Source organism: Polypterus senegalus, chromosome 11 (genome assembly GCF_016835505.1).
Source record: "Polypterus senegalus isolate Bchr_013 chromosome 11, ASM1683550v1, whole genome shotgun sequence".
NCBI lineage: Eukaryota > Metazoa > Chordata > Cladistia > Polypteriformes > Polypteridae > Polypterus > Polypterus senegalus.
In genome coordinates this window covers 69,780,373-69,852,461 of record NC_053164.1, presented here as the reverse complement: position 1 = coordinate 69,852,461, position 72,089 = coordinate 69,780,373, and the positions used below count along the sequence as shown (strand labels likewise).

At 40.6% G+C, this 72,089-nt stretch overlaps 2 protein-coding genes across 4 annotated transcripts; both read right to left on the bottom strand.

Moving 5' to 3' along the window:
* Positions 1-27,072: 27,072 nt before the first annotated feature.
* LOC120539155 (L-selectin-like) lies at positions 27,073-31,949 on the bottom strand. Its single transcript, XM_039768966.1, has 4 exons — positions 31,735-31,949; positions 31,247-31,421; positions 29,505-29,907; positions 27,073-28,961 (listed from the first exon to the last, which is right to left on the bottom strand). The coding sequence occupies exons 2-4, from the start codon at positions 31,404-31,406 to the stop codon at positions 28,907-28,909; spliced, it is 618 nt and encodes a 205-aa protein (XP_039624900.1). The 5' UTR covers positions 31,407-31,421; positions 31,735-31,949; the 3' UTR covers positions 27,073-28,906.
* Positions 31,950-45,248: 13,299 nt separating this feature from the next.
* LOC120539154 (L-selectin-like) lies at positions 45,249-64,135 on the bottom strand. 3 transcript variants are annotated; one of them, XR_005635563.1, is made up of 5 exons: positions 64,042-64,135; positions 63,275-63,375; positions 61,337-61,738; positions 53,698-54,155; positions 52,710-53,552 (listed from the first exon to the last, which is right to left on the bottom strand). XR_005635563.1 is itself a non-coding variant. In XM_039768963.1 (5 exons), the coding sequence occupies exons 2-5, from the start codon at positions 63,339-63,341 to the stop codon at positions 53,543-53,545; spliced, it is 834 nt and encodes a 277-aa protein (XP_039624897.1). In that variant the 5' UTR covers positions 63,342-63,375; positions 64,042-64,135; the 3' UTR covers positions 52,710-53,542. The 3 variants fall into 3 exon arrangements, 2 of the variants coding, with proteins under 2 accessions (XP_039624898.1, XP_039624897.1); XM_039768963.1 differs by having other exon boundaries at positions 53,801-54,155; XM_039768964.1 differs by lacking the exons at positions 52,710-53,552; positions 53,698-54,155 and adding an exon at positions 45,249-45,480.
* Between the last annotated feature and the right edge of the window lie 7,954 nt (positions 64,136-72,089).

Below are 72,089 nucleotides of genomic sequence, written 5' to 3'. Positions count from 1 at the left end.
TGGATTCAAACCTGAGATGCAACACTCACTGCACCACTTTGACACCTTATTGCAGTTTTTGTAGCCCCACATTATTAGTATCTTAATGGCAGTGACAAAGTCAGGGTAATGTGCATGTTATGTTTGTTTTTTGTTAAAGTAATTCAAATAACTTAAAGTCAAATAACAAAGTCATTAATTTATTTTTTGCTAATATATCTGTTACCATTTTGATTTCTTTCTCAGATGAATAATACAGCCTATTAATAGTGTTTGCTTTACACATGCTTTTCTACTTTTTTCACCACTAAAATCTTAGCAAATCAGGAGTAAGTTTTGTACTCCATTTTCTTTCACCTGCCGACAGGTTGTGCAAACTCCACACACACTGAGAAGGCCAGCATTAAACTCAGGTTCGTCAAACTTCATCAGAGCAGCATGACTGTGTTGACCTGCCACTCTGCGCTTGCTGTAAATAAAAATACATTAGCTATATATGTTAATTCAGAAAGCTAATTTTAAATGTCAACAACAGTGAATTCGTCTTTTTGGTGAATGGTGTAGAGCAATTTAAAAATCAAACTTTTAAGACATTCACTTACCTCTGCTCTAATGTATGATGGCAAATGTCTTCCGGTCAATTTGTGAATAAGCACTTGACTCTCATTGCATGTCTTGGCAACTGAGTGGCGGCCTCTGTACATCACTTAAGATAACCTCATCATGTATTAAACTGCTCGCCCTTTTCTAATTTTGTTTAACACAAGTATTTATATCTTTAATTTGGACTTGTCATTTTCACAATCAGCACTTCGGCTTGCATTCAGACTTCAGTCTCAAGTGCCATAACAATCAAAAATGTAAATATACATGCAGTCATTCGTGTAGGGATGTGTACAGCACCACCTACTGAGGTGCCTTGGAAATACAGAGTGTTTGCCAGCAGTCAAACAAAGTGAAAAACTAAAGAAACGAGACAGTCTTTAATAAAAGTCTACCTGCAACTGGAGTAACTTAACTAGACTTTGTGCCAGCAAAGCAGCAGGTCCAGATGGTGCGTTGGAGCTGGGGAGTCCTCTACAGTGCATCTTCATCCTGAGCCTGGAACAGGGGAGAGTCCCAAGGCTTTGGAAAACATCTTGTATCACTCCAGTCCCAAAGGTATCACGTCTTAGTGAGCTGAACGACTTCTGGCCTGTCGCTCTGACGTCACCTGTGATGAAGACCATGGTGAGGCTGCTGCTTCACCACCTGAGGCCACAGGTTCGCCACACTCTCGATCCTCTGCAGTTAGCATATCAGGAGATGGTGGGAGCGGAGGATGCCATCATCTATATGCTACACCGATCCCTCTCCCTCTTGGACAGAGGCAGTGGTGCTGTAAGAATTATGTTTCTGGACTTCTCTAGAGCCTTCAACACCATCCAAACTCTGCTCCTTAGGGACAAGCTGACAGAAATGGGAGTAGATTCATACCTGGTGGCATGGATCGTGAACTATCTTAAAGACAGACCTCAGTATGTGCGTCTCGAGAACTGTAGGTCTGACATTGCGGTCAGCAACACAGGAGCGCTGCAGGGGACTGTACTTTCTCTGGTCCTGTTCAGCCTATATACATCAGACTTCCAATACAACTCGGAGTCCTGCCACGTGCAAAAGTTTGCAGACGACACTGCTATCGTGGGCTGCATCAGGAGTGGGCAGGAGGAGGAGTATAGGAACCTAATTAAGGACTTTGTTAAATGGTGTGACTCAAACCACCTACACCTGAACACTTAGGAGGCCCAGGCCCCTCATGAACCGTGTGATCATCAGAGGAGACTGTGTGCAGAGGGTACAGACCTATAAATACCTGGGAGTGCAGCTGGATGATAAACTGGACTGGACTGCCAATACTGATGCTCTGTGCAAGAGAGGACAGAGCCGACTATACTTCCTTAGAAGGCTGGCGTCCTTCAATATCTGCAATAAGATGCTGCTGATGTTCTATCAGATGGTTGTGGCGAGTGCCCACTTCTACACGGTGGTGTGCTGGGGAGGCAGCATAAAGAGGGACGTCTCACGCCTGGACAAACTGGTGAGGAAGGCAGGCTCTATTGTAGGCACGGAGCTGGACAGTTTGACATCCGTGGCAGAGCGACGGGCGCTGAGCAGGCTCCTGTCAATAATGGAGAATCCACTGCATCCACTGAACAGTATCATCTCCAGACAGAGGAGCAGCTTCAGCGACAGACTGCTGTCACTGTCCTGCTCCACTGACAGACTGAGGAGATCGTTCCTCCCCCACACTATATGACTCTTCAATTCCACCCGGGGGGGTAAACATAAATATTATACAAAATTGTCTGTATGTTATACCTGCATTTTTTTGACTCTTTAATTTAATATTGTTCTTTATCAGTATGCTGCTGCTGGAGTATGTGAATTTCCCCTTGGGATTAATAAAGCATCTATCTATCTATCTATCTATCTATCTATCTATCTATCTATCTATCTATCTATCTATCTATCTATCTATCTATCTATCTATCTATCTATCTATCTATCTATCTATCTATCTATCTATCTAGTGAGATTGAAGGCAACAGCTCAAACTGTAATAACTGCAGTAAGTAAGGTTTGAACACAGAAGAAAATGCAAGTGTCATGATTCAATGTTTTATTTTATGTAGAGTTAATTATTTACAACTTTGAACATGGCAAGTTGATAATTCTGACAGTGAATTATTTTTGTTATTTTCATTACATTATTGCAGTACTATTTTGTTTACCATTTTCATGCAGTCTTTTATACGGACACACAAAAGACAGTAAAATAAAATGAGAAAGACCAGGAGAATCAAAACTGAAAGAACAAAGCAATGATCAAACCAGGGAGACAAGGAGATCTTACATTAAACCTAGGACAGGATTGAAAAAAATCCTTATATTAAAAAAAATAGCAGGGATTTGGAAAACCAGAGATGACTAAACTATAATTGTTAAAATGCAGGAAACAGGGTTTATCTGTGAAGTTAGGATACTCCAGAAATACCTGAGGTCACCTTTGGATTATCACAAAATTAATGTCAGAAATGTATGCATCCCAGGGAATTCTGGGCAAGATCACCATGAAGATGGCATAAACAAGAACCTAACATAGAGTTGTACAAATGGGAAATATACTGGTGTTGTGATAAAACATGATTAAATAATGAGCTTTCTGAGAAAAGGTTCTAGACAAACTAAATCGTAAATTCAAATTCCTCTCACACAATGTCACAAACTTACAGGCCAAATATAAATTCATAGGAACTGCACAGGAATTTACACATGAAATTTATAAAAATTATTGGTCATCACAGCTTTGCCATTTTATGATTTTGTTTCCTTGTTGGTTATGGTGATGGTGCACATTGCCAGTGACATGTGTGTGGTGTGTGACACTCTGTGATCATGACATGTGACATCTTGGCAACCCATAATTTCCGATGGAGATGCTAAGAAGAATGTCCTAGTTTGTAGGAGTTGTTCTAATGAGTTAGTGTAGTTAGAGATAAACATTTAAGTTGTGAGAAACTCTGCTTTGCTTTCCTTTGACTTTATCTTCTTATTTGGGCTTTGATGGACATTGTTTTGATCATTCCCAGTATACTGACCTTCTTTCGTTTAGGCATATAACACTGCCAATGTTGCTAAAGATTGAAGCTTCATTAAAAAGACACTTTCAATTTTAATTAATTATTTGCCATTTCATTAAGATTTGAGATAAAATGGTTCAGTGAATGTAAGTTCTTCTTTGTGAAAAAGACATCTGGAATCCATCAACATTTTAAAAGCAAAGCTGTTAAATATAATTTGTGTTGCAAGTTCTCAGAAGAGTGTCAAGTGTCCTACAGAGCTGATCAGTTTGTCGTGGACGATCTGTCCTACCATCTTTCTTAGCAGTCTCTCCCTTGCAGCCATCTGAGATGATGGAATCAATCTTGGCCATGTTTGTTGTCTAGAAGGAATCACACAAAAAGTATCAGCATATTCTAACTATCCAGATGAATTTAGTGGGCAGTCCTGACTCCTGTGCGTATTGTACAGGCCAGCAATATGTAGAACAAAGCTTTAGAGCTGCCTAGTTGAGCTCTGGCTGAATACAATCAAATATAAATCCACAAAACTCTGTCCATTTCATGTAGATATTCATGAATTGTGATCATTTTATGAATGAAGCGGAGTCCTTCTAAAAATTACTGATGTAAGTATTAAAAAATTCACTCACCCATATAGCAGACAAATTGGGCTTGTTCTGCACTGTCCTGTCTGACCCACATCTTCTGATTTGGATGCAGAGTGGCACAGTTCTGATTGTCTTGAATGGCCTCTGAAGTGTCATTTGTCTAGTTTTGGTAAATGACCAGGTCATCATTCATCCAGAACCAGAATCCAAAGACCCTGGAGCTCCTCATTCCAAGCCACACTTTCTCCTGTATGTTGGTTTCATTGAGGTGCTTCAGCAAATGCCACTCTTCACTATCACTTTGGATGGTGGTCATGCCAGTGTAATTGGAATTGCAGTGCTCAAGAGCTGAGAGCCAAGGCATACTGGTGTTCACAGTACGGAACGTCCTTTTTACTGCAAGAAAAAAACAGAATGACGGTACAGATGCTGGACACTACAGTGACCTGCCTACTTCTACTAAGCCTGTGACAGACCACCATACACTGTGTCTTAAATGTGCAGGGTGTGTTTGATGTGGTGCATTTCAAAGAAAAAATTACTTTAAAGCTAAGTTTTTAGCTACATTCACCTCATTTAAAAACAAAATTACAGTAAAATCTCTCATTTAATAAAATGCATTTCTTTAGCCTGCGTGTTTGATCTGCTTTGGCTGTAACAAACAGATGAGAGGAACCAACCCAGCACAGTGTGACAGTTAAGTGCCAGGATCATCTGTTCATAATGGTGAAAGTTAGAATAATTAATTAACAAATATATCAATCAAAGCAACTTGGAAATGGGGGTCAAGGTGGGAAGTCCACACAGGCAGCAGCCACACTAGTATTTGAACTCAGGAGCTGTGAGGAAGAAGAACCTACCACTGTACCACTATTACTTTGTAACACTTTAAAAAAAGCTGACTTCTGTTTATCAGGTAATATTTCTGTATGTAGATTTTATGTTGCTTTAAAATAATTACTTGCCTGATCTCCTGTGTGACTTATACGTTTTTTCTGAATTTTTTAAACAATAGTACAACCTTCTGAAGGGAGAGTTGCACAACCAATCACAGAGTGATGGACAAACACAACCATTTGGTTAGTCAGCAGACACAAGTCAGATGGCAGTAGCAGATCTAACAGCGAGAAAAATGTGCAAATCATAGCACAGACTCACAATTCAGCAATTATAAAATTTAACATGCCGGCCACTTACTTATCTGCTTTACTAGTCAAGTACAGGTAACAGTGTAAATTAGATCAAGCCCCGCACGGCTGCCATATATTTTAAAATAAGACTGGCAGGCATGCGCACATGAAGAGAATGTGAAATGCTGAGAAGCGACTTTCACATTAGAGGATTATAAAGTGCACATTTGGTAGTCAGTATGGCACTGATGAGCCTCATTTCTGCAAGCCTGTCTCCAGACACGAGTCTGTGCTCAGCTGTAATTTGCCTGAGTAGCAGATGAAGGGCAGTGCGGTATTACAGAGACAGTCATTCCAGGAGCCATCACGGCCTTCGTTTTTTCCTCCGCAGTACATGGTGCCGCAGGATTCAGCTTTATTGTTTGGTTCATGTTTGCTCCAGTTTCGGTAGTTGAATATCTCACCGTTACTCCAAGTCCCATTGGTTATATTAATATTTTTAAGCCTAATCCATATTTCTTTTTTATTCAAATCCTCCTTAGATAGCATATTCATTATTTGCTTATTTTCTTTCTCGTCTGCAATAGTCACCAAGTCAATGTACTTACTCCGGCAGTAAGCCTGTGCATTGGTCCAGTTTTTCTCATCCTTTACATAATGATAGTCAAACTCCAGGTATCCGTGGGCAGGCAGCACAAATGATCTGATCCCCGAAACAGAAAATGTTAGAAAGAAAAAGCAAGGAGGGAGCTATCAGCTGTCAGACTACATAAGTTAGTGTCTTTATTTTCTAGGAAGCTCGATTTCACCTTTTGTTAAAAATTGTTGCCCATGATAAGACTTACAGACCTGAGTTCATGTTTCTGGATGGCTTTGCAGGCAGAATCTGACAACTGGGGTCCTGAGAGTTTAAGTTGATCATCCCAGCAAAGAAGGGACTTCTGGGGATTTGACCTTAAACTGAGTTTGGTATAAGACAATAGGAATGTAGGTCAGGAGATGACGCTGCCTGACCTAGTGAAGCTGAAGTGGACCTAATAAGAACAGCTGGTGACCTACACAGATGTGTCCCAAGTCCAAAAGGTTCACAGCTGTTTTCGTGTCCCGCACCCTTAGAAAATGTTTGCTTCACGTTTGCAACACCTACAAAAGTGATATCACATGTGAAGATGAAGGAGTCAAATTTCTACATTTTAAATTACAAATTGAACCATATGCAGCACTGCAGGTGAATAAACTGAATTTAAAAATAAGCATTTAATTCAGTACATAAAATTCAAATATAAATTGAACAATTTACTTTTATAAATCTGAATAACCTTTTAAATATGTCCCCCGTTATGCTTAGACACTCGATTGATGATCCGGGGGATGGGATATCCCATGAAGTGTCAGTGTCAGGAGGAAATGAAATGATCAATGATTAAGGGGTTTGGAGGGATTGGAGACCTCAATGAAACAATGTGTGCCAGTGCACCACTAAGCAATGAAATATAGTCGATGAACTTTGATACCAGATAACACCTGCACTGCAGTTAGAATACAGAAGCGCTGCACAGTTAAAATTATTGTGCTGCTGCCAGGACCACCTGCAGGAGAGATCATAGAGGTAGAATTACTAGATGCCTCATGACCAGCAGCATCGTATGTCAACGTCGCCACCATATTGCGAGTGGCACTGCTGTGGAGTGAAGAAATGGATAAAGATGCCTCATTAATGTGCTGCTTGGGCTTGTTCAAACTGCTGTACGCTCCAAACCAGATCCCGGGGGATTACATTTCATAGGTAAGGCTGAACAATTGTTTTGGGTATATTTGGCCATTAGAAAATCCCGTTTTATAACCTTAACTTTAGCTATGCCAGGCTAGGCTAGCAAAGCTATGCACTTATGTGCTCAAGTGAGCCTCCAAACAATGTTTTGGCTAAACGTATTTAGTCACTAACTGTGTAGATTGTTGTTAGCTGTTAATATTTCTCAAACTTTGAAGGTTTCCCAAAGAAATCCAACTCAGGAAGCAGTGGGACGTAGCCCTTAGACGGGATTTTGAGAAAGCTGTCCTGTAATGTGTGCCGTGCTAGTTTGGTAACAGATGCTGTACTGGCATCATATGATCAAAGCTACCTCTTGCTCACATTAAAAAACAAAGGAGATTTGATGATTCCTTCTGAGGGTACAGTCAAGGTGGTCAAAGTAGCTGAGCGTGTTATCCGACAGTCGACATTAGAGCAAGCTGTCAGTGTATCTTTGTTCAATCAGTTTGTTCAGGCTGAGATTGGTTCAGATGATGTGTTTTTTCTCAAGGAGCACATTGAGGAAGCACAGTTTGAAATTGACAACAATCATTTTATGCTCATGTATTTAGTTGTGTCTGTCTTCCACAAACTAAGGCTGCACCATATTGCCAGACTGAATACTCTCAAATTACAGAGTGGCAACACACAGAAAAAGCTATGTAAGACAGTTATGTTTCATGGATTTTAGATCCTATCCTGTATATATTTAATTAACTACATTGTGTGTGTGTGCATGTGTGCGAGAGAGAGAGTGAGAGATTGAGAGAGGAATGAGTGAAATGTTTTCAGAAAATATTAAGCCAATTTGTATATAATAAAATTGTTTATTTGTGTCATTGATCGTATCATTTCACTGTTAAAAGAAAGACAAACAAAGATAACTGGCAGTAACAGTGCAAAATTCACAATTGATATGCCAGTTTGTAAAGATAAGTTTTGAGGGTAGTTTTAAAATGTGTTATTGAATCGAGCTGATGTATATGAGAGAGCAGAGAATTCCCGAGTTGAGGAGCACTATGAGAAACGCTCGAGCTGACATAGCACAGAGTCTGATGTGTGGTACAGAAAGTAGAGCTGCAGATGAGGATGTGAGTGAGCGAGACGAGTGCAAATCTGTAGGAGATCAGTGAGGTTGTGGAGAGCTTTAAATGTTCAGGGCGGTATTTAGTATTGTATTCTGTAGTTAACAGGGAGCCAGTGAAGTTGAGAGAATCGGTGTGATGTGTTCAGTGGATTTAGAACAGCAGGTTATTAGCGTGTGTGTGTCCTGTGGTGGGTTGGTGCCCTGCCCGGGATTGATTCCTGTTTTGCACCCTGTGTTGGCTGGGATTGGCACCAGCAGACCCCCCGTGACCCTGTAGTTAGGATTCAGCAGGTTGGAAAATGGATGGATGGAGGTTATTATCCAGGCACCAGAATTTTGAAGAAGTTGTAAGAGATGGATACGTTTTTGTGGCATGCCAGATAGAATACCATTACAGTAATCTACAGTATACGTGAGGTGACTCGGGCATTAACCAATACAGTACTGTGTTGTGTAAGAGCAGGACGAAGTCTAAAAATGTTTCGGAGATGGAAGAAGGCAGTCCGAGAAATGTTACTTATATGGGAGGAATTATTTAATAATAATAATTATTATTATTATTTAATAATTGTCATTATTAGTGTATAAATGGATATAAGTAATTGCATTTAAACGATTCGCCAAAATCTGTTATATGTAAATGATACTGTTTTATACGTTATTGTTTTTTCATCAGAAAACCCGGTTTCCACGCTTACCTGTATTAGTTTAAATGGCACTTTTGCCACTTGCAACATGGTGTACGCACTGACGTATTGTGTAGACTGGGCAACACAGTAAATGCGGCGTCTATCTATATATGTCTATGGGATAGATGGGCTGAGTGAAAGCAGCAGGTGTTGCATCTAATTCAATCCCACTTCTACCGCCTGGCAAAGGTGTTAATCAGACCTTGAAATCAGTGACGTTTCATGATCAGGGCTTGCACAGAAAACAATACTAGACCTTACCCTTCTCTGCAGATCAAATTTAATTCTCTTTAAAAAAGTTACTCACATTTACAAATGCTCCTCACACAGCAAGGAACCCATGAGAATGCTCTTATTCACAGGTGACAATTGCATACACAATGCATGATTCGTTTCATATCATAGAAAATGAGGACTATCTAATAAGTGACCTACAAATGATGGCATGGTGCAAGACACCAGTTGCATCATGATCAAGTCGGACAACACACCTTACTCAATTTTGGCGATTCACTAAGCATTCACCACCTGGGGACAGGGACACCCCAGGTTGGGAGCCCCTGTCCAAGTCACTGTGCAGGTGAACTGGACACAAGGGACCATGTTGTGCTCCCTGGATCTCCAAGCGCCATAATGGGCTTCCTTCTCTTTTCTTGGCCACTCAGTGACATTGCCTTTTGGGCAGACAAAAGTACTGCTACAGCCTTATTGGAGTCTCTCAAACAATCTTGAAAAAATATTTCAATTATTTTTTAAGATGTGCAAAATAGTTTTAGGTGTTTATTGTGGTTTTTTGTCAATTGTTTGTTGCATGCAGTGTCCTCAAGGTATTAGGTCATCCTCAGGTCTTGCATGCCTGTTTCCTAAAATGCTGGTGAATGGAGTGTGGTTTGGGGAGATAACCAGAAAACATTTTTATGTGTTCCCACAAGCCTTTTCAGAGGCCTCTTACCCAAGTTATGTCATTAACAGAAATGGGAATAAAGTAGATAGAAGAACTGTGGTGGGAATAATGTAAAAAGCTAAAAGCATAGTGGAAGACCTCTGTGGATATCCACTTTGCTTGGTACTTTACACACACTTAGCAAATGAAGTAGGATAACTTGAGCAATTGAAAATGATGTCACTGTAACAGTTGACAGTGTGACCACTCCACTGCAGACATGTGCTCCGCAAGGTGCTGGAGAGCTCACCCCCAGCCCACATATCCACAATATTGATACTCCACCCTCATAGTCATATGACTCTGTCACCATGTGCGGCACATCAATACGTGTTAAGAAGTCCTGATTTGACAACTGAACATCAGACATTCTGAGAGCCAAGAATCATTTGGAATCATATGCATCATTAACATATTTGACATAATTGAGTTGTCTCAATTTAACATTATCAAACACACTCACAGGCATAGTCATAGACTTTAGATTTGAACCTTCCATGAAATATATTTTATGACAGTTCCAGCTATTTGATCATAGATGAATATACAGCTTACATGACTCATGGACTTCCTTGTCCCTACCTGAAATGAATTCCTGGCTGCACCCCTGAACCCACTTTCTTCAATTCAGGGTGATGAGGGGGTCCAATCCTAAATGAGCAACACAAAGCAGGGCACATCCCTGGACAAGTCTGCCAGTCCATCACAGAGTTCTGACTTGTCCAGACATTCACAATTACACTGGTTACACTGGTAAAGTTTAGAGATGCCATTTAACCCGAGATGTTTACTTTTGTGTTTTTACTTCTTTTCAAAATATTTCTCAGTTGACTTATCGGTGTGGATAGCTGAGACTTAACTGCTAAGATCATTAACATGCTGCCCACCAAATGTATCCATCCACCCATCCATTTCCTGAGTTTCTTTTTTCCATTACATGGTTGTTGGAAACTGGAGTCTGACCCTGTGGCACTGGATGCAAGGCTGGAATCAACCCTGGATAAGATATCAGGCTTCATGTTTATATCTGAGATAAGAAAAATCCTACAATGAAGAAAGAAGGGTTTATTCTTCAGTTAAGCAAACAATTGTCAATGCACACATTTTCTATACCTACTTCATTTAGACTCTACATTCTAGAGTAAGGATTGACCTGACACTAGATAGGGTGCCCATAAAGCGAGGACATACTCATCAAACACTCACACTGTGCCAGTTTATTGTCACCAATTATCTTAATAAACACAGACATGGGGGACTCTGACTGGGCCAGGACTGAAATACAGTGTCCTGGACTGTGCCCTGCCTCTGTTCCACTCTATCAACTGGTCCAAACTTTATCATAGACCGTGGCCTGCACAGTGAGTGATTCCCAGTGCTAATCACTGGCAGTTGAACTTTTTCAGAAGTTTGCTATGGTCTGTGTGGCATGAAAGAGAATAAAATATGTAAGCCATCACAGATTAAGTTTGACAACATCAATTTCTATAAATGCCTTCAGTTTGAAATTGCCTGCTGGCGCTGAATTAGCCTGATAGTTAAGTCTTGTGCCCATGTGGCACTGAGTTGCTAATGCAATTTTAAGATGGCCTGGTCACATTCTTTCAAAGGGTTTTGCTTACCTAAAGCCCAAATGCTGCATCAAGTTCTTAAGACCAAAGGGTCACTTGTCCTTTACTGGCAGTGAATTTTCACATTCTACAGAGGAGTACAAGGTTTGTGTCTGTACCCAACCTTTTCTGATACACAAATTGCTGCTTTGTTTATTGGAATTAGTCCAATGGGCAATTCAAGTTAATTTCTATTAATAGGATTTGGAAGAAGGTGTGTATTGTACAGAAGATAATGGAGAATCACAAGCAGAAAGCTGATTATTTTATTAATACGAGACAAAAAGTGCCTAGACCGACTGACATTTGGATTTATAGCCGCAGTTCCAAATAAAATGCAAATCCTAGTGCAACAAAATGAATAATAATCTTGTGCATAAATAGGCGTCATAATAGTTTTCATATTAAGTTCCTTTTCATGCAAAGAGCCGGTGAGTATGAGTTAGAAGCATGCAGTGACATCGCGTCAAGCTGACCTCATGTTTGAGGAAAAGAAGGCAGGAGAAAAAGGGACACTGCACTGGCGCCGCTGACTTGATATCACATGCTATGTTATACAAATCATTTAATCAGTCAGTCTTTATTTTATGTAGTGCCATTAGCATCATAGGTTGCGTTACAGGGAAATTTAGAAACTTAACAGTATCAATTGTGACAAAGAGAAAATTGATGGCAGAATGGTCAGGACTTTTGCCTTCCAGCTCTAAGGACTCAGACCTAGCCACCCAGGTATCTGCACGTTCAGATATGTGACCCCAAAAGATGCCTTTAGCATTGTGAGCGTGTTCTCTGATGCAGTGGCCTTCCTCCCAGTGTTGGGTTCTGACCTGTGCATCATGCTACCATAATGGATTTCTGTTTCATTATAAGCGCCACAAAATTTTGTAAAGAGCTAAAAAAGTTAAGAAAAGCTAATATGGAGACAAGAATGTTTACACATAAGCAAGACATTAACTGCACACGTCAGTTAAGGATCCCAAAGCCAATCCACAACTCAGGCCCCTATTTTTGGCCTCTCTGTCTTTCTTACGATCCAACTCCTCCCCTCTGTTCACATTTCTGAGCATGAAGTTCTTCCAGGCAGAGAGCTGTTAATCTTGTGGCCCTAACAACACTTCTCTTTGTACACCAAGATACTGTGCCTATCAGTCTACATCCATTTTTACAGACATTTTCACTCCATCTTTGGCAGAGGGCAAAGCCCCTACCTGTTTTAAATAATTCACAATCATTTCTCTGGTCATGAAGAAAAATATTTCCTGTCTTAATGATCACAGATCAGGTGCTGACCTCTGTAATAATAAAAGCAGTTGAACATCTACATCTTCAGCATGTCGGGTATGTCACAGAATCTCTCCTTGACCTGGTACAATTTGCTTATCATGTAGTTACCATGACTCTCTAATATATATTTTAGCATTTAAATTCTCAAGGTACTTATGCTAGGATCAAATTTATGGATCCTAATTCAACACAATATTTCCAGTATGAATCCTGACTACGTCATGTGTATCTGTATCTCTGACAGACAACAGACAACAAAGCTGGGCCAATATCAACTAGGACTCCCTGACTCTTAGCACAGGGTCCTTTCAGGTCATTGTGTTGTGTCTGTCTCCACACCAATGACTGCACCTCCAGTGACCCATCTGTTGTAGTTTTTATATGACACCATCCTGATTGGCCTGATCACAGATGGAGACATATTAGAAGCAGGTGAATCATTTGGCCAGTTAGTTTAGAGTAAGGGAAAACATTTTTCTAGTGCTTGAACCTGTGCTTATCTGTTTAACCAGGTCAACCTAACATTATTTGTAATAGAACATTTCAATCAGACATGAGATAATATGACCCTTCAGATAATGTAAAACCAATGTCAATGTCAATTTATTTATATAGCACATTTAAAACAACATAGTAATGCTGCGGCCAAAGTGCTTTACAATAATAGTGTGGAGCTGACCCGGACACAAACAGACGGACATGTTGGTTGTCACCACCACACGTTTATTCACACAACTAATATTTACAAATAATGGTCACTCAGACCCAGTCCCATGTGCACAAACCCCAATATTCAGTCCTGGCCACTCAAATGCCTTTCTTCGGGCCGCCTCCACTCTCCTCTCTCCTCTTTTGCCTCGTCCTCTTCCACCCGACTCTAGCCTCGAATGAAGGGAGACGGACCCTTTTATACATGACCCGGATGAGCTCCAGGTGCTTCCAACACTTCCCCGTTGGCCACGCCCCAGCGTGGCGGAAGTGCCGGCTGTTCTCCCAGCAGCTCTCCGGGTATCGTCCTTATTCTTCCCCCCAGCACTTCCTGGTGTGGCGGAAGTGCTGAGGTAACAGGTCCCCAAGGCATTGGGGCGCCTCCTGGTGGTGACCATGCCCTCAACCCGTGGCCCCCAGAGCAACCAGGAAGGCAGCCCCATGTGATCCAGGGTGGGCCTTGACCCTCTTCCGGTCCCTCAAGGCGTCCCGGCCGGGTCATTGCCCCTGGCATCCCTGACAGTGCCCCACAGCCAGCAAAGACCACTCGGGAAGAGCGACCCGTCCCGCGAGGGCAGCATAGCCCTGAAGCGGGTCCTACTCCAGTACAGTTCGGTCCCGCTCTCCAAGCAGGGATAGGGGCGGAGACGCGGCCTAAGCACCACCACTTGTTGCTCCCCTGTGCCTCGCACAGGTTGCGCTCCCCCCTCTTACCAGCACCCCGGGGCCCCCTCGTTCGGCACCCCCTCCGAGGCCTCCGCACCCCTTTGTTCAGAGTCACTCGCTCCCTTGCAGCCTCCTCCAGCCGTGGTGGCACCCGCACACCAGCAGAGAGATCCCTCAACAGACAGTCCGACATCTGAGGGCAGGTCCCCAACGAAGGGGGTCCTACTGCTCGCCCGGGGTCCATCCCTGTAATAGAGAAAAACACAGGGGCAGAATCGCTGCCTAGGCACCCTTCCTGTGCCACGCACTGGCAGCGTTCCCCCCTTCATTCGGCACCCCGGCACTTGCCTGTCCGGCACCCTCTCCGGGGCTTACGTGTCCCTCTTGATGGTGGAACCGCCAGCACCGCCTGCGCTCTCTCTGCCGGCCTCAGGGATTCCCTCTGCACCCGCAGAGGGCGGCCAGCACCAGGACGCGTGCACCCAGCACCGCGTCCTAACATATCGGAGGAACCGGCACTCAACCTGCCATTCCTCCTGTCACTCTGGGACGCCCTGACGGTTTGAGACTCCTTATTACAAAGAAAGAGCCTCTTTCCCGTCTGCGTCCCTACAGTGCGGCGCGAGACCACGGCCGACTCGGGGCGGAGGATGCTAGGACCCGGGGCACTCAGCAGCCCGTGTCTGGGCAGCGTCCTCATGGACTCCCCCCTTGCCGCGCGCACAGCTCATTGCGCCGCACCTACTGTCGGAGGGCTGCTTACTTGAAGCTGATCTTTGGCATCACAGCCATGTTCAGCAAACCCTCCCTCATGCTGTACGGGGACGGCGAAACCTACCTTCCCCGCCATGCCGCTCCGGCTGGAGAATCCAGCGCCGCACCGTCAGATCGCTACTCGTAGCTCCTCTATGGACACGACTGCCTTCCTCTCCAGTTCCTGCATCTCTGCCCAGAGGGCACATAGCACCTGGAACAGACGATGCTCCGCGGGCTGAAGGCATGCCTCCAGCTCCGCCAGAGCTGCCGGCAAAGACAGGCAGTTAACCAACGTGGAGCCTACCTGTCTGTCAGTCTCCGACGCCGGCCACTTCTTGTGGGTCTTCTCCTCCGGCCCAATCAGGTCTCCCCCCTGCCCGTGATGGACATTCCTTGGTCCCGCCTTTCTGCAGTCATCGGCGGGCACACAAGACACACCATCCAATCGCGTGCCTGTCAGGGGGAGGTACTTCTGATCTGCGGCCATCTTGCCTCCCCTTCTGCGGTGGCAACGTGCTTGCGGCAGCCCTGCTGTTGCCAGTGCCTTCCGAGCTGCAGCGTCTCCTCCTCTGCAGCTCTCGCGGCTGCCGCCGCCTGTCGGAGCCCCGCAGACCGGCATGTGCCCGCCAATGACGCAGGTCCGGGAAGTCCCTGCCTGGAAAACCAAAAACACACGCGGCCCCCAAGGGCCGGCTGCCGTTAGACAGGGCACTCACCTCCCCGGACTCGTCCAACCGAGGAAACGTCCTCGGCGTGGCCTCTCTGGACGCAATGCCATCCCGGGCGCCTCCAACAACGGTGCGCTCATCGGAGACCGCTGCAGTCATGCCATGCATGCCGCCAACCCACGACAGGGGAAGACGGCTCTCCTGCGAACCCCTGGCGGTCCGTGGGGTTCCTTTACCCTGCGGGGCTGTGTGCACGCAGCACCCGCGGCATGTGGGTGGGGTCCCCTGCTGGACTGGGCTGTCCACAACAGAATTTTGTTTATCAGGTCCCCGCCTTGTAACAGGCGGAGCATCCTGCCAACTACGCCAGATGTGGAGCTGACCCGGACACAGGCAGGTGGACATGTTGGTTGACACCACCACACATTTATTCACACAACTAAAATTTACAAATAATGGTCATTCAGACCCAGTCCCATGTGCACAAACCCCAATATTCAGTCCTGGCCACTCAAACGCCTTTCTTCGGGCCGCCTCCATTCTCCTCTCTTACCTCGTCCTCTTCCACCCGACTCTAGCCTCGAATGAAGGGAGACGGCCCCTTTTATACATGACCTGGATGAGCTCCAGGTGCTTCCGACACTCCCCCGTTGGACACGCCCCAGCATGGCGGAAGTGCCGGCTGTTCTCCCGGCAGCTTTCCGGGTATCGTCCTTATTCTTCCCCTCAGCACTTCCTGGTGTGGCGGAAGTGCTGAGGTAACAGGTCCCCAAGGCATTGGGGCGCCTCCTGGCGGTGACCACGGGCCCCTACAGGGTGGGGCTACCATGCCCTCCACCCGTGGCCCCCAGAGCAACCAGGAAGGCAGCCCCCACGTGATCCAGGGTGGACCTTGACCCTCTTCCGGTCCCTCACGGCGTTCCAGCCGGGTCGTTGCCCCTGGCATCCCTGACAATAGAATAAAAGAAAAATAAAAAAAACAAAAACAATAAACAATAAAACAAATAGTAATAAAACAATAAACAATAAAACATAAATAGTAATAAAATAAATGAACATAAAATAAGATAGATAATAAATAGAGATAATGTTATATGATCACAAAGATGAAACCATCAGTATTACTGAACGTCACTGAATGCAAGTGAAAAGAAGTGAGTTTTTAATCTTGTTTTGAACTTTTCAATTGTACTGTAGTTTATATGATGAGGTAAAGAGTTCCACAGACGAGGAGCAGCAGCTGCAAAGGCCCTGTCCCCCTTGGTTTTACACTTAGTACAGGGGACAACTGACCAGAAGATCTAAGCACTCTGGATGGCTGGTGTAAAACACACAATTCAGATAAAAAGGCAGTAGCGAGCCCATGTAAAGATTTAAAAACTAGCAGCAAGATTTTAAAATCAATTCGAAAACTGACAGGCAGCCAGTGTAAAGAAGCTAAAATAGGAGAAACAGAGTCATACTTCCTTGCCCCAACCAGAAAGCGAGCGGCAGCATTTTGGACCAGTTGTAACCTGCGTATCAGAGATTTGTTAATCCCAGAATGCAGCGAATTGTAATAATCAAGGCGAGAAAAAATAAAAGCATGAGTAGCTTTCTCAAGATCTTTAGAAGATAAAAAAGGCTTTATCTTACCTAATAGACGAAGTTGGAAAAAGCAACTCTTGACTACAGAATTTACTTGTTTCTCAAAAGAGAGGTTACTATCAAAGGTAACACCAAGATTGCGGACTTGAGGTTTGGAAAAGGCAGAGAAAGAACCGAGAAGTCCAAGACCAATTTGGGCTTTAGCTGGTGGACCCACTATAAACACCTCCATTTTATTTTGATTTAAATCAAGAAAATTATTGGCCATCCAGGATCTTAGTTCAGACAGACAGCTGTGGAGTCCGGTTTCTTGATGTCCAGATATAAAGAACAGTTAAAGCAGGAAGCTCCAGTTACATGTGAGGTTGCACATTGGACAGACCAATCAGAGGCCATTCTCCAGGATGCACTGAGTGTTGGTTACTGGGATAGGTTTAGGTGCAGCTCTGATAATGGCATCAGTGTATTTATGGAAGCCGTGACTTCCTATATTGGATTTCTTGCAAATGAAACCAGACCAAAGTTATTATCAGAACTTGTTCAAACCAGAAACTTTGGGTGGACAAAACCATTCACAATGCACAAAACACTTGCACCACTGTACAACTCACAGCTTTTGTTGAATATGGACAATTACAAAGCTGCTTCATACAATTTAAAAGCCTTGAAAGCTGCTAAGTTACGATATGGTGCATGTGGCAGCTCTGTGGACAATAATGGACCATAAAACAACTACTCCCAGCCTGGTGACTGCAGACATCTTTCTCACAGACGAGCTAAATAATTTCTATGTGCACTTTGATGTGAATGCCATTAAGGTCAGGCAATAATCCAACTCATCTACAATGCGAGGTCCACTAATTAGACATCTAAGTAAGTAAACATGGTTCACTTTGTCAGAACGCGATATAAGAATAGCTTACTGAAAAAGTGAACACCAGGAAGGTAACAATATGTATTTTCAAGATCTGTGCTGATCATCTTACACCAGTGTTCACAGTAATATTTAATCTCCCCTTAACTCAGTCTGTTGTATCAACATGCTTTAAAAGATCCATCATTGTATCTCTACCTACGAAATCACATCTAACCTGCTGTAATGACATTTGCCCTGTTCCACTAACACCTATAGCAATGCTTCAAGATGCTAGTCAAAAATCAAAAATGATCTCCTCTGACAAAAGAACTGGATACATTACAGTTTGGATATAGTTCTAGTAGATCCAAAGAATATACAATACAATACAATACAGTTTATTTTTGTATAGCCCAAAATCACACAAGGAGTGCCGCAACGGGCTTTAACAGGCCCTGCCTCTTGACAGCCCCACAGCCTTGACTCTCTAAGAAGACAAGGAGCAACTCCCAAAAAAAAACCCAGTAGGAAAAAAATGGAAGAAACCTTGGGAAAGGCAGTTCAAAGAGAGACCCCTTTCCAGGTAGGTTGGGTGTGCAGTGGGTGTCAAAAAGAAAGGAGTCAATACAATACAATACACAGAACAAAACAAATCCTCAATACAGTATAAAAATTAAAATTTTAGAAGTATGTAGCAGAATTTAACAATGGATGACAACACATAATATGATTTGGATTTGTTTATAGTCCTGGAGACCTCATCCATCAAGCTGCCTCCCCCATTTGGCCATTCCACAGCTGAAACAGTGCTGGGCTACCCAATCCGATGAAAGGACCTCTCTTTCCCATGATTCCCATGATTCCAGTGATCCTCCATCAAGGGTGACTTTACCATAAGCAGGCACAACAACTTGGCAAGTGGGCCATGGCACCAAGTACAACATTTGAGTACTGAGAAGAGAAACAGAAAATATGAAGGCTAGTATCAAATTATAACTATCATGTTACTTATGTTTTAGTGTTAATGACTAACAACAGAGATGCAGTATGTACAGTAAATCAGCAGCTCTAGTCAGGATATGCTAAACTGAAGTAGTGAGTCTTCAGCCGGGATTTAAAAGCTGAGACTAAAGGGGCATCTCTTATTGTAGCAGGCAGACCATTCCACAGTTTAGGGGCTCTGTACCTAAAAGCTCGACCTCCCACTGTTATTTTATTTTAATCCTTGGAATCATAAGCAGACCGGCATCTTGAGATCTTAATGTGCGCTCTGGTTTGTAAGTCTTTAAAAGTTCAGACAAGTAAGCCGGACCTTGGCCATTTCATGCTTTATATGTTAAAAGGAGGATTTTGAAATCTGCCCTAAACTTAACCGGGAGCCAGTGTAAGGATTTAAGAACTGGAGTTATATGTTCGTATTTTCTTGTTCTTGTGATAAATCTTGCAGCAGCATTTTGGATTAACTGGAGGCTGTATAGAGAACAATTTGAACAGCCAGTGAACACCGCATTGCAGTAGTCAATCCTATTAGAAATGAATGCTTGAATTAATTTTTCAGAATCCTGTTTATTTTGAAAGTGCCTTAATTTCCTAACATTGTTAAGATGGAAGAAACATGATTTGGACAACTTGCTAGAGTCATGCTAGAGTCAAAGAGAACTCCAAGATTTCGGGCTGATTCAGTAAAATTAATGGTGTTCCAACTGAGTTAAATGATAACAGAATATTGTTGTGATCAACGTCATTCCCTCCAACAATTAACATCTCTGTTTTATCTGTGTTTACAGACAAGTAGTTCTCATCAATCCAGTACTTTAATTCACTAACACAACTAATTAAAGACAACATCGGAGAAACTTCATTTGATCTAAATGAAAGGTATAACTGGATGTCATCTGCATACGAGTGAAAGTTAACATTATGTTCCCTAATGATAGATCCCAGTGGAAGCATGTAAAGTGAAAACAGTAAAGGTCCCAGTACTGAGCCCTGCGGGATACCATATTGAACTTCTGTGTATAATGATGGAGTACTGTCAGCACATTTCTGTACAGTAATCCCTCCTCGATCGCGGGGGTTGCATTCCAAAACCCCCCGCGATAGGTGAAAATCCTCGAAGTAGAAACCATATGTTTGTATGGTTATTTTTATATATTTTAAGCCCTTAGAAATATTCTCTGCACAGTTATACAGTAAACCCTCGTTTATCGCGGTTAATCCGCTCCAGACAGATAAATGAATTTCCACGAAGTAGGAATGTTTTTAAAATAAATCCAATATTTTCGCAGTTAGATCATAGAAAACCTGTTTACGACCTTCTAAATACATTTTTTAACATTATTAGAGCCCTCTAGACATGAAATAACACCCTTTAGTCAAAAGTTTAAACTATGCTCCATGACAAGGCAGAGATGACAGTTCTTTCTCACAATTAAAAGAATGCAAACATATCTTCCTCTTCAAAGGAGTGCGCGTGTCAGGAGCAGAGAATGTCAGAGAGAGAGAGTAAAGTAAACAAGCAAAAATCAATAGGGCTGTTGGGCTTTTAAGTATGGGAAGCATCGCGATAAAGTGGCCGCAATGAAGGGATCAATGTGAAGGTAGTCTTTCAGCATTTTTTAGAGGCGCATCCGTATCTTCTAAGCAAACAGCCACTGTGCAAACAGCCCCTCTGCTCACATCACCTCCGTCAGGAGCAGAGAATGTTAGAGAGAGTGAGAGAGACAGAGAAAAGTAAACAATCAAAAATCAATACGGGCTGTTAGAGCTTTGAAGTGTGCGAAGCACCGCGCGGGAAGCATATCGTATATCATTGAGGAGCTTTATTTAATACGTAATACGTGCTCTGATTGGGTAGCTTCTCAGCCATCTCCTAAAAGCGTCCCTTGTATGAAATCAACTGGGCAAACAAACTGAGGTAGCATGTACCATAAATTAAAAGACCTATTGTCGGCAGAAATCCGCAAACCAGCGAAAAATCTGTGATATATGTTTAGATATGCTTACATTTAAAATCCACGATGGAGTGAAGCCGCGAAAGTCGAAGCGCGATATAGTGAGGGATCACTGTACATATTCAAATCGATTTGATAAATTAGAACTAAACCAAGCAAGCATGGTGCCTGTAAGCCCAACATCATTTTCTAGCCTGTGCAGTAAAATAGAATGGTCAATGGTGTCAAACGCTGCACTTAAGTCTAACAACATAATTACAGTGGAATTTCCTTCATCAGAGGATATCAGAATGTCATTTACAACCTGCGTTAGTGCTGTTTCTGTACTATGACTAGTACTATGACAAACTGGAATTTCTCAAGTAAATTGTAATGCGTAATGTGTGACTGAAGCTGATTGGCGACTACTTTTCCTAGTATTTTAGAGAGAAAGGGTAAATTTGAAATAGGCCTATAAGTATTAAGTATGTGTGGGTCTAGGTCTGACGTTTTAAGTAATGGTTTAATGACTGACACTTTTAGTGCTTCAGGTACTGTACCATGCAATAATGAACTATTGATAACGGTTAGAATTGGTGCAGCAAGAACATCCATGGCACTTTTTACTAGTTTTCTTGGCACTGGATCTAGGGAACAAGTAGTGGGCTTCATTTTAGAAATTAAAGTTAAGACTTCCTGCTCAGTTACAGGATTAAAATGACTAAAGTGCTGAATGCAATGTGTGGCAGGGTCTGCTAAGCTAGTATTTGGTTTGTACTGTGATACTGAGATCTGGGATCTTATATTTTTAATTTTCTCATTGAAGAAGTTCATAAAGTCTGTACCGCTAATGTGTGTTGGTATTTTGCACTGTAGATCTGAATTCCCATTTGTTAATTTAGCCACTGTTCTAAACAGTACCCGAGGATTTTTATTATTGCTATCTATTATTGTAGAATAGTATTTTGAGCGAGCTTTAAAGAGGGCTTTTTTATATTTATTAACACTCTCTGTCCATGCAATTTAAAGACATGTAGTTTTGTTGTTCTCCATCTGCGCTCCAGTTTTCGACACTCTAATTTAAGAGCTCGAGTGTTTTCATTAAACCAGGGAGAGTTTCTATGTGCTTTGATCACTTTTGTTTTAAGGGGAGCCACTGTGTCCAGAGCATCTCTCAAGGTCACATTATAATGTGATGTTAGCTGATCTAAATTGTTTTCCATGTTTACATCTGATGTTAACTGATCTAAATGGTTTTCCACAATTACACTCGACTTACTCAAAGAATCTATAAATATTGAAGCAAAATTACAATCTAGATGTCACACTGTCTTTGTTTTAATCTGTGAGTGCATTGGCAAGGGCAGAACTAAATCAAATGTAATTAAGTAGTGATCGGAAATAACTTAATTTAATGGAGTAATATTTAAATTTTAAATTTCAGCTTTATAAGTTATAATTAGATCTAATGTGTGGTTATGATTATGAGTTGGACCTTTGACAATCTGACAAAATCCTGCTGAATTTAACAAATAAGTAAAACATTTGCTAAAAGTGTCAAATATATGCCATCACCTTAATCTTTCATACAGTACTGGCCCATCTGGTTAGCAAGAGAGGGAACTATATGTGATTGCTATTTATTGACTCTGCATTTAACACAATGAACCACTATGAGCTCATCACTTAACTCAAGGACCTGTGGCTGATCACTTCATTGTGCAGCTGGATTTTTACCTTCCTAACAAGCAAACTTTATCATCCCTTGTTCTGCTCCCTCTGCTCTATTCCCTCTAGATGTATGACTGTACAGCTGTACACAACTCTAACATCATTTTCAAGTTTGCTTATGATACAGCTGTGATAGGCCAGATCTCTAACAACAATGAGCAGGCTTACCTGGATGAAGTGTAGGTCACACTGGTGTCAGGACAGCAGTCTAATCCTGAATGTCAGCAAGACAAAAGGAACTGATTGTGGAATTTGGGAGAAAACAGCATGGGTATGACTGAACCCCCTCAGTATTAACAGCACTCGAATAGAGAGGGTAGACAGTTTCAGCTAACTCTATGTCCATATCATGGAGGACCTGACCTGGTGCAAGAACATTGACACTTTTCTGAAGAAGGCACAGCAATATCTTTACCATCTCAGATGCCTCAGGGAGTTCAAGCTGTCACCCCATGAACTGAGCATCTTCTGTATATCCACTGTTGAAAATATCCTGACAGGAAGTATCACTGCCTGGTTTGGGAACAGGACACAAGGCTCTGCAGAGAGTGGTGTCGTCAGCTGAATGCATCACAGGGTGTTCACTCACTAACCTCATCCTGGACATCAATACCAAGCAATGTTGGACCAGAGCTAACAAATTATCCACGCAGAAAGCCATCCCTACAACGGCCTCTTTCTGTACTGCAGTCAGGTAAACCCCAAAGTTCGGCTCAAAGAGATTTTTTTCTTCAATCCATCTGCATTGTTGAAGAGGGAAAGTGTCTAGAATGATATGCGAGCAAACTGTAAACTCTTTAATATCAAGTTATTCATTTAGTTATTGTTTATTATTCATCACATATTTGTAATTCTATTAATAATTTCTGAATATTTATAAAGACATTAATTGTTATTGTTCCTTTATATTCTTCTTGAAGGACCAGTCTTTGGATTTAAGCAATGAAGCACTTCACTACCGCGGAAGAATAATTTTAGGGTAAGATAGCATTCATCTACTGTAGAAGAAATAGTACAAAGGATTAATAAAAGCCGGAAACCAGATAAAGGTCAAGTGAGCAACAAAATATACACTGAAATATTTAAGAATTGGTTTAGGAAAACTACTGAGAAGGTAAAGTAAATAAAGAATGTACTAGAAGAAAGGCTGATGTAATATAAAAAATGTACTGAAGGATGACAAAGAAATCAGCAGGTGTTCTATAAACAATGAGAATGGACAGTTGTTATATGCACAGAAATTTCAAGGGTGGTGGTGCAACTCAAAGGTATAAGAAGAACGAGAATATAACATAATAGTGTTTTATTTTATATAAATCATTTGGTTGTAAACCAATGAACCAACCAGAGTTAAATGTATGCCTTGATTGACACTGTATGTAAATTCAACAGTTTATAAAGTGAGCCTCTATTCTTTGTTCCTCTGACCATTCTGACCATGTTGACCCTGCTGTAACAGACTGGCTTTGAAGAATGTGACTGACTGACTCCCTCCAAGGCATATTGATGAGGAGTAATTTAAAGTTGCAATGAGCAGCTTTTCTCCTGCCGGATTACTGAATTGTCCTGTTAGAGGATGTTTGTTTCTTTAATAAGATGTTACATTTCGACCACACTACATATTGCACTGTATGGGTAATTTGAATGATACGAAAAAAAATTGATTTGTTTGGACTCAAGCCTCTGCAGCTGTGTATGAGGAATCACCACTTAGCACTTTGCCACTGTCACATTACTTTGTAATTCTTAACAAAAATCAAAAAAAACTTTGATTCCTGTTTCTGAAGATGATACAGTATTTCTGTATGTAGATTTTACATTTTTCTAAAACAATTCTTTCTTGAATTACCTGCTTGACTTGTGTTTTTTCTGCATTTTTTTTTCTATCAATGCTTCAAATAACTAATCACAAAGCGATTGACAAGCATGGCTACTTGCTTAGTCAGCAGTTATGGGGTCCAATGGACCAGCAATCCAGTCTCACATGGAACAAACTCTGAACACACATGGTGGCAGCTTCCTTAGCTGACTTAATGTTAAACTTCAGTTGTGCGAAATAAATAAAGCCATATATTTAAAAATAAAAACAAGACTAGGGAAAATGTGCACATTAACAGACAAACAACAATCTCATGATCCATAATTATCATGTTCAGTGTCAATGTCAATTTATTTATACAGCACTTTTAAAATAACATCAGTAATCCTGCAGCCAAAATGCTTTACATTTAACCGTACAATAAACATAAATTGAAATAAATAGAAATAAAGTATAATAAAATGAAATACAGCCAGCGGTGAGTTAAAAGAAAGATGACAACTAAGAGTAGGGCAACCATCAGAATCAATGAAGGTCACTGAAAGCAAGAGAATAGAAATGGGTCTTCAATCTAATTTTAAACAGTTCCATTGAGGGTGACTCCTTAATGTAATGAGGTCAAGATTTCCACAAATGAGGCACAGCAGCTACAAAAGCCCTGTCCCCCATAGTTTTACACTTATCGTGAGGGACCATAATAGACAACTGACCGATAGATCTAAGCTCTCTGGATGGCAGGAGGAGACCTATGTAATGATTTAAAAACTAACAACAAAATTTTAAAGGTAGCCAGTGTAAAGAACCTAATATCAGAAAAACAGAAACAAACTGTTCCCAGAATACAATGATTTGCAGTAATCAAGCCGAGAAAAGATAAAAACATGAATAGCTTTCTCAAGATCCTTAGGAGATAAAAAAAGGTTTGATCTTAGCCAAAAGACGAAGCTGGAAAAAGCAACTTGACTACAGAGTTAATGTGTTTCTCAAAAAAAAGGTCACTGTCAAAATGACACCAAGATTGTGGACTTGGGGTTTGCAAAAGTCAGCAAACTAGCTACGAATATGAGCTTTGGTGGGGGATCAGCTATCAGCACTTCTGTTTTATTTTGACTGAGATCATGAAATTCTCAGCCATCCAGGATCTTAGTTCAAAAGGACAATTATTCAGCCGATTAATTGCTTAATTACAAACAGGACTATAAACCTGTGTTTCATCAGCATAACAGTGAAAAGAAATATTACATTTCCTGGAAATAAAGGGTGAATATAAATAGAAAATAAAATAGGACCCAAAATGGATCCCTGTCTGCTCAAGGCTACCTGCCTACTTCCAGCTCCAGCAGCTCAGCCCTTATCAGTGAAGCTTGATGCTGCCGATGATTTTAGCTTCAAGGGATGCTGGTGCAACAAGTATTATTGATTAAGCAGTTCAGTTTCTCATGGTTGGGTCATCCTGGTTCCAACTTAATGATGAGGATTGATTAATTAAAAGGCCACCAATTTGTATTACCTCAAGATTAGGAATATGAGAATGTGACAAATGTAAAGAAAATGTAAAACATGATCAGGTGATTGTCATCTCCGGGCCAGGCAGCAAGTATGACCTTCAAGTCCTAAAGATTGTTATGAAAAGATTGATGACTATCAGGGGAAAGAAGTTTACAAGGCAATGTAATTATTTTGAAAAAGGTACAGCACGAGGTCATTATTATGAAGATAACATGTATGGTGGATGACGAGTAAAATGTACGAAGTGGAGATGTTTTGTGATTAGAAGTGAAATAAAAACGAGTTGCGCCCAACCCACATTTCAATTGAACTGAGATGGCTTTATCTGCTTTATGTGCAATGGTTTCCTATGCTCTGCAATAAAGTCCAATTCTGACTGCCTATCTGAAGGCTTGTTTTTACTGAAGAAGTTTTCTCCACGACAGAAACACTGTGATAGTGGCAGTGAAATACTTATTAGAACAGTCTCTGAAATTCATGTAATTTAAGAAATTAAGTATCCTATCTTGCTAACTTTTTGAAGCATCAGTATAACTCTGAGTCATCTGAAGCAAAAATGTTGTTGTCTTGATCATCTGTATTTTCTCCACATTCACCATTCTTCCTGTCTTGGTTGAGTTGTATGCTTTTTTTTCCCTTTTGACTCAGGATTGACTTTATTATTTGACAAACATGGAACCATCTGGCAGAAAGAGATGTAACTGCCCGCTATATATGCAAATGCCAGCCTAATGCCACATGACATGAAACTGTGAAGCTTCCATTTGAAATTAAAAATTAAAAGAAAAAGAAGAAGACTTTCAATAATCACCAAGGTATTCCAGTTATTCCATCAGTAGTTCTGTCTTTGTGTCCACCTCAGGTCTTTCTCTGTCTAATGACAGATAAACCATGGATATGAGGCATGGACAAACATTTCCCTAACAAATATTTAAAGAAATTCAAAAGTGAAAATGTCACTTACTAAACTTGCCACATTTGGTACTACAGTATAAAGCCAAAGTTTCTGAAGTCAGTCGTTATAAAAGAATACCACTAATGATCTAGCATCATAACCAAAACTCATTTTGTTGTATGGCTTTGTAGACAGAGTCTGACAAAGGGGAACAGGAGCATTTAGGGTGAGCAATAAAAGGCTTCTGGGTGTTATACTCGGATCAGGAAAACAAAAGAAAATGCTGTCTAACCTAATCGAGATGGAGCCATAGGAGCACATTTGGTGACCTTCAGTAGGTGTCACACAATGCAATGTAAAAAGTCATATGTGGGCTGTGGGAGGACCCATAACCGTTTATCACACAAAGTATAGGCAGATTTTACTGATTAACTGTTTTAAACGTTCATTTGTGATAGTCCTCCATGCCATCACCCTTTCTTTACTCACTGTGTTGCCCGTCTTTTGTCCAATATGCTGATTATTCTTCACACACTGCCACCAACATTTCTTGCTCTGCTCTCATGAAGGCTGTTCCTTCTGTTTCTTAGACTCCTAGTCCATGGTTGATCAACTGTTCAGTGATCAACTCATAAGGATTTGTAAATTTTTCTGTAATGTGCGCATATCAATCAATCTAGGATTGTGAAATCCTGTGCTCTGGATCTGGCTAACCTGCTAGTGTGAAATTGCATTAAAGCAATTCATTCTGAATTCCAGGATTATCTAATCACACTTTCTGGAGCATGCCTCTGTTCTCCAGCTGACTTTAATGGGCAAATAATACATCATCAATACATTAATTTGAATTGACTTGCTACTTAAGACTTAGACCCTTTTTTTCTTAATTAGCAACCAAGTTATAATGAGATACAAGATGAGCCAAAACATGACCAGCTAACCAGTATCCAACAAAGGAAGGTGAAAGTCCCAGTAATGTTGATGTGCTCAGGTCTACAAAACATTGGGTATTCTTAGAAAAAAGAAAATCAACAGTTTTGGAAATGAGAGGAAAAACAAGCTATGGAATTAAACAACAGGTTTAATTAATGACAAGAACTGGCTTTTAATAAAGAAATTAGTTGGACTTTGAGGACCCAACTTAGATGGTCATCTGTTGTCTCACTTCACATGCCATTTCTGTTTGGGGGCCATTTAAGGAAAAAATGAGGACTGAATCTTAAAATTTAAATGAATTAAAATGAAGGGAAAAGAAGGTAATTAGCACCAAAAACTGGTCAGTAATTAGGAAAACAGTGAGAATAAAAACTCTGTAACAAAGAATTGCACAATCTGGAGTGAAAGATCATCTTGAAACTACTGCAGCTACAATAATCCAGGTTGGATATGTTATTTAGTTCTTTTGCATATGCTTCTGCTGATGATGTTACTTTTAGATTACAATTTATAAAAGAACAGTTTGCCTTCGCTGCTACTCTGTCTGTGGTTCCTCCAGGTGAAGGTTTTATATATGGCTCTAGTTTGGAGTACATAATTCAACAACAAAGAAACAAAGGTTTAGGGACAGCATGACAATAAACGTATTTTTCAATATATTACAGCAAGCCTAGTCTTGTAATTAACCATAATACAATAAAATAACAAAACCTGAGGATAAATTTATCAGATTGCATAGGTATTAATTGTCTTCATTTGAAAAACTGGTCTGATGCCTTCTAAAAATGTAGCATTATTCACACAATCTGCTTCACTCCCCACTATAGCAGACAAACATGGCTGTTTTTTCACAGTCCTGCTTCATCCACTTTGTCTGATTCATGTTCAGAATGACACAGTGCTGATTATCTTGAATGACCGTGGAGGAGTTGTATATCCAGTTGTGGTAAGTGACTGGGTCATCATTTATCCAGAACCAGAATCCAAAGACCCTGGAGCACCTCATCCCAAGCCACAATGTATCCTGTAATTTGATTTCATTGAGGTACTTAAGCAAATGCCATTCTTCTCTTGAGCTTCGGATGGTGGCCAGGCCAGTGAAATTGGAATTACAGTATTCAAGAGCTGAGATCCAAGGCTGGGTGATGTTCACAGCGTAGAACTTCCTTTTTACTGCAAGAGAAAAGACAGAATGGCGCTGTGTGTGGTGGACACTTCTGCTATTACAATAACCTGCCTACTTCTAGATCTCTTATTTGCTTGATTTTACATTTTTTTCCTATCACTGCTTCAACATTCTGAAGGGAGAGTCACACGACTAACCTCAAAGCAACTGACAAACGTGACCAGTTGGTTAGTCAGTAGACATGGCCAGATGGCGGTTGCAGATCTAGCAGTAAGTAAGATTTGCACATCCTAACCCAATCTCACCACCCCTGAGCAACCAACAATCACAAAATTAAACATGGTGGCAACTTCCTTAGCTGCCTTTCCAGTCAACTTTAGCAGTGTAAAATAAGATAAGCCACCGACTGTTGCAATATATTTAAAAATTAAGCTACAACTGGCAGGAAGGTGGACATAAACGGAATGTCAAATACTGACAATCACACAAGGGTATTATAATTTAAAGATCTGGTATTTAGCCTAGCGCTGACATGCCTCATTTCTGCACGTGTGCCTCCAGATACGAGGCTTTGCTCCACTGTAACTTACCTGAGTAGCAGATGAATGGCTGAGTGTATATTACAACCACAATCATTCCAGGACCCATCAGGCTTGTACGGTACATGTTTGTAGTACATGGTGCCACAAGCTACAGCATTATTGTTTGGTTCCCCTTTATTCCAGTTTCGGTAGTTAAATGTTTCACCATTGCTCCAAGTTCCATTGGACATATTTATATCTTTTAGTCCTATCCAGATTTCTTCATTAGAGACATTATTTTTTGAAAGCATCTTCATAATTTCCTCATTTTCTTCCTCATTTGCAATAGTCACCAAGTCAATGAAGTTACTCCGACAGTAATTTTGTGCATTTGTCCAGTCCATTGTTGTTTTTACATAATGATAGTTAAACTCCTGGAATCCATGCACAGGCAGAACAAGCAACCTGATCACTGCAACAGAAAATGTGAGAAAGAAAAAGCAAAGAGGAAACCATTACACTGTAGTTGAGCACTAAATGTGCAGTGGTGTCCTTAAACTCTAAGAAGCTCAAATATACCTTGTTTTTTTAAGCATTTTTACCCATGATCAAGATCATTTTGCTGTATGGTTTTGCAGATAAAACCTGATAATTGGAATACTGGGAGTTTAGGGTGACCATTCCAGCAGTGAAGAGTATTTTATCTTAAATTGAGTACAGCATAAGACAAAAAGACCACAGGTCAAGGAGAGGCGCAAAATGACACTGACCAACGTAATGGAGCCTTAAGCCTAAAAAGAACAGCTGATGACCTACAGTAAGTGTAAGCCAAGTCACTGTGTGGGCAGACTGGACCAAAAGGCTCTTGAATCAGAGTCACTGCCTTCTGGGCAGACATGAGTACTGATACAACAGTATTGGACTCTCAAAAATCTTGAAAAACAATTAAAATGAGCCCATTTTAAGATGTGCAACATTGCCTTGATTGTCCATTGTGTTTTTTTGTTGATTGTTTGTAGCATGCAGTGACCTCAAGGTTTCGGTCATTTTTGATTTCCTTGCATATGTCAGTTTTTTTAAATGTTGAAAGTTGTGGCATGTGGTGAATGAAGTGTAGTCTGGGAAGACAACCAGAAAAGAGCCCTATGTAGCATCCTTTTACCCTGGCAATGTTATCAGCAGAAATGGGGAAAAAAGGAGTGAGAAGAACTGTGTTGGACATATTGGGAAAAGCTGAAAATGCAGTGCTGGACCTCTGTGGATATTCACTTTGCTTGATACTTAGCAAATGAATTAGGAGAACTCAAGAGTTGAGAAACTGGAAATAAACTTTATGTGGTGATGGCATTGTAGTAGATGACACTGTGTCCTCCACATTGCTTAAGTGAGCTCTTCCAAGTGTTTCAGAAATCACTCCCATTCCACAAGGCTGACCTCAACATCACTCTGTCCCTAAGGTAGTGTGATCCTGACACCATGTGCTGCACATCAACAAGTGTGAATGGAGCGCCACTTAAGAAATCTGATTTGACAACAAGGCATCTGACACTTTAATAAATACCAGCAAGCAACTGCAATAAACTAACATATCTGCCATGTTAAATTGTTTTTAATATTATTTTTTCAGTAACTTAACATTGTCAGACTTGTACATCCCTGGACAAGTTGCCAGTCCATCACAGAGTTCTCCCTCAGAATCACAATGGGCCACTTTAGAGATGCCAATTAACCTGAAATGTTCACCTTTACATCTTTAGATCTTTTTAAAATATTTTTCCGTTAAATTAAGCATTTGGACCATTACAACTTACCTGCAAGAATCATTAATGTGCTGACTATCATGTTTATCCATCCATCCACCCATTTTTTAAATTCCTTCATTCCATCACAGGGTCGCTGCAAACTGGAGTCTGACCAAGTAGCATTCTGAGAAAGGGAGCCACAAACCCTGGACTGGATGCCAGACTTCATGATTTTGTCTGATTCCTACAATGAAGAAACAGGTGTTTGCACTTCAGCTAATCAAGCACTCACATTTGCACCCATTTTCTATGCCTGCTTACCTCCTTCATTAAAAACCAAGAATTAATCAACCCTAGATGGAGAGCCAGTAACAGTGAAAACACTCACTCCATGTCAGTTTATAATTTCACTTTGTATAACATCATTCCATTTCCATTTGACTATTGAGACTGAAAGTGCTTGTCTTTTAAAGTGAGTCTCATGTCCATCTGGTACTCAGAGGCCAATGTAGCCTCAAGATGGCACAGTCACTTTATGCTTAAAGGGTTTTACTTACCTAAGTTCCAAAGGTTGCTTCAAGTTCTGAAGACCTGAGGTCAGCTGGTCGTGTGGACGTCTCAGTGTCAGCCTGTTCTTGCTGGTGGTGGACTTTCACACTCCATATGGATTTAGAAGGTGTTTATCAGTGCCTGATGTTTAAATAGTCTTCTCTGATAAGCAAATTACTGCTTTGTTTGTGGACATTAGTCATATGGGAAATTCAAATTAATTTTCTTATGTTGAACTCATAACAAGGTTTTCATTGAAAGAGGACAACAGGGAATGACAAGAAGAAAGATGATATTTTCTTTCATATAAAAGAAGAAACCCTTAGGTAGTGCTGGCTGACATTTGGATTATCAGTAACATCTTCAAATAACATGCAAAGCAAGAGAAAAATCGTCAATGAACACACAGGCAAGCAGGCTTCCTGTTAGTTTTTCACATCAAGTTCCTTTTTGTGTAAAACAGCAGCATTAATTTTTTTTACATCTTATGATTTTGCATTCGTGAGTAGTGAGGTGACAACACTGTTGTTGTGTTCTACTTGTTCGTCGACTCAGAGGTGTGAGACAGAAGCAGGCAGTGGTATCTTATCCAAATGACTTCTTGTGTGTAGAAAAGAGGAGAGCAGAAGCAGGAACGCTGCAGTGGCCCAATACCTTGATATCACTTGTCATGGTGTGCAGATCATTGAATCAATTAGCCTGTATTTTATATAACACCAAACACAACATGTATCATCATAGAGCACTTCACAGGGGCAATAGGAATACAATACAATATGAAATTTAGAAGCCTAAAAGTACAATTTGTAAAAAAAAGGAAATGGTGGCACAGTGGGCAGTGCTGCTGCCTCATAGCTCTAGAGACCCTGACTTGATCACTGGCTGTATGGAATTTTCATGGTGTCCCCCGTGTTCAGATGTGCATCCTCTGAGGACCAAAAGAGTTGTACTTAGGACTGTGAGGGTGTCCTCTGATGGAACAACTACTACTGCAAAAATATGAAAAATATATAAACAACCTGCTTATTGGGAAATATACCAAGAGACAAAGCAAGCAGAACCCAAAACAAGTTTCTATATGTATTTTAAATGCATCTAAAGAAAAAAATAATGTCAACATATACCTGTATAATTCCACTCTCACTCTAAATTTTAAATAAGTAAAAGCAAATATTATAGAATAATTTATTTTCTTATATAATACGCTACCGTGGCTGTCCATTTGTCTGCCCAGGATTTTAAATCACCTGTAGCTCACAAACCATTTGACCTATTGACCTGAAATTTGGTACACATATACTACGTGACCTCTACTGTGCACTTTCAGTGTAATGATTTTTATTACTCTTTTTATTTTTATTTTATTGCAGAATCAACTCTTGGCAGCAGGACGGCCATGTGGCACACACGTATGGGCGCCGTTCTCATTGCACCACCTTTACAGATTCTTGAGGCAGATTGAAGACTTAAATGTCATCTTAAGTGAAAAATTAAGAAAAACTGACTTAATCAGTTTTAATGTGAAAAGATGCCGATGGAAGAAGAGATGAAGTGGGCTGATAGGGTGGAGAAAACATGAGCTGCTCAGGAAGCAGCAAGCGCATCAACCTCTGAGAAAAATAATGCTAAACATACAGAGAAAGAGAATGAAAGCTATAAGTCAAGCATATTCACTGCATGTTATCGTGCATTCCACCATTACTGGTAGTGCATTAAACAAAAACTTTACAAAAAGTAAAACACAATGCAATCATCATATGGAAAAATAGAATGTCTCCACAAGCTACAGTAGTTATAAACCCAAATTTAATATCCCACATATAATAAAACAAAATTTGCAAACACAACAAAAATATATGTTGTACATATGTCAATGGAACATACCAGAAAATATTGTAATTACTGTACAAAAGCAAAAAACAAAAAAATTCTAATGAAAAATACACGGACAGTATAATCAACAGCAAACAATAGAACGATATTGTAGAACAAACAAAACAAACTTTTTGTACAATAGAACAATAGAAGTTAGCATGAGCCAACTAAAAAAAAAACTATCAGCCCTTATTATTTACAATAATTACGAAATATATATAAATATACAGTATATATGACGTGACATAAGGTGTAGATCTGGCCAAAGCGTTTGAAGGAAGAACTTCTTCAGGGCACAGAAAACCAATAATGAACTTAATTAAAACCTATTTGAAATACCTATGATATAGGAATGGGGACTAACAACATTAGTCCTGCAGTGGGTTGGCACCATGCCCAGGATTGGTTCCTGCCTTGCGCCTAGTGTTGGCTGGGATTGGCTCCAGCAGACCCCCGTGACCCTGTGCTTGGATTCAGCGGGTTGGAAAATGGATGGATGGATGGACATTAGATCCACTGCTCATGTATCAATCAATTGACCAAAAACGAAAACTGTATGAACTTTAAAAATAACCACACCACATATTTATAACCACTTCAGAAAGAAACTACTTAGCAAAGAGTGAAGCTCACCTCACCCGTATGTCAATAAGTAAATATAAAAGAAAATCAACTAAAAGGCTTTTAACTAGCTGGAAGAAAAACTAACAAGAATAGAAAATCAGCAAAAAAAAGAACTAGAGAGAGCGCATACATTACAATATAAAAATAATGAAAACTTGTGCACCTCACACACTCCACATAACGCATAAATCTGCATCTGTCTCACCGTATATCACAGAAAACATGCTCAGTCAAGTGGCTCATTAAGACTAATGCGATGTACTGTAAGGACTTTAATTGAACAATCCAGTGTGCGTCCCTGAGTAGCAACAGATTATTAAAATTCACCCGATGGGGCTGTGGTTTTACTCAGTAAACTTAAGGTTTGAGAGTTTGTGATTTGTGGTAATTAAAGGTCTAAATGCAGGAAGCTTCAAAGATTTGGTCCTGATGTTGTCTTTATGTTCTGCAATATAATAATGGATAGAATGTAAGGTTTTATCTATGTATAGCAAGGGACAGGGGCAGAACAATAGATAAATGACAATGTTTGAACTACAATTAGAGATTGATGTCTCCTGTAGGGACATTTGCATTTTCACCTGATTTTATCTGCTTCTTTGACATCTTCTTTGCTTTTCTTCTACAGACTCTAACGTAGACCACACTCTCATGGGCTCTTTTTTAGACCAACATGCCTTAAAGTCATGCTGACCTTACCGCATGTCCACATACCTATCACCCTAAAAGTCACAAACAGGAAAAACAAAGACCTGTGGGCAGCAAACGCTGCCACCAACAACAACGTCATGCTAATGACAGAAATGAAAAGACGCAACGTTAAAATAAAGCAAACACTGCAGCCTAGCAACGTGCAAGTGAAACACCTCTGCAACGGAGGGCAAGGCTTGAAGTTTTCACTAAAAATATTGTCTATCTGGAGGTATTTTCTCGAGAAAATGATTATTAGAACTCACATGCTAGCAATACAGCTAAGAAATTGTATCACCAGTGCCTTCTTACAAAAGCCAGTGGGGTAGCAAGCACAGGTGGTCCACGTTCTCTGCCCTGAGTAATTCTTAAGACTTAGCTAACTAAGTTCATGAATATAGTGAAACTGCTAAGGAGTCTTCAGGTTGTTTTTTGTTTTGAAAGCCATACACAGGGACTTAATAATATTTTATCAAAAAATGAATGCATTTTGGACATTCTGAGCATACAAATGAATGAATAAAGGAAATATGGATTATGTGACACGAGTTATGTAAGAATTATTGAAGAATTGTTTTCTTAATGGACATTTTTCACGTCATTTGCCAATGTCCAGACTTGGTGACCATTGGCTCCCATTCATTTTAATCTTGTTTTTACTTTCTCCATCAAAACATGAAATAAAAATTTTTTCTTGGCCACCAGTACAGACTAAATGAGGTAAGTAACATGTAAAAATATAATTTTTGGATGGAGTACTTATTTTAAATGTTGCTTAAGTCTTGGTGTAAATTAGAAGGGTATAGGTTTATGGGGCATTGGACTACTTGTGGAAAAATGTAGCACTAATGTGCTGGTTAAACCAGGGACTGGCACACAGCAGGTTTAGGACAGGCCAGGTTTAGAACTTCACATGAAGGGACAAACAATAATAAGAAATATGAATTGTATCATAATTTCAGCCCAAAGTGCAAAGTAAAATAAGTAATACGTCAGCAATTGTTTTCTTTAATACTTAAAGTACCAAAAATAAAACAAATGAGTTAGAGATGTATGTAGAACAGAATGATTATGATATTGTAGCAATATAAGAAAACATGACTAAATAACAAAGATGGGAATCAGTGTAACATAGATAGGTACAGGTTTTTTAGGAATATTGGATACATAGAACAGAAAGGGAAGTGGATTGCCTTTTATGTAAAACAGAATTTAAATACAAGTCTTCTTCAGTTGGTGATGAGCCCCATCTTAGTGAGGACATCTTATCACGCTTGGGTCATAAAGTTGCACAGGTTCACTCTGGGTTTTCAAGAGGAAGAAACTTTATTCGAATACTAGCAGAACAAACACAAGTCAGGGCGGCACAGTGGTGCAGTGGTAGCGCTGCTGCCTCGCAGTAAGGAGACCTGGGTTCACTTCCCAGGTCCTCTCTGCATGGAGTTTGCATGTTCTCCCGTGTTTGTGTGGGTTTCTTCCCAAGAACATGCATGTTAGGTGCATTGGCGATCCTAAATTGTGCTTGGTGTGTGGGTGTGTGTGCTCTGCAGTGGCTGGCACCCTGCCCAGGGATTTGTTCCTGCCTTGCACCCTGTGCTGGCTGAGATTGGCTCCTGTGGACCCCAGTGACCCTGTCATTAGGATATAGCGGGTTTGATAATGGATGGATGGAGGCATCACAATGCTGAAAGTAAAACCTTTAAGTATCCTTAATGAATATAATTTCATTAATGTGTAATAAAAAGTGAGTTTCTCGACTCAATTATAAACAGTCAACACAACCCAAAATATTTTATTAATGAGACTTTTAATTACAATTTATAAATCATGGTTAGTGTAGTGTTCTTACGCTCTTCAAAGAACACTCAGGATTAGCCTTAATAACTATTTAATTCAATTATTTAAATTTAACAATACTGAGAACACACACCATAAACCTCCAACTGCTGATGCAATTTCTCTGGTATATCTACATATATACATACACACTACGTGATATACAAATCACGTACAGCCCATATGACACATCCCTCTTGTCAAGAAAAATTGTTTCCACAAGAAATTCTTTATGCATCCCACATCTTCCTAACTATACATTTATAACAGAAACATCTCTCTCTGACTCTGTCATCAGTTTCCTCTGTTTAAATGATTATAACATCCATCCATCCATCCATCCATCCTCTTCCACTTATCCAATATCGGGTCCTGGGGGCAGCCGCTTGAGCAGAGATGCCCAGACTTCCCTCCACCCGGCCACTTCTTCTAGCTTTTCCAGGGGAATTCCGAGGCGTTCAGAGGCCATCCGAGAGACATAGTCCCTCCAGCGTGTCCTGGTTCTTCCCCAGGGCCTCATCCTAGTTAGATGTGCCCATAACACCTCACTAGGGAGGCATCCAGGAGGCATCCTGATCAGATGCCTGAGCCACCTCATCTGACTCCTCTCGATGCAGAGGAGCAGTAGCTCTACTCTGAGCCCCTCCCGGATGACTGAGCTTCTCACCTTATCTTCAAGGGAAAGCCCAGACACCCTGCGGAGGAAACTCACTTCTGCCGCTTGTATTCGCGATCTCGCTCTTTCGGTCACTACCCATAGCTCATGACCATAGGTGAGGGTAGGAGCGTAGATCGACTGGTAAATTGAGAGCTTTGCCTTACTGCTCAGCTCCTTTTTCACCACAACAGACCAATGCAGAGCCCGCATGTGGATGCCGCACCAATCCGCCTGTCAATCTCCCGCTCCATTCTTCCCTCATTCGTGAACAAGACCCGAGATACTTGAACTCCTCCACTTGGGGCAGGATCTCGCTCCCAATCCTGAGAGGGCACTTCACCCTTTTCTGGCTGAGAACCATGGTCTCGGATTTGGAGGTGCTGATTCCCATCCTAAGTGCTTCACACTTGGCTGCGAACTGATCCAGAGAGAGCTGAAGATCACTGGCCTGATGAAGCAAACAGGACAACATCATCTGCAAAAAGCAGTGACCCAATCCTGAGCACACCAAACCGGACCCCCTCAACACCCTGGCTGCACTTAGAAATTCTGTTCATAAAAGTTATGAAGAGAATCGGTGACAAAGGGCAGCCATGGTTGAGTCCAACTCTCATCGGAAATGGATTAGACTTAGCCGGCAATGCATACCAAGCTCTGACACCAGTTGTAAAGGGACCGAACAGCCCTTATCAGAGGATCCGGTACCCCATACTCCCAGAGCACCCCCCACAGGATTCCCCGAGGGACACGGTCGAACGTCTTTTCCAAAGTCCACAAAACACATGTAGACTGGTTGGGAAAACTTCCATGTACCCTCCAGAACTCTGCCAAGGATGAAGAGCTTGTCCACTGATCCATGACCAGGACGAAAACCACACTGTTCCTCCTGAATCCAAAGTTCAACTATCTGATGGACCCTCCTCTCCAGTACCCCCGAATAGACTTTCTCAGGGAGGCTGAGGAGTGTGATCCTTCTGTAGTTGGAACACACCCTCTGGTCCCCCTTCTTAAAGAGGGGGACCACCACTCCGGTCTGCCAATCCAGAAGCACTGTCCCTGTTGTCCATGTGATGTTGCAGAGGTGTGTCACCAAGAGAGTCCTACAACATCCAGAGCTTTGAGGAACTCCGGGCGTATCTCATCCATCCCTGGGGCCCTGCCACCAAGGAGTTTTTTGACCACCTTGGTGATCTCAGACCCAGAGATGGGACAGCCCACCTCTGAGTTCCCAGGCTCTTCTTCCTCATTGGAAGACGTTAGTGGGATTGAGGATGTCGAGGTCAGCAGCGTACCATCCCCACCATATACAGTGTTGACACTGCACTGCTTCCCCCTCCTGAGACGCCGGATGGTGGACAAGAATCTCCTCAAAGCCATCTGGAAAGTCATTCTCCATGACCTCCCCAAACTCATACTACGCCCGAGTTTTTGCCTCAGCAACCACTGAAGCTGCATTCCACTTGGCCTGCCAGTACCTGTGAACTGCCTCTGCTCGTGGATTGCCACCATGACAACAACAACAACATTTATTTATATAGCACATTTTCATACAAAAAATGTAGCTCAAAGTGCTTTACATAATGAAGAATAGAAAAATAAAAGACACAGTAAGAAAAATAAGTCAACATTAATTAACATAGAATAAGAGTAAGGTCTGATGGCCAGAGAGGACAGAAAAAAAAAAAAACTCCAGACGGCTGAAGAAAAAATAAAATCTGCAGGGATTCCAGACCATGAGACCGCCCAGTCCCCTCTGGGCATTCTACCTAACATAAATGAAACAGTCCTCTTTGTATTTAGGGTTCTCACGGAAGGACTTGATGATGATGGTCATGTAGACTTCTGGCTTTCAGTCCATCAATGTTGGAGCATCATGATGCTTTGAGTAGGTGGTGGTGGTGCAGGCCGCCACCACAAAGAAACCTGAAAAAGAAACAGAAGAGAGAGTAGAGGTTAGTACGGATTTTAGAGCCACCATGAATAGTTATTATGATGAATTGAACATACAGAGTATCAGGATTAAATTACAGTGAAGTTATGAGAAGGCCATATTAAAGTAATGTGTTTTCAGCAGTGTTTTAAAGTGCTCCACTGTATCAGCCTGGCGAATTCCTATTGGCAGGCTATTCCAGATTTTAGGTGCATAACAGCAGAAGGCCGCCTCACCACTTCTTTTAAGTTTTGTTCTTGGAATTCTAAGGAGACACTCATTTGAGGATCTAAGGTTACGATTTGGAATATAGGGTGTCAGACATTCCGATATATAAGATGGAGGAGATTATTTAAGGCTTTATAAACCATAAGCAGAATTTTAAAGTCAATTCTGAATGACACAGGTAACCAGTGTAGAGAAATGTGCTTCGGATTTTCTTTTCCTAGTTAGGATTCTAGCAGCTGCATTAGTTGCAAACGATTTATGTCTTTTTTGGGTAGTCCTGAGAGGAGTGCGTTACAGTAATCTAGTCGACTGAAAACAAAAGCGTGAATTAATTTCTCAGCATCTTTCAATGATATAAGAGGTCTAACTTTTGCTATGTTTCTTAAGTGAAAAATGCTGTCCTAGTGGTCTGATGAATATGCGATTTAAAATTCAGGATTACAGTCAACAGTTACCCTAAGTTTTTTACTTCTGTCTTGACTTTTAATCCTAATGCATCAAGTTTATTTCTGATAACCTCATTGAATCCATTATTGCCAATCACTAAAATTTCAGTTTTCTCTTTATTTAGCTTGAGAAAATTACTATTCATCCATTCAGAAATACAAGTAAGACATTGTGTTAGTGAATCGAGAGAGTCTGAGTCATCAGGTGCTATTGATAAGTACAGCTGTGTGTCATCAGCATAGCTGTGGTAGCTCACGTTGTAAACTGAGATAATCTGACCTAACGGAAGCATGTAGATTGAGAAGAGCAGCGGACCCAGGATAGAGCCTTGTGGAACACCATATAGGATATCATGTGTCTTTGAGATGTGATTACCACAACTAACAAAGAATTTTCTCCCTGCCAGGTAGGATTCAAACCAATTTAAGACACTGCCAGAGAGGCCCACCCATTGACTAAGGCGATTTCTAAGAATATTGTGATCAATGGTGTCAAATGCAGCACTCAGATCTAAGAGGATGAGAACAGATAAATGTCTGCATTTACCCGCAAGTCATTTACTACTTTAACAAGTGCAGTTTCTGTGCTGTGATTTGTTCTAAAACCTGACTGAAATTTATCAAGAATAGCATGTTTATTGAGGTGGTCATTTAACTGCATAATGACTGCCTTCTCTAGAATTTTACTTAAGAAGGCAGGTTAGAGATGGGTCTAAAATTTTCAAAGCAGAGGGTCAAGATTATTTTTCTTGAGTAGGGGTTTAACTACAGCAGTCTTAAGACAGTCTGGGAAGACCCCCGTATCTAATGACGAATTTACTATGTCAAGAATATTATCAATTAGCAGCCCGATACTTCTTTGAAAAAACTTGTTGGTATTGGGTCAAGGACACAGGTGAAGGGTTTCAGTTGAGAGATTATTCTATGTAAATCAGGTAAATCTATCCTGGTGAAAGAATTGAATTTGTTTATAACGGAGTAATGGGGCTTAGGAGGATCCGCAGTGTTGGAGAGATATACTATGTTATTTCTAATATCATTAATTTTTTGATTGAAAAATACAGCAATAGCCTCACAGGTTTCACTGGAAGTATTTTGGAGGCATTCCTTTGTGTTACCTGGGTTTAGCAGATGATCAATTGTAGAAAATAAGACTCTGGGATTACTAGCATTGTTATTTATAATATTAGAGAAATAGCAGCCTCTCAAGACGGACAGTGTTATTGTATTCTGTTATTTTAACCTTCAATATCTTATAGTGGATAGTTAGTTTAGTTTTCCTCCATTTACGCTCAGCTCTACGGCATGTTCTCTTTAAATCAGACACTCTTTGGGTCTTCCATGGTATAACAATGCTAGAAGATTTTTTAACTGTCTTTTCAGGTGAACTATGTCAACAGCAGCTCTCACTTTAGTATTAAATTTTCCACCTTACTATTTACATTATCCTCGCTATTATAGTTGGCACTATAAACGGACTGATTGCTTAGAATGTTTGTAAGTTTTAAAGCTGCTGATGAGTCAAAGAAGCGTTTTTTAACAATATGCTTCTCATGAATGTTTTCTATCATTATTTCTATATTAAATAGTAGAAGAAAATGGTCTGATAGACCAATATCAATGACCTGCTTTACATCAACTCTTAGTCCTTTGGTAATACTAAGTCTAACGTATGACCTGCTTTATGTGTAGGCTGATTAACGAGCTGTCTCAAATCAAAAGAGTCCAGGAGGTTCATGAATTTCTTTACTTTTGGTCACACTGATTATCAATATGAAAGTTAAAGTCGCGACTATTAAGAGTGTATCATAGTTCGTAATTAAAATTGACATTAAGTCTGAAAATTCCTCAAAGAAAGCCGCATTAAATTTAGGAGGTCTATACAAGGATAAAACTAGAACGTGAGAATCTTCATGAAAAACAACGGCGAGATACTCAAAGGACTTGAATTTACCAAAACAGACATCTTTACATTTTAACCGCTCGAGTAAATGTTTGCCAAGCCACCGCCCTTCTTTCCCTGGCGGTCCGCATGAGTAAAACTGTAATCCAATGCGCAGATTCGATTAAAACAGCCGCACCGCCTGAGCTAAGCCACGCTTTCACTTAGTGCACTTAGGCACCAACCACCTTACGTCCACAGCTCCGTCAGCTAAATCAATAATAGAGGCACGGAAAATGGCCCATTCAGTCTCAATGTCCTCCACCTCCCTCGGGACGTGGTAGAAGTTCTGCCAGAGGTGGGAGTTGAAGCTGCTTCTGACAGGGGACTCTGACAGACGTTCCCAGCAGACCCTCACAATACGTTTGGGCCTACCAGGCGTGTCCGCATCCTCCCCACAAACGAAGCCAACTCACCACTAGGAGCTGATCAGTTGACAGCCCCGCCCCTCTTTGCCTTAGTGTCCAGGAAATGTGGCAGCAAGTCCAATGACACGACCACGAAGTCGATCATCGAACTGAGGCCTAGGGTGTCCTGTGTGCGAGGTGCACATAAGGACACCCTATGCCTTGACATGGTGTTCGTTATGGACAATCCATGACGATAAATCCAATAACAAAACACCACTGGTTCTGATCGGGCGGGAGCATTCCTCCCAGTCACGCCCTTCCAACTCTCACTGTCATTGCCCACGTGAGCATTGAAGTTTCCCAGCAGAATGAATGAGTCCTGAGCAGGTGCGCCTCTAGCACCCTCTCCAGGGACTCCAAAAGGCTGGGTGCTCCAGACTGCTGTTTGGCGCATATGTGCAAACAACATTTAGGACCCATCTCCCCACCCGGCTAAGAGAGACTACCCTCTCGTCTACTGGGTAAACCCCAAAGAACAGGCTCCAAGTCGGGGGGCAATAAGTATGCCCACAACCGCTTGGTGCCTCTCACCGGGGGCAACTCCAGCGTGGTAGAGTGTTCAGCCCCTCTCAAGTAGACTGGTTCCAGAGTCCATGCTGTGCGTCGAGGATGAGTCTGACTATATTTAGCCGGAACCTCTCAACCTCGCACACTAGCTCAGGCTCCTTCCCTTCAGAGAGGTGACATTCCACATCCCAAGAGCCAGCTTCAGTAGCCGAGGATCGGACCACCAAAGTCCCTGCCTTCGGCCACCACCTCACTCACACTGCAGCCAACCTCCTTATGATTATAACATTTTAACAGATTCTAACAAGCTTTTACATTCGTTCTATTAGTCTCTAAGGTGGCTTAATTATTCCACCATACTTTCTAATCCCTGCTCGTTGCCCAGTGCTCTTTTTTTATTTCATTTGTTTCAATCCCAGATTCTATTATTTTTAAATTTTTACTCACTTGTGTGATGTTATGCCTTATAGCAACAAAGGTTCCGTAATGTGTTGTTGTGGACCGGACAGTCCTGGGTAGTGCACAGGGATACGGAGTGTAAAAGAAGGTGTGTGCGCACTTAATAAAGTGGAGGTTCAAAGACAAGTCGTTGTCCCGTGGCTTTAATAACATAACATGGTGTCAGAAATAGGGACTGGCGGACACCGGAGAGTGGATGAGTAAAACGCCAGTGAGACGAGACCCACGGTGAGCGATACCTGCACGGAGAGCGCCGAGGGAGGAGCGTGACGAGAAACGAGCCACGAGCCGAGTGCTAAAAAAAAAGCGGCACTGAAATATTTTCGAAGGCAGGACGAAAAGACATCGTTGAAACAAAGTAAGAGAACTCTGAGTGTTTTCCGTCATGGAGAAGTTAAATCCACCATCGCCTATGCAGCTCGTCGGTAATCTTGCTGATAACTGGAAACGTTTCAAACAGAGATTCAACATTTATCTTGCTGCCAGTGGCGCGGTGGAGATGATGAGAAGTTGAAAGCATCAATCTTTCTACACGTGATAGGTGAGGATGCACTGGATATATATAATAGTTTTCAACTTGACGAGGCAAATTTAACACTGACTGCTCTCATGACAAAGTTTGAAGAATACTTTGTGCCAAGCAAGAATGTCACGTTTGAGAGATACAAATTTTTCTCCGCTGATCAGAGACAAGGGATGGCTTTTGACCAGTATCTTGCTGAACTGCACACACTGAGTAAGACTTGTGACTTCGGAGATTTAAGAGATTCACTAGTGAGAGACAGAATAGTGTCTCAGGGAAAGACTGCTACGTGAACCAGCTTTGACATTAGAGAAAGCTGTCAACATGTGTAGAGCTGCTGAAATAACTCGCGACAAGCCAAAGAACTGCAAAGGGATACTGCTACAGTACACGCAGTAAAAAGTGAGGAGCAGCACAAAAAACAACTTACAAAACAAAGACACCAGAGAGAGAAAATCACAAAAGCAGGTGTGGTAGATGTGGAGGGATACATATACCAAGATCTTGTCCTGCATATGGAAAAACTTGTAATCGTTGCGGGAAGAATAATCATTTTGCAAAGTGTTGTAAAACTGATGGTACAGAGAAAAAAGTACACACAGTTGAAGAACAGCCAGAGGAATTCTTTGTAGATTCTGTTCAAACAAACATGACAGAAAAAGCTGAATGGATTGTACCACTGACAGTAAATGAGACAATAATTCCATTCAAATTAGATACAGGTGCACAAGTTAACCTGTTGTCTATGAATGACTACTGAAACCCTCAAAGTTAAAACAAAATACATTCAACAAAAATAAAAGTAACAGGATACACAGGTGAGGATGTCCCTGTCAAAGGAATCTGCCTAGTGACACTGAAACATAAAGGACAGCTGCTAAAGACACAAATGCTGATTGTGGAAAAGAGCGTTCAGCCAATTCTGGGACTGAGCACATGTGAAAAACTGGACTTGTTGAGGAGAGTGTTTGTAGTGACATCACAATGCAAAACAGATGAAACTTCATTTATGGAGGAGTATAAGGATGTTTTAAAGGACTCGGATGTCTGCCTGGGGAACACAGAATAAATACAGATGGCGCTGTGACTCCTGTAGTGCACGCATGCAGAAAAGTTCCATTTGCATTACGAGAAAAGCTCAAAGAGGAATTAGCTCGCATGGAGAAGCTGGATGTCATTAAGAAAATCGATGAACCAACAGACTGGGTGAGTTCACTAGTCATTGTGCTCAAGAAGAATGGCTCTTTGAGAATATGTCTTGATCCAAGAGATCTCAACAGGGCCATAAAACGTGAACATTTTAAACTACCAACTAGAGAAGAGATTATGTCTCAGTTCGCTGGAGCAAAGTGGTTCAGTAAGCTTGATGCGTCGCATCAATTGAAACTTGATGAAGCAAGTTCTAAACTGTGTACCTTCAATACGCCAGAAGGCAGATATCGTTTTCTCCGTCTACCTTATGGTATTCTATCAGCACCTGAAGTATACCACAAAACAATCCACATGATTTTTGAACACCTACCAGGGGTAGAGACGATGATGGATGACATAATTGTGTGGGGTTCCGACCGCCAGGAGCATGATGCAAGATTGAGGCAGGTCCTGGAGCTAATAAGACAGTCGAACCTAAAATTAAACAAGGAGAAATGTGAGTTTGCAGTCAAGAGCTTAACTTTCGTGGGAGATGTTTTGTCTGAGGATGGGGTCAGGCCAGACCCAAGAAAAACTTCAGCAATAGTCAACATGGAACGGCCTCAAAATAAAGAGGAAGTCAGGAGATTCCTCGGAATGGTCACATACCTGGCCAAATTCATTCCCCAGCTGTCAACGCATTCAGCTCCACTCAGATGTCTCCTCGAGCAAAAGAATGAATGGATGTGGGCTCACGAGCAGGAGATGTGCTTTCAAAAATTGAAGCGCATCATCACAGAGGAGCCAGTGCTCCGATACTATGACCCGCACAAGAGGACACGAATCTCAGCAGATGCCTCACAATATGGCCTAGGTGCTGTGCTTTTGCAGCAACATGCTGAGAGCTGGCAGCCGGTAGCCTATGCATCAAGGGCCTTGACGAGTGCAGAAACCAACTATGCACAAATCGAGAAGGAACTTTTAGCTTCTACGTATGCCTGTGAAAGGTTCCACCAGTATGTCTATGGCCAGTCCTTTGAAGTGGAAACGGATCATAAGCCATTGGTGTCAATAATGTCTAAGGCTTTAAATGACTGTCCTATGAGAATCCAACGAATGCTCATCAGACTCCAAAAATATGACGTCAACATGATCTATACACCAGGAAAATTCATGTTCGCAGCTGATACACTTTCTCGGCTGTCGACAGGCATGAGAGCCTTACCAGTGAGAAAGGTGCGGACATACAAGCGTATGTCGACATGATTGTAACCTCTCTTCCAGTGTCCTCAGAGAAAACTGAACAAATCAGAAAGTCAACCGATATGGATGGAACATTGACACAACTTAGAGACCATATTAGAAGGCTGGCCAGGAAAGAAAAGTGACTGTCCAAAGCAAATTCAAGATTACTGGTCATGCAGAGCAGAGCTTTCAGTAGTAGATGACATCATCTTCAAGGGAACAAGTTTGTCATCCCAGTGTCAATGCGCAAGGAGATGCTGCACAAGGTTCATGAGGGGCATCTGGGAGAGGAGAAATGTAGCGCAGGGCCCGTGAGGTAATGTATTGGCCAAGGATAAATCACGACATCAGTCAGCTTACAGCTTCATGTGAAATATGCCTTACATACAGACCCAGGCAACAAGCAGAGCCACTCATGTCTCATCCAGTGCCCGATTATCCATATCAAAAGGTTGGGGTAGACCTGTTTGACTGCAATGGTAAGAGCCACATTGTAGTTACTGATTATTTCTCAAACTATCCAGAAGTTGCAACACTTCAGGCGACATCCAGCCAAGCTGTCATTGCTTTTCTGAAGACAGTCTTTGCAAGACATGGAGTTCCCTGTGAAGTGTTCTCTGATAATGGGCCGCAGTTTTGCAGTAGGGAGTTTGATGTCTTCGCTGCAGAGTGGGGATTTCAACACACCACATCAAGCCCAAACTACCCTAGGTCCAACGGGCTAGCGGAGAGTTCTGTAAAGATTGTGAAAGCTCTCATGAAGAAGAGTCACGATGGAAAGACCGACTTCCACAAGAGTCTAATGATTTACAGGAGTGCTCCTCTTCAAAATGGGTTGTCCCCAGCCCAAATGCTGATGGGTCGAAGGATACGCACTAACTTACTCATTCACCAGGACCTGTTGACACCTGCTGGGGCGAACAAAGTTAAACAGGAAAAACAACAACTTAAAAACAAACAAAAAGGAAACTATGACAAGAAAGCAAAGATCCTGCGAAAACTCAAGCCTGGTGATAGAGTTCGAATCCTGAACCATGCATCAGGAACATGGATGCAACAAGGTTGTGTTGAAGAGAAGTACTTACACGCTCATATGAGATTCAGACCGAGCGGGGTGCAATTCTAAGAAGGAACAGAGGGGACTTAAGACAACAAGTGACTGTTCAAGAAACAGAGTCGCGATCAGATGATTCTGACATTTCCGCAAGTCAACAAGTTGACAAAGGTTCTGTGGATCACACTAACTCTGATCTAACAAAACAAGTTACTGTTTTACCTGAGAAGTATTGCAGACCAAAACGCACTGTTAGACCTCCTGAAAGATTAATTGAAGTCTGTTGACTGATATATATATATATATATTAAAAAAAAGTTGATTCAAGATTGTGAAAGTTCTGTGATGGTTGGGTTGTGATGTTATTATGAAGATGTTCTTTTGGGTAATAGAACAAACTGATACAACATAAGATTGCAAGGGAAAGTCATTATCTTTTAAAGGGGGGAAGATGTGATGTTATGCCTTATAGCAACAAAGGTTCCGGTAATGTGTTGTTGTGGACCGGACAGTCCTGGGTAGTGCACAGGGATACGGAGTGTAAAAAGAAGGTGTGTGCGCACTTAATAAAGTGGAGGTTCAAAGACAAGTCGTTGTCCCGTGGCTTTAATAACATAACAACTTGTACTTCATTTGTCTCATTGTGTTCCTTTTCAGGAATAAGTAAATGTCTCCTGTTTCTTCTCTATGTTTCCCTTTCAGGAGGCCTTGGTGACACATTATTTAAAACCTGAGCTTCAACGCTCTACTGTTTTCCATCATGTAATTTTACTCTATCATCTGGATTGGGGTTCTTTCAGGACATTTGCACCTTTGTCATAAGACTTCTTTTGAATTTTGAACTCTTTTCTTATTTTTCTCTCTATTACATTTTTGTTCTTTTCACTAGGATGTTCTGCTTGGTGGGGTATTCTAGTTTTTAATTGCCTATTATACTATTAAAAGTATTACCAGAAGCCATACCAAATGCAGTTCAGAACAGGTCATCTGCCTGAGGCTAAGCACCTGAGGGTAAGCATGTGAGGCCCCTGTGAGAACTTGAATGGGAAACCAACCAGGAAAAGCTTGAGCTGCTGATGGCTAGTGAAACACATACCCTGTGGTCTAAATGTGGATCCCAGTGCAGTGACAGGGACAATGTGCTGTAAACCTTCAGATGAGATGTAAAACTGAAGTCCTGACTCTCTGTGGTCATAAAAGCTCCCTGGGCATCCTTCATAAAGAGTCAATCATCACCTTTCTCTAATTGGCTATCTCTCACAAAACTTCAACACTTAATAGCTAATGTGTGGTTATTGTATTGGCACAAAATGGTTGCTGTCACATCATCCATGTGGATGCTACACATTGGTGGTCCTTGAAGTGACTCCCCTCATCACTATGTAATGTAGTGAAGAAAGCACAATTTAAATGTAAAGAATTATTATTATTGTCAAATATACATTCAGCTGGTGACAGGCCATTTGACAAAAAAGTTGACCTATAATTTAGTAGACCCAAATGTAAGGGTCTGTTTATGAATCACCTGATTTCCTGATCAACCGTTTGATTATTTTCGCTCCGTTCTTTATCAATCCATTTGACTGTGGATAATTTTGACTGGAGGTCACATGCCTGAACTCATAAGCTCTTACAACATCCTTAAACTCTGCACAATGAAATTGTAAATTGTCTGCCATTATCACATCTGGGATTCCTTGAGATGCAAAAATGGACTTGTTATGGGTTATAACTTTCAAGGCTGTGGTCTGGTTTAATAAATACCATCTCCAGATAATGAGGATAATAATCAAGTATTAGCACATAATTTTTTCCCCCAAGCATAAATAAGTCAATACTAACTTTGCTCCATGGCTTAAGCACTTTAACATTTTCTGTCCACATTGGGTCTTTGCTTTGTTTTGTCCTCTATTTCTGAGATGTTTCAGATCACCTTATAGCCCTTTCTATATCTGTGCCCATGTTGGGCCAATAAAGCACAGCTTTTGTTCATCTCCTAGTTTTTTCCATGCCCAGGTGTTCCTCATGTATCTTTAGTAATATTTTGTACTGCTGGTCCTTTGTAACTATAGTACTATTGATCGCTTACATAAAAGTCCATCCAATACAGACAACTCATCTCTGTACTGTGAATAAGGCGTGGGATCACACTGTGCAGGCCAACCTTGTGTGATTCCTTTACTGAGTCATCCTGCACTGTTTCATCCTGCTCTGTTGCACTTATTACTTTCGGTATAAGTCATTGCACTTCTTAAAGAAATGCCTTGTTAACTTGAACAAGTAATACTGTGCAATATCCAGAACTCTCAAACATTAACACTCGGAGCACATATAACTGATGAACGTGAGGGTTGATTTATTTGTCTCTTTTGCTGCTATAGCTCTCCAAATGATACGGCACCCAATCGAACATAAAATCACCACAGACACCCTTTAGGTTACAAATAAATCCTTTAGTGATTGTTATTATAATAAAATGGTATGTCGATTCTTTAACAAACTGGAACAAACAATCAAGCAGCGCACTGCAGGCAAAAAAAAAAAAAGAACATGAAACACCTCTAGTTTACTTTGGGATCTTTTTTTAATAACTCTTGCAAGGAAAAAAAGAAATGGATGTCTGCCTGTTAATGTACACCATCATGTACATACATCGGGAACTGAGATCGCCAACAATTTAATTGAAAAAAGAATGCTAACTTTCCCTCACTCAACAAACAACTTAACCGGAAAGTTCCCCAATGGACTGACAGGAAAACTTTTACACCAATCAGTGTTTTCCCTTTGTTTTGCCAGTGTACCTACCCTTTCTGTACACTTTTACTTGTCGTCACCCTTCTGATTGTGAGCGTCATCTCTAAGTTTGCACGGCACCACATTTAATTTTTGCGTGTCACCTCGTTTGAATGTGCGTCACCTTAAGTGTGTCTCCTTGTTTAATTGTGCGCAGCACACCTTTAAATTTTTGTCACTTGCCCTTTGGGGCCACCGTAGATTCAGTATCACTAACACTAACAAACATGCGTGTTTCATTGTGATACATAAAACGTAACTCTTTTGGCTATATGTCACTTACCAACCAAACTATGTCTTACTTTTTACTGTAGATGGTCTAATCATTGAGGAGCAACCTCAATAATCTTGATAAGGCTACTGCAAGAAAACAGCAGTCTTCCCCAAAGTATGCTCTTAAAAATAAAGTTGCCTGAGTGGCTCTTCAGAATGATAACACAGGAGAACCATTTTTGGTTCCTAAAAGACCCATCAACGTGAAGCTTTCAGAAAGAACGTTTATTATTTAGATCTGTTGGAAGCTCTGTAACAGTAAATGACCATAAATAGATGATGACAGATTTGTGAAATACCAATGGGTTGCTGCACCCACCACATGAAGAACTACCTGGATTGAAACCTGAGAGCAGCTGGTTAAGAAAATATAATAGAAAATAAAATAGCTCGTGAAATCTGGATATAAACAGTCACAGAAAAGTCAGTCAGTCAGTCATTAACCAACCTGCTATATCCTAACACAGGGTCACAGGGGTCTGCTGGAGCCAATCCCAGCCAGCACAGGGCGCAAGGAAGGAACAAACCCGGCAGGCGCCAGCCACCTAAGGCACCCAAACAAACAGCACACACTAGGGCCAATTTAGAACCACCAATGCACCTAACCTGCATGTCTTTGGACTGTGGGAGGAAACCCACACAGACACGGGAGAACATGCAAACTCCACACAGGGAGGACCTGTGAAGTGAACCCAGGTCTCCATACTGCGAGGCAGCAGCACTATCACTGCACCACCGTGCCACCCCCATCACAGGAAAAGGTGTCTGAAAATCAGAAGTGTCAACCTCACAATAAGGGCAGCTCTCACAATTCATAGTATTAAGTTTTTACTAACAAAGCACTTTTATTCACTTCCTTTTTAGTTCATAAGTTTAAGTGTTTAAATCATTATATTCATATTGATTATACAGTGTTCATTTTGTTCTTGTGCAGGTATGTATGTATAAGTTATTTATGTTTGTATTTTGGTGTATGTGTGTTTATGTATTTTATTTATATATATTGTGGCCAGTAGGAGGTGCTCCAGCTCCCCAAACCTAACAGAGACAGACACAGGTACAAGTCTCTGCAACACACAAGGCTTTTATTCAGCTGTGGGAAACTCTTCCCAATAGTTTACCACCTGCATAGCACAGTTACAAAAGCACAAACCAATACACAGCACTCTGTCTTTGTGTCTCTCCTTCCACCTCCACTCCTCCTCCAGCAAGCTTTGTACCTCTTCCTTCTGTCTCTAGCTCCCGGTGTTGTGGCAGGCAGCTTCTATTCAGTAATTCCTTCTGTGTGTCCCAAAGGCATCACCCAGTCCCTGTAGAACCCCCTTGTGGCACCCACAGCACCAAACAGGGCTGAGTCAAAGAAATCCAATTCCCATGATGCCCTTTGGGAACAGTGGCACTGCTGCAGTCCAGGATGGCTGCCATCTATCATCCTGACGGAGACAGTGCCCTAAAGAAGCTGCCTTCCTCCTTGCTTCCACTTCATGGGAATCCTCACTGGGTAATGCTGCCAGCCATGCCTTTGCAGTTCAGAAAATTAAGTCAAATTGTGTAGGTACTGTATGTCATCTAACAACCATATTTAAATTTTCCCTCACCATCCAGTAAGAGAAACCACCTGCATGGAAGTGGGAAGTGCAGGGCACAATAATAAAAGAGTGTAAGGTTGAAGGGCTTGCGCATTAAAACCTCTTCATTGACTTTGATGAAGGATTCTGACTTCTAATTACACTGCACAGCCAAACTTCTACAGTGACATAAAATACGCAGGAGGTGTTATGTCTTGGTAGAATTCTATATTGCTCTACTTTCCCCTTTTGAATTATTAATGTGTAGCCTTTGTCAGAATGCCTCAAATCTCACAGACTTACCACTGTTTATAAGGTATTGTACCATATACCTTCCGGTCCACGTTTATAACCTCAGGCAATTAGGCAAAGTAAAAGACAAGCAGGAATTAAGTTAGAACTTAAAAAATTTATTATTGATAATATTCATAAGTAATAACAATAAGCAAAGTGCAAGTGAATATTGGCAACCATACAACCTGATAAATGCTGATGTATATTTTCAGGCGGCACACAGACTTATAGTTACTTTAAATGTTTCGAGTTAAGGCATCATTTGTTCAGCTGATGCTTGCCAGCTCAGTAGATTGACTTTCCTGTGAGGGTTGATTGAGAGAGTCCTGCAGAGAATCACTTACCAAACTGGTTTCAGGCACTTCCCCTGAGCCTGTCGTAAAATTACAAAGACTCAGTCCTAACAAGTGGGATGGGTTCTTAACCATCAAACCTTTGCTGTTCTTATCAATGATAGACATTAGTGTTATAAGTTACAAATAAAGACACACAAAATATTTATCAACTTATATGCTAAATTTCACACCACAACAGGAGGAAACGGGCAGCCAGGACTGTGACTGTGGCAGACTTTCTCTGTTATAACTGTCTGTTAATCCCATGTAGTTCATTTTCTCCATGGATGTTGCTGGCTGAAGTTTTTGTTCATCTCCTCTGTTGTCAGCTGGACATTTCTCAATGATAACATTAATGGAGTTGTAAGGTTTGGACATGTTAATGTTAATCTATTTGAAGTTGCTTTGTTTTACTGCATTTTAACTCCTTCTGTATTTTTATGTATGTTCATTATGCAGCTTGTAACATTTGCACTGTTATGTTATCTGTTAACTTGTTTCAGTGCTCTGAATCTTCAGTCAGTGAAGAGCGCTATACAAATAAAAATCAGATTGAACTGAACTAAACTGGACTTGAAAATGTCAAAGGTGGCAAAATGAATCAGAGGAGAGACCCATTTTGGTGCAGAAAAGTAAAGATTTGAGGGATTTTAAAGGTGAATGAATTTCGAGAACAAAATGTAACTTTCATGAATATATTGCACCAGGAGAGAAGGGAAGCCAGTGAAGAGTGAAATTAGCAGGGGAGGTTTGTTGGATGTTTCAGTCTATTTGTTATTTATTAAGATTTAGGTCTTTATGCTTCTAATTCCTGAATATAGAATAGACACCACATGAGGAGACTTGAGTCATGTTAAGTAGCTCTTTGATGATTCATTTTTTCACTGTAGATGTGTAGGAGAACCACAGGTACAAGCGCCCTGAGCAAAGCTGTGCAGTATGCAGGGGCAGATTATACCTCCAAACTTCATCAGCAGAATTGCCATGATGGCTGGTCAGTGCACTCTGGTAGAAACACAAAACAACATCAGTATGTTGAACCTCTCTGGGTGAGTTTAATGGGCAATATTTCATCATCAATATACATTATCGTATTGGCAACCTTAGTCTTGCATTTAGTCATAACACAATAAAGTATTGAAACAACAACCTGAGGCTAAATTTAGAAGCTTGTGTAGACATTGTGTGCATTTCAAAAATGGGTTTCATGCCTTCTAAGAATGTGCTATCATTCACATCATCCACTTACTCACCTCTGTAGCAGACAAATTGGGCTGGTCCTGCACAGTCCTGCTTGACCCACTTCCGTCTGATTTAGATCCAGGATGGCACAGTGCCTGTTATCTTGAAGGGTCACTGAGGAGTCATTTACCCAGTTTTCGTAAGTGACCGGGTCATCGTTCATCCAGAACCAGAATCCAAAGACCCTGGAGCTCCTCATCCCAATCCACACTTTCTCCTGTATGTTGGTTTCATTGATGGACTTCAGCAAATGCCACTCTTCTCTTTCATTTCGGATGGTGGCCATGCCATTGTAATTGGAATTGCAGTGCTCAAGAGCTGAGAGCCAAGACATACTGGTGTTCACTGCATGGAACTTTCTTTTTACTGCAAGAAAAAAAAAAACAGATATGGCACTGCAGGTGGTGGACACTACAGACACCTGTCTGCTTCTACCAAACCTGTGACAGACCACCTTCTCTTGTGTCTTAAGTCTGACAGATTTGTTTGATGTGGTGCAAGCGTAAACTTAATATGCTACTGAAGCTAAGATTTTTAATTATGTTTACCTTATTTAAGGAAAGCAAATATGGTCAAACCTTTCACATATTAAACTTAAAATTTTTGAAGTTATATCAGCAGTGTTAAACAGAAAAGGAACCAACCCAGAATAGAGTACTAGTTGAATGCCAGGAGCCTTCATTCATAATGGGCAGTACTTAACACACATACGTACATACACACACACACACACACCTCATATGTTTAGTATTTACTGTTTATCTCAGCAAGTTCACATTTATAAACGAAGATACTTTTCAAATCTTGTGATAAAATGTGATTTTTGTGTAGGAATCAATAATAATCAAGATGTAGGTGGAGTCTACCATAGTCATCTTGAACAAATATGAATGGGATAAGGTGTCCAGTGCTATTGATGTTTGTTGTCTTGAACTGAACAAATTGAAAGGACAAAGTTTACATGTAGTGTTATAATGAAATAACATAACACAAATTCATAGCATCTACACACCACATCAAGGACAGCATTTTACTTTGTGTGCATTGCGAATGTATTTCTTGCACTTGATGCATGCAAATGGTGTCTTCCTGTCCTTCTTGGGTCTACAAACACTACAGCGTTCCCTCTTGCTGCTACTGGCAGCAACCTAGAATGATGAAAGGGCACTGGTAAGTTCTAAAAGTCTAATCACACACTCATACTTGCTTCAAGTTCTGTAGTTGGTGGTCCTGTAGCTGTAGCATCCTCCTTCTGTGGCTGTAGAGGATGGGGTCCTTGGGATGTGTTGTCTTCTCTAGATTTAATGTCTTACCAATTACTTACTGCTCTTGAAAAAGAGTCATCTCCTCTGTATCTTTCCAATATTCCAATTTGGATCCAGATGTCAGATGCTCTGTAAGCGGAGACCTCCAAAATATTGAAACATATTACAAGTGGCCAGCGTAGGGAGCTTCTTTTACAGCTGTGGCCACTCATCAATTTATCCGAGTTATCTGCATTATCTACTCCAACTTTTGTAGCATTGTAATCCATAATGATTTCTGGTTTATGATGCTCTTCACTTTCAATTTGGTGGTCCCTATACAGTGTGCTAATGAGTGACACATTTTTCTTCTTTTTCTGGAATATAAAACACTGATAATTTGTTGGCTGTTAATAGAAACTTACTTGAACTGACAGGCCTGTTCTTTGTACTTATCAGCTGAGGTGGGAGCTCTGGCTTGTTTTTCCTTATTGTTCTCACCATTATTAGCTTTCTCTTAAAGAAGAAAAATTGTGCAAAACATAAAATTGTCACATGTGATGCTGTGACCACTGAGTTCCTGTGTCATGCCCAGGGCAACCCACATTCCTTGGTTTTTCTGAGGTGCTTCTCCATCAGGCTTTCCAGTATATATCTGCAGGTTTCGTGAATATAATGATGTAGCATCATAGGCAGCCCAGTTCTTAAGTCCATATTTTGCAGGTTTACATAGCATGTATTTCCTGAAGGGGCATAAGCTACTCATCAACAGTAAAGTTGGGTCCTGGGTTGTAGCACAGGGGAAGGTGTTCCAGCCACTTGTTCCACACTGACTTGATTGAAGCCAGCTTCTCTCCCTGTTGTTGAGGTGGTCTGGTATCTCAGTTATCAAAGCAGCATCCTGGAAACTTTGTAAAAGATTTGCAGAGACATTGTTTCATTGAAAGGTTCTTGGCCAGTTTCTGCATTCCACAGGTATTAAGTGGACTCTTCATTGGATCTGAAAATATCAGCAAGTATAAGAAGCCCAAAGTATGCATTTAAATTGGTTTGGTCAATTTCTTTCAACCTCTCTCCAAAAAACAATGCCTCTCCTCCAAATTTGTACAGTCCAAAATGATTTTCTGGATGGTGTCTGGAATGAAATGTTTAAAAGAAGACCTGATGTCTTGCACAAGAGAAACTGTCATTCATGTTTTCCCTGGTTGCATCTTTATCACATTGGCAGCAAAGAAGGGTGTCACCATCCTTCTTCAAGAATTTCATTCAATTTCGTTATTTTTGAAATCCATAGTTCTCCTTTCTGAGAGTCAATCATGAGAGTTCTTTGTCTTTCAATGTGGTCCTTTCACGTTAGCTTCTCTTTATTCTAAAATGATTTCTAAGGTCATCTGAGCAGAGATTTTCTTTGCCATACTGATTGGTGTTTGGAAAGAAGTCACATATGCAGAGCAATGTATTTTTTGCATCCCTACCCAATTCCATTTTGAAAGGAAATTAGAATGATTGGTCTGATGGGATTAGGTGTTTGTATAAAAGAAAATGGTATTGTTGGAGGTTGTGTGGGTATGGAGGAGCTGACGGAGGAGTTCATGATCAATGGTGATGTAAATGATTGGTCCTGTGAGATTAGGTTTTGGGTATTTTGAAACAACGCCTCAAAAGTACAGTGATCCCTCCTCGATCGTGGGGGGTTGTGTTCCAGAACGCATATATATATCTATACTAATAAAAGGCAAAGCCCTCACTCACTCACTCACTCACTCACTCACTCACTGACTCATCACTAATTCTCCAACTTCCCGTGTAGGTAGAAGGCTGAAATTTGGCAGGCTCATTCCTTACAGCTTACTTACAAAAGTTGGGCAGGTTTCATTTCGAAATTCTACGCCTAATGGTCATAACTGGAAGGTATTTTTCTCCATTAACTGTAATGGAGTTGAGCTGGAAGGGCGGAGTTTCGTGTGACATCATCACGCCTCCCACGTAATCACGTGAACTGATTGTCAACGCAGTGCGTAGAAAACCAGGAAGACCTGCAAAAAGCGCTTAAGAAAACATGCATTATATAATTGAGAACGCAGCGAAAAACAATAAGAAGCGGCGAGTGACATATACTACCATATTCATGAGTGTTGCTGCCTCGGAAAGAAAGCAAGGTGTAAAGCTAAACTTTAAACTAAGTTCATAGACAGGCTAACGCTGGCGTTTCACATGCCCACAGGTAATGCGGGATACAAGTTTAATGAGAGGACGCAGGATATAAACGAGAGTTTTGATCACTTTATAACTAAGTTAAAATTGTAGGTGAAGGGGTGTGCTTATGCAAATTCCGAGAGACTGTGTTTGTGGGGGATTGACAGTTAAGGCGGGGGGGGAGTCACGTCATCATCTCCCCTCCCATTCATCTAATTTCGGTCTGAGCTGAGCTCGCTGCTAATGCCGTCTTCAAGCAACTTTGTCAGACTGCCACCAAATACTCACAGAAAAATCCACAAGTTAATACACACGCTGTCTCTATAGAGTTTCTCCACACTGAATCCTCCAGACACTACTTACAAAAGGTTACATTGACAATCGTGTTACGTTATTTTAAAATCTGTCCTTTTCTTAGCACAAGCACAGCTGAGAAGCTTCGATGCATGTGCTCCATAACGTTAAAAAATAATGCATTTAATCACACTTTGCATTACAAGCAAAGGGGAGCTTTTGTCAATGCATGATTTCCTGGTACTGTACACCGATTACATTGATCAGCACATCCCGATTCATTTTACCCTCGCACCACCTTAGTTTGAGAAGAAGTCTGAAAAAATATGAGGTTAACACAGAAAAACATCACCAATTCAAGCTTTATGAATAATCGATTCGCCATCAATAATTGTTTTGGTAAAGCCATCCTCCTTCCATTTTACAATTTTTCCGCCAATAGCCATGATTAAATGAACGGTAAATAAAGTAAGAGCAAAGCGAGGGTGACTTATTTAGGCAGGCATATATATGACAGCAACACTCATGACAATGTCAATCATGTTACGTTATTATTAAAATGTTTCCTTTTCTTTTTCATTACTTCTTTAACACACTACTTCTCCGCTGCGAGACGCGGGATTTTGCTATATATATAATATATGAATGACCTCCAAAGAGCTGAGACTTTTGATATCATGAACGTGTCTGCAAAACTGTGGTCTCCTGCCCAGCAAAGTCGAGCAGCCAGCGCGCAGCATAGCTGTGCCGCCTTTGAGACGCTGACTGCGCTTCTGCTTTAAGTCAAAGTGAGCACTTTTCATTTTTTCTTCCTCCCCTGCGCTATAGCCCAGACAAGTGCAAACACGGGACCCCTTTTCTACACCACGGCAAAATAATATTAAGGCGATTCACACTTTCTTTTGCACGTATACGATTATGAGGTCCTCACCTCGGATTATGAAACACGCACGAGTGGAGGACTGACAGTGCCATCACAGCCGATTAATGGCGGGACGTCTCACCAGTCTACACAAGGCGATCATAACGTCAGCGAACACATCTCTCTATACTATATAAAAGAAAAGGCAACTTTCCTTTCTTTACACCTTTTTTCCTTTTATCCCAAACCAAAGCCTTTCTCTCTTAACACTGCAGAGGACACAAAACTAATTTTCTTTAAATGCCGGTAAGGCACATTACCACAGGCACAAATTTGAGCGTTCACATAGAAAATGTAATTTCTATACCACAGCCGTCGTGTAGCGCCTTTCAAAGGGATCAACTACGAGAGATGATCCATATACATTTTAGCTGCTGTTAGTTACTTACCTGTTGTGTTACACAGTCTTTAAAATGTAGTTTACCTGAAACCACTCCAGTAGTGCTCAATGTACCTGTACTTCTTAAAACGTTAATGTTTTACTGTTTAATAACTTATAGACTATATTTTATTATTTTTCCCTTGCACTCAGTGACCAAAGCTATACACCTAGATAGGTATGTATATATATATATATATGACAGCAGCAATCCAAGCTGTGAGAAAACACTAAAAAGGAGGCATGTCAGACGTTGTGGTACATTTTCTGATGCAGCTAGACGAAAAAAACTTTGTGACGCTGCCGCCAAATACACAAAACAATTACTTTGACAATCATGTTACATTATTTTTAAAATGTTTCCTTTTCTTTTTCATAACTTCTTTAACACATGACATCGCTGCGAAGCGCGGGTATTTTGCTATATATATATATATATATCACAGCGACACTCATAACAGTGACAAAACAATTACATTGACAATCATGTTACGTTATTTTCAAAATGTTTCCTTTTCTTTCTCTTTCCTTCTTTAACACACTACTTCTCCACTGCCAAGCGAGTATATATATATATATATATATATATATATATATATAGAGAGAGAGAGAGAGAGAGAGAGAGAGAGAGAGAGAGATATAGATAGATAGAGATATATATATAGATAGATATGAAAACAACATATATATATATATATAGATAGATAGAGATATATATATAGATAGATATGAAAACAACATATATATATATAGATATATATATATATATATAGATAGATAGATATGAGAACAACACTCATATCAATGACAAAACAATTACATTAACAATCAAGTTACGTTGTTTTTCAAATTTTTCCTTTTCTTTTCGTACCTTCTTTAACACACTACTTCTCCATGGCTGGTATTCTGCTAGTATTCCATATATTTTAAGCCCTTATAAACTCTCCCACACTCTTATAAACATTTCCCGCACAGTTATACAGCAAACCCTTTGTATTCTCTTAGATATTAGGTAAGATTCGTTGAAATTATGTATGTAAACACACTGTTTATATACAGTAAAACCTAAATATTATTTTAAAGATATCGAGCGTCTCGGATATCATATATGTTACAGCCATTACGATAGACAGTCCACCAGCAATAAATGCGCACAATGCCAGAAAAATTGTATACAGTAAAATATGTGTACAGTGACACTAAACGTATGTACATGTACTAAGTACTGTACGTTGAAAATTAATTATGGTTACTCACCAACAATGACACAACGACTTGTCCGATACCGATGAGTTTAATTTTACTGCATAAAAAAGGAGACCGTTACAGCTCATCTAAAGGAGCCTCTTCAGGTGACTGTGTAGCACTGTCGTTATTCTTCTTCCGGCAGTCTTCAATCCAAATCCCTAAAGCAAATTCCATCCGGACTACCGCCTTATAACATCCACTTACAGCTCATTTTGCGCCCTGGTTAAAGAACACTGTGGCCATAGATCTTATATTCTTTTCCTCCTTTTTAAATAAAAAGAATCGTCGACTCATTGATGCCGTAATGGCGTCCTACAGCGGTGTAGCTGTTCACTTTTACCTTTTCTGCAATTGTTAGCATCTTCCGTTGGCACTTGGGCACGGTCCCTGAAGCAGTATCAGGAGCTGATTGTTTTGGAGACATAACGAAGGGCTTGACTATGCACAAAGATAAACACAAAAGAGCACAAAAGTTAACTCTTTACACAGCGAAACACGTTGATGCTGAATGAGCGAGGCGAGACTTCCTGATTTACGCAGCAGAATTAAATTCGGTGCTCCGTCGCTTAGCCAATTAGCCCACATGAACTTAACTGCATGCTCTGATTGGGTAGCTTTCAGTCATCCCCCAATAGCGTCCCTTGTATGAAATCAACTGGGCAAACCCACTGAGGGAGCATGTACCAAAAGTAAAAAGGCCCAAGGTCCGCAGAAACCCGCGAAGCAGCAAAAAATCCGCGTTATATATTTAGATATGCTTATATATAAAATCCGCGATCGAGTGAAGCCATGTAAGTCGAAGCGCGATATAGCGAAGGATTACTGTAATTTCTTTGTTTTATCGACATTTTCCATACACGCATTGCTCCCGGGTCTAGCAGACACGAACATCACAAACGTAATGTATGTACATGATTAAAATACATTCAATCTCAAGTTGAAAAAATAATTTGTTGTATATTTCTGAACTGAAAATGGGTCTAACAGAATTGAATACTACAGAAAGATGTGGTAATGGGTTTTAAAAAGAAAAACAAGTGTTATATATATGTACAGTATATATACTCTGCTTTACTCTGCTTTCACGAGATAATATTTCTGTATCTTAATTTTACATCTTTGGTAAATAATTATTTGCTTCCTTTCCTGTCGGATTTTTTTTTTTTTTGTAAATTACAGATTTTGTATTCAGTATGACACTGATGAGCCTCATTTGTGCCACTCTACCTCAAGGCAAAAGTCTGTGCTTAGCTCAGTAACTTACCTGCATAGCAGATGAATGACTGAGGGTTTTGACAGCCACAGTCATTCCAGGTGCCATTGTGGTTTACTTCATTTCTGTGGTAGTACATGCTGCCACAGGCTAACATTCTATTGTTTGGTTCCCCAGCATTCCACTTTCGATAGGTAGATGTTTCACCGTTGCTCCAAGTTCCATTATTCATATTTATATCTTTTAGACCAATCCAGATTTCTGCATCAGAGACATTTTCTCTTGTAAGATTGTTCAGAATTTCCTGAAGTTCTTTCTCATCTGCAATAGTCACCAAGTCAGTGAAGTTACTCTTGCAGTAAGCCTGTGCATTTGTCCAGTTCATCGGTTCTTTTACGTAATGATAGTTAAACTCCTGGGATCCGTGCACAGGCAGTACAAACAATCTGAATCCTGCAGTAGAAAATGTCAGAAAGAAAAAGCAAAAAGGAAACCATCAACTGTCAAACTGTGGCTGAGCACTAAACATGCAGTAGTGTCCTTATTCTTTATAAAGCTCCATATCAACTTTTGTTAAAGATTGTTTCCCATGGTCAAAGACCTGCACTAATGTTGAAGGGCAGTTTTTCAGCCAGAACCTGATAAGTGATGCCCTCAGAGTTCAGGGTGACCATCCTAGCAATGAAGAGACTTCAGGGTATTTGACCTTAAACTGAAAACAGCATAAGACAAAAGGACAGCAGGTCAGGAAAAGCAGGAAATGACACTGACTGACCTATTGAAGCTAATGGACCTAATAAGAAAGGCTGGTGACCTGCACAGGTGTGACCCAAATCACTGTGCAAGTGACCTGAACACAATGGCTCTTGTAGTGCTCCACTGGAGCTCAGAAGGCCATTATGAGTTTCTTACACTTTTTTGACGTCTCAGAGCTACTGCCTTCTGGGCAGACAAAACTACTGATTTAAGATTTTTCATTTAAAGATTTACCAAAGTTGTTTCTTGTCCAAGTGTGTATATAAACAAAGGGAACTCCAGTTTCTGTATTACATCTTGCCTGAAGAAGGGGCCTGAGTTGCCTCGAAAGCTTGCATATTGTAATCTTTTTAGTTAGCCAATAAAATGTGTCATTTTGCTTGGCTTTTATCAAAAAATCTTGAAACAATACTAAAAGTATTAAAGTAAGCCTATTTTTGTCAGGATTTTCAGTATTTATTTAGATGTTTAGCATTGTCTTAGCTGTATGTTATGTTTTTCTTTTACAATTGTTTGTTGTATGCAGTGTCCTTGAGTTCTCAGGTCGTCCTTGTAGGGTCTTGTTTTTCTGTTTTCTAAAATGCTGAAAATCGTGACATGTGGTGAAAAAACAGAAAACATCAAGCACAACAGAAATGGGAATAAAGAAATAGAAGAATTGTGGAGGGCAAAACTGAAAACACAGTGAGGGAACTCGATGGTCATTCATTTTACTTGGCATTTACACAGACTTAGCAGATGAAGTAGGAGAACTCAGGACTGAGTTTAAACTGGAAAGAGACATCATGTAGTTCGGCTGTTGTAGCACATGGCTGTGTGACCACTGCACTGCAAATGTGGGCTTCTCAAAGTGTTTGAGCATCCACTCCACATAACATCACTCCATCCTAATGGTAACTTGACCCTGCCACCTTGTGCTGTATGTCAGCAAGTGTTGAGAAGCCTGACTTGACAACAGAACACCAGACATCTTAATGAATACTGGGAAACAAATTGAATAAACATACTGTATTGTACACATTAGAGTTCTTTAATCAGTATAACTTAATATTATCAAACTCACATATTCCTGGACAAGTTGCTGGTCTATCACAGAGTCCTGATTTGCACACACACCCAACAACACCCTTCCAGTTTGCATATACCTGTTAACCTGAGCCGTTCACCTTTAGATCTTTACTTCTTTCATAATATTTCTCTGTTGGCTTAACAATCAAGATTGCAATGACATACCTGCAAGAATTATTAATATGCTGCCCATCATGTTTATCCATCTACTCAATCGATGAAATGAATTCATTTTTTTCTGTTACAAGGTTGCTGAAAACTGGAGCCTGCAGAGTAACAATGAGAGAAAAGCAGCTCTGAACTTTATGTTTTCTTCTGATTTAAAAAAAATTCCTACAATAAAGAAACAAATGTTTGTACTTCAAGTAATCAAGCAATTGCATTTGCATCCATGCACTGTACCTGCTTACCTCCTTCATGGAGTACAAAGACTAAACCAACTCTAGACGCAATACCTGTACAGCCTGGGCTTACTTGTGAAAACACTCCTTCCATGCCAATTTGTAATTACCAGTTAACTTGAGAAGCACAAATACTGCATGAAAAACATCCAAAATCCACACAGGCAGTAACTAAACCAGGACTGAAACTCAGGGTCCTGGAGTATGAAGTGTCTGAGCTACTGTGCCACTCTACTTGTTGGTCTGTTGCATGGCCTTCATAGGTAGCACTTCACAGTAGAAGTCAGAGGCAACAAGATCTGTTCTGATGAAGAATGAAGGATTGAAACAGACAAAAGCATCTAACAAATGTAAACCTTCTCAGATTAAGTGTGGTAATTGCATTGTCTATAACAGCTTTTAGTTTCTACCAGGCTGTTCAGGCTGAAGGTGTTTGCCAGTTAAAGTGAGTCTCGTGTTCCTTCTGACACTAAGTGGCCAACATAGACTGAAGAATGAACAGTCACTTTACTCTTACTGAGTTTTACTTACCTAAAGCCTAACTGCTGCTTAAAGTTTCCAAGAATGGTGGTTAGCAGGCCGTGTGGATGTCTCAGATCAGTCTGTCCTCACTGGCAGTGGACATTCACACTCTGCACAGGTTTAGAAGGTGTGTATCATTGCCTGGTGTTTAAATAGCCTTTTCTGATATGTAAATTACTGCTTTGCTTATTGACATTAATGCTATGGACAATTCAAATTAATTTTCCTATGTTGGACTTGTAACAATATTTTCATTGAAAGAAATTGACAGAGAATCACAAAAAGAAAGATTATATCTTCTTTCATATAGGAGAAGAAACACATGGGCTGGACTAGCTGATATTTGGATTATCAGTAACATCTTCAAATAACATGCAAAAGAAGAGAAACATCATGAAAGAGCACAAAGGCAACCAGGCTTCCTGCTAGTTTTTCACATCAAGTTCCTTTTCTTGTAAAACAGCAGCATTATTCTGTTAAATTTTTTTGACATCTTCTGGTTTTGCATTCGTGAGCAGTAAGGTGACAACACTGTTGTTGTGTTCTACTTGTTCATCGACTCAGAGGTGTGAGACAGAAGCAGGCAGTGGTATCTTGTCTAAATGACTTCATGTGTGTGGAAAAGAGAACAGAAGCAGGAACACTGCAGTGGCCCACTGCCTTGATATCACTTTTCATGGTGTGCAGATCATTGAATCAATTAGCCTGTATTATATAACGCCAAAGGCATCATGTCTCATCATAGAGCACTTTACGGGGGCAATAGGAATACATTACAATATGAAATTTAGAAGCCTAACAGTACAATTTGCAAAAAAAAGGAAATGGTGGCACAGTGGGCAGTGGTGCTGCCTCATAGCTCTAGAGAGCCTGACTGGATCACTGGCTGTATGGAATTTTAATTTTTTATGTTGTACATCCCTTGTTATTTACAATAATTATGAAATACATCTATAATAATAAAAGGCAAAGCCCTCACTGACTCACTCACTCACTCACTGACTGACTACTCATCACTAATTCTCCAACTTCCCATGTAGGTAGAAAGCTGAAATTTGGCAGGCTTATTCCTTACAGCTTACTTACAAAAGTTAAGCAGGTTTCATTTCGAAATTCTACACGTAACGGTCATAACAGTCGATAACGTTCAACAACGTCTGCCATGTTGAACTTTCCAACGTCACCAATTTTCAAACTTCCCGTGTAGGTAGAAGGCTGACCCCATCTTCACGGAATTTGGTAGGTGGCTTCCCTGCGCTAACCGAAACTGATGTATGTACTTATTTCGGTGGTATGACGCCACTGTCGGCCGCCATATTGAACTTTTTTTTTTTTTTTTTATTAATTTTATTACTCCATACAAAGCAATCAAGTTTTACAAAAGAAAAATAGAGTTAAGAACAGATCGATCCCCACCCTGAGAGAGAGAGCAAGCCAAACGGTAAAATTTAAGGCTTTAAACATACCTAAATTAATAAATTCTCTGTGCTTTATGAACTTATTTTAAAATATTACTGATTAGATCCTGCCATGTTTTGAAAAAGTCTGTACAGATCCTCTAACTGAGTATTTGATTTTTCCAATTTCAAATAATATAACACATCAGTTTCCCACTGACTTAAAGAGGAGAGTTTGGGTTCTTCCAGTTTATCAGAATAAGTCTGCGTGCCAACAGTGTAGTGAATGCAATCACAATTTGTTTGTCTTTCTCCACTTTAAGCCCTCTGGAAGAACCCCAAACACAGCTGTTAATGGGTTAGGAGGGATTGTGAGTCCAAGGCTGTCTGAAGGTAATTAAAAATTTTGTCCAGAATAATGTTAATTTGGTGCAGGCCCAGAACATGTGACCTAGTGAGGCTGGGACTTGGTTTGCAGCGTTCACAGGTTGGATCATGCCCTGGAAACATTTTGAGAGTTTTAGTCGAGACAGATGTGCTCGATATATAATTTTGAGTTGTATAATTGTATGCTTTGCATATGGAGCTCGAGTGAATTCTCTGCATTGCTACTTTCCACTCCTTTTCTGATATATTAATTGAGAGATCTTTTCCCAGTGTCCTCTTGGATCTTTGAAAGGAGGGATTGTAAAATGATTTTATATATTGTAGAGATGGAGTCTAAGTCCTTGAGATTGAGCAATATTTTTCCAGCATGGATGAGGGTGCAAGATGAGGAAAATCTGGAAGGTTCTGTTTAACAAAGTTCCTGATTTGAAGATAGTGAAAGAAATGTGTAGCTGGAATGTTAAATTTGGAATGTAATTGTTCATAGGATGCAAAGACGTTGTCTATATAAAGATCTCTAAGCAAGTTAATTCCAAATTTTTCCAGATATTAAAACTGCATATGTTTGTGAAGGTTGAAAGAGGTGGTTCTCTTGCAGGGTGCCACAGATAGAAGCTTCTCCGTCTTAAAATGCTTTCTACATTGGTTCCAGATTCTAAGTGAGTGGAGCACAATTGGGTTATTAGTGTATTGCCGATAGCGTGTGTTTATTGGAGCAGAGCAAGGAATACAAAGAAGTACTGCAGGATTTTACTTCTATTGCGGTCCAAGCCTGTGTATGTTCTTCTATTTGTGTCCAGGTTCTTATCGCCTGTATATTTGCTGCCCAGTAATAAAACTGGAAGTTAGGTAGAGCCATGCCACCTTCTGCCTTTTGTCTTTGTAGGGTCGCTCTTTTGATGCGTGGATGTTTTGAATTCCAAATAAATGAGGTTATTGTTGAATCTAATTGCTTAAAGAATGATTTATTAATGTATATTGGGATGTTTTGAAATAAAAAGGAGCTTAGGAAGAATATTCATCTTAACAGTGTTAATTCTTCCAGCTAGTGTGAGATGAAGGGTTGACCATCTATGCAAGTCTTGTTTAATTTTTTCCATGCAGACGCGAAATTTTGTTGATAAAGAGCTTTATGTTTACTTGTGATGTTTACCCTAGGTATTTAAACTGTTCTGCAATGATAAAAGGTAGGGTGTCTAATCTAATATTATATGCTTGAGAATTCACTGGAAAGAGTACACTTTTATTCAGATTAATTCTGAGACCAGAGATCTTTTGAAATTCTGTGAGTGCTGCTAAGACTGCAGGCACAGAATTTTCTGGGTCGATATATACAGTACCATGTCATCTGCATATAATGAGATTTTCTGTTCCAGTCCTTCTCTGCTAATCCCCTTTATCTGATCAGTATTTCGACAATGTATTGCCAGTGGTTCAATGGCAATGCAAACAGCAGCGGTGACAAGGGCATCCTTGTCTAGTGCCACGTTCTAGTTTAAAGTAGTCTGAGCAAATGTTATTGATGCAAACTGAAGCTTCTGGGTTAGTATACAGTAATTTAATCCATGCACAAATGTTGGGCCAAACCCAAACTTCTCCAATGTAGTAAAAGTATTTCCATTCAATCATGTCGAATGCTTTTTCTGCATCCAATGATAATAATATTTCTGGGGTGTTTGATTTAGTTGGTGAGTATATTACATTAAACAGGCGTCGAAGATTTGAAGATAAGTGTCGGCCCCTAATAAATCCAGTTTGGTCTTGTGATATTACGAGGGAGCACTTTCTCCATCCTTCTAGCTATGATTTTAGAGAGTATTTTAACGTCGTTATTCAGAAGTGAAATTGGTCTGTATGATGCACATTGTAATAAGTCCTTATTTTGTTTTGGAAAACAGTGATTAGTGCTTGGCGAAAGGTTTGTGGAAGAGATTGGTTATCTCTGGCTTCTGTAAATGTTGCTAATAGGGGGGAGCTAGCTGAGCGGAGAATTTCTTGTAAAACTCTGCAGGGTAGCCATCAGGGCCTGCTGCTTTTCCACCTTGGAGTGACTTTATAGCATCTAGTAATTCTGATAATGCCAGAGGTTTATCAAGTTCCTCCACACTAAAAGCGTCTATTTGTGGTATCTGTAATGTATCCAGAAATGCATTAGATTGTGTATTGTCTTCTTTAAACTCAGTAGTATATAGGGATTTATAGTAGTCTCTGAAAGTGTGCATTATATTTTTGTGTTCGATGATTTTATCTCCGTTCGTGTTAGTGATTACGAGATTGCGTTGCACTTCTTGCTTGTGAATTTGTTGAGCTAAAAGCTTATTAGCTTTCTCTCCATGTTCATAATAATGATGTCTGGATTTGTAAATTAGTTGTTCAGTTTCTTTAGTTGTCAAGAGGTTTAATTCTGAATGTAGAGCCTGCCTCCTCCTATGTAGAGTCTCGCTTGGTAGTCTGGCATGTTCTTCATCTATTTTAGTAATTTCGCTTTTTATCTCTGCTACTTTCTTGGCTTCGGATTTATTTCTGTGGGAAAGATATGAGATAATCTGTCCTCTTAAGAAGGCCTTAAGAGTTTCCCAGAGTATTCCTGCAGAGATCTCAGGGATGTATTTGTCTCTAGAAAGAATTTGATTTGTTTGGATATAAATTCAGTACAATTCTCGTCAGCTAATAGAAGCGGGTTGAGGCCATCTGGGGTGAGTGTATGGGGCTTAGTAATTTTAGCTCCAAGATCATAGGTGCATGGTCAGAAATAACAATAGCATCGTATTTACAAGATTTAATCTTAGGCAAGAAGTTATTGTCTATAAAGAAGTAATCAATCCTTGAGTAGCAATGATGTACTGGTGAGTAGAAAGAATATGTTCTTGAATTTGGGTTTAAAACCTCCAGGGATCTGATAAGTTGTGATCAGTTATAAACTTTGTAATTATCTTTGCGTGTTAGATGCCGTTCCCCTGTGGAGGAAGTCCTATCTAAAAGTGGATTTAGAACACAATTAAAGTCCCCAGCCATTATAACTTTATGAGTGTTCAGATTGGGAATGGATGCAAATAAATTTTGTATAAATTCCTTATCATCAACATTAGGTGCATAAACATTTATCAAAATCATTTTACAGTTAGATAAGTCTCCCATGACCATTACATATCTCCCTTCAGGATCCAATACTACATCTGATGCTACAAATGGTACTGTTCTATGTATGAGAATTCCCACACCTCTAGTTTTCTTCGTAAAACTAGAATGGAACATTTGGCCAGTCCAGTCTTTTGCAGCGGAACTGATCCTTGCTTAGTAAGTGGGTTTCCTGTAAAAATACTATTTTAGCATTTAGACCTGTTAGGTGAGAGAGTACTTTCTTTCTCTTTAATTCGTGATTCAGGCCTTTAACATTCCAGCTTACGAAGTTAACTGTCCCATCATGGAGACACTGATTCTGAGTTTTTGATGTCATTTTATAGTCTTAACTGGAAGTGAGACAGTTTAGGTCTTAATTTCCTATTTCCCCTAGAGTTGTTGCCATGCAGCTTATTATTACGTTGGTAGTTATAATTATAAAGATTGAGAGGATAGATTAGGTATAGATCAAGCCTGCTCTCTTTCTCTCCCCTTAACCCCCACCCTCCCTTTTGCCTCCCCAAGTGAGGCTAAAACCCACTTCACATAGTCCCAGTCCTCTGACATACCCAGAGACAGAGCACGTCCAAAGCAAAACAAGCCCCCATGCAGCGGCGCTTTAGGGTTAAAAGATAGAGATATCTGTTACCAATATAGTCTTTAAAAAAGAAAAAAAAAAAAAAAAAAAAGAATTTTGCACTTAAAATATATATATAGTCTTCAGCAATTTTAGTGCATTAAGATGATACACCCAGATAATAAACCCGGGTGATGGTGTTAAAGATGTGTCCAAAATAAGCATAACAAGTCTTAATGCAGTAATAGCAATAACAATAAACCAAGGGTATGATATTGAACAGTCTGTTTAGGGTAGAGATGAAATAATTAGAAAAAAAAAAAAAAAAGGAAAGAAAAAGTAATTAAGCACAATAAAACATAAACAGATAGCCCTAGTAATACTAAGTAATAATGAGAAAAATGAGAATATATGCTGATAAAACCCGTATTTTAAAACGAATAGATCAGACAGTAGATTATTAATCCGCCATGACTCACTATTATGTATCAGAATAGTCCGGGATCAGCTTTCTTAATTCCTTTTCTGCTTCTTCCTTGCTAGCGAAGACATAGAATTGACCCTGCCATTCCACTTTCAGTTTTGCGGATACAAGAGGCTGTATTTGACGCTGGCTTGCCGTAACCGCTGTTTAATGTTGTGAAGGCTGCGCGTTTAGTAGCTGTTGCTGGAGAGAAGTCAGGAAGATACGAATGTGGTTATTTTCATATATAATATCTTCCTTGTTTCTGAGGAGTGCCATTACCTCTAGCTTAAATGATTATCGTTCAAAACGAACTATAAAAGACCTTGGTCTGGGTCTAACGGTGTTTGATCAGCGTGACGCGTAAGCGCTGCTATCTCAGATTCTGCTTTAAAGTCGTCCCCGATTATTTTAGAAAAAAGTTCAGCAGCGAATTTCACCGGGTTTGAACTTTCTCGATTCTCAGGCAGACCTTCAATTCTGACATTATACCTTCTACTCCATCTTCCAAAGCAGCCAGTCTTTCTCCGAGTTTTTGCATTGAGCTGACATTTTCTGCTTTTTCTTCAGCACTGGTGGCTAAATTTTCGGCTAATTCAATCCTAGTCGTGAATGTCTCCTTGAGATCCTCCAATTGATCAGTAAGCGTTTCAATTTTACCCAGCACCTGTCGGATTTCCACTTGCATTTCTTGATGCAGCCTTTCATTTGCCTGTTGCAGCATCAGCCGTTTCGTTTCGTTTGCTTGCTGCCATTCCTGTTTCAATTCCAGCAACTCTTGTTTCAGCCTCTCATGTGCCTTTGCCCTTGCTTTCTCATTTGCCTTCTCGGTTTTCTTTATATCTTGTACGATCTCAGCGAGCATCACCTCCAGTTTAGACAATTTAATTGTGTCTTCTTGTACCGTGGGTGAAGCGTCAGACTCTACTGTAGCCAGTGCTCCCGCTATTCCCGGCTCGCATGGAGTAATTGAGATCGCGGACTGTAAGGCCCCTTCCAGTTTCAGGTGTTCTCCGATCAGCGAGCTATCGAGATCTGCACTCCCGATCTTACATTCGCTCCCTTTTCACTCTCAGCCGGCGACGATGTAGCGGACCTTGGTCCCGAAGAGTCTGTACTTTCGCCCAGCTGTTCCAGCTCTCTCTCTGAAAGGCCGTATCTTGAGCTAGGGCTTGCTGATCTTGGCTTGGGTGCAGCTTTAGTTTTCTTTTCTTTTGGACCCCCTTTCTTGCTGGCCATATTTATATATGCTTACATATATAATGTAGCAGTGTCCTTGGGTTGAATAAATGCAGGATATCTCAGGATAATAAGCAAATAATATGAAAATAACACCGCTGCTAGCGGAGCTCCACTTCAGACGTCCATCTCTCTGCATCGGACGAGACCAACTTTAACGGAAACCGATGTCCGTACTTATTTCGTTAGTATGACACCACTGTCGGCCACCATATTGAACTTTCCAACGTCACTAATTCTCCAACTTCCCGTGTAGATAGAAGGCTGAAATTTGGCAGGCTCATTCCTTACAGCTTACTTACAAAAGTTAAGCAGGTTTCATTTCGAAATTCTATGCGTAATGGTCATAACGGTCAACAACGTCCGCCATGTTGAACTTTCTTATTTATGGCCCCATCTTCTCGAAATTTGGTAGGCGGCTTCCTGCACTAACCAAAACCAATGTACGTACTTATTTTGGTGGTATGACACCACTGTCGGCCGCCATATTGAACTTTTCAACAGTCTTTGTTACTTATGGGCCCATCTTCAAGAAATTTGGTACACGGCTTCCCAACACTAACTGAATCCTACTTACGTACATATATATGTCCATAGCCTGCACCTCGGTCACCGTGTGAGGTGGCGTTGGGTCCCCCATCCCAACGCCTCCCACGTTGTTGGCCGCGGCCTGCCTATATAAGACCGTCAGTCGATTCGGTCTCTACATTCCCTTCCTTGCTTCACCACGAGATTCACGTCTCACTACTGATAACTACAGCCTTTTTGTTTAAGCCATGGCTTCTCCGCTGTTTATTTATTAAGTGTATTTTACACTTACTTTACATTGCTCAGGTACCCATTTCCTTTATCATTCCAACCCCCATTACCATGT

Excerpts from the sequence above, each read along its gene's own strand:
- LOC120539155 (XM_039768966.1), bottom strand. The coding sequence starts at position 31,406 with ATGAAGTCTGGCATCCAGTCCAGGGTTTGTGGCTCCCTTTCTCAGAAT. Across the intron at positions 29,908-31,246 it reads CACATTAATGATTCTTGCAG|TGATCAGGTTGCTTGTTCTG; the intron begins GTAAGTTGTAAT and ends TTTCTGTTGCAG. Across the intron at positions 28,962-29,504 it reads GCCATTCATCTGCTACTCAG|TAAAAAGGAAGTTCTACGCT; the intron begins GTAAGTTACAGT and ends TTTCTCTTGCAG.
- LOC120539154 (XM_039768963.1), bottom strand. The coding sequence starts at position 63,341 with ATGAATTCATTTCATCGATTGAGTAGATGGATAAACATGATGGGCAGC. Across the intron at positions 61,739-63,274 it reads CATATTAATAATTCTTGCAG|GATTCAGATTGTTTGTACTG; the intron begins GTATGTCATTGC and ends TTTCTACTGCAG. Across the intron at positions 54,156-61,336 it reads GTCATTCATCTGCTATGCAG|TAAAAAGAAAGTTCCATGCA; the intron begins GTAAGTTACTGA and ends TTTTTCTTGCAG.